The sequence below is a fragment of the Chroicocephalus ridibundus genome, chromosome 4 (genome assembly GCF_963924245.1).
Source record: "Chroicocephalus ridibundus chromosome 4, bChrRid1.1, whole genome shotgun sequence".
Lineage (NCBI taxonomy): Eukaryota > Metazoa > Chordata > Aves > Charadriiformes > Laridae > Chroicocephalus > Chroicocephalus ridibundus.
In genome coordinates this window covers 72,186,925-72,251,510 of record NC_086287.1, presented here as the reverse complement: position 1 = coordinate 72,251,510, position 64,586 = coordinate 72,186,925, and the positions used below count along the sequence as shown (strand labels likewise).

The following is a 64,586-nucleotide window of genomic DNA, read 5'->3' as shown; positions in this document are numbered from 1 at the left end:
CTAGCCCATCACTATTTTTTCCTTTCTCTTTCTTTCTCTGGCCGGCTCCCTGATCTTCTGTTTTTCATCCCTCCCTCCCTGCCATACAGCCTGGTTTTCTCTTTGCTATTTTTGTCTTTCTCTGCATCTCTCTCTCCCACTCCCCGCCCTTCTCTCTTTTCTATCGCTCTGTCCACTTGCCTGGCCTCATCTTCCTCGCTGTCCTGCAGCCCGTCCCCTTTCCTGCCTGTCTGCCTGGGCCTTCCCTCTGGGCCTCCATCCCGCTCCCCATCCCCTTTTGCTCTTCTCGTCCTGACCCTGGCCCCTGCCCTCCATCTCTTTCCCGCTCTCCCCCTGCTCCTCACCAGGATTTCTCCTCCCTCCGCTCCCTGCCCAGCTCCCCCCTGCTCTCCCCGTTGTCCCTCTGGCCCTTCCCACCCCTCTCCGCCGCTCTCTCCCTCTCTGCCCTCCTCCTCCTCCCGGCTCCACCGGGGCTCCGGGGCTCCGAGGCCTGGCCCTGGGCCGGGGCAGCCCCGGGGGAGGCGGCCCTGGTTCCTGCGGGGGTCAGAGGGCAGGAAGGGGCGCCCCGGGGCACGCTGGGAGCTGTAGTCCTGGCACGGGTCGTGGAATCGCTGGGATTTTGGCTCTCTAGAGACCACACATGCTCTCATTTTTCTGACTAACAGTCTTAAATAACACAGAAAACCTACAGTAAGCCCATCATGAATCAGCTAAAAATTCTGAGTCGTAAATTGTAGCCCAACCCTTTAGCACCACAAGTGCTGCTCACCTGTCCTTTCTGAAGGGGTAGATTACTGGCCTTAATGGTTTATGTCCCTTCAGTACTGACCCTTCAGCCGATGGCTGCTGAAATTTACAGAGACAGGCTTGGTATGGCTGGGTAACTATAGAATGAAATAATTACCTTGGCGTCGTTCTTCCTTCTTAGAGACCTGATTTATAGAAGGCTCCTGCATCAGCTGAAAAGGCAATGGATATCTTGGAATCTTTTGAGAGAATCAAATGGCCTAAAGACAATCATAAATGAACCGAAAAGGCTAACATGAAGGCTGTGTATTAAGTGTATTTTTATTAACGGAGCTCTCTACCCATTAGAGCGCAAACGATCTCATGATGCCTGCAATATCAATTCACAGTGTCAAGGAAAAGTGGCTGGAACAGCATGCATGCATACTTTTACGTCTCATAATCCCATCTTTAACAGCCACCCAAACTAAAACTAATACAGTCCGGTAACTGAGGCATGACCATTAGAGGGAATGGATGACCTTTCCACAGTGAAAGTAAGCTCTCCAGTGAGGGCATCTCTGCTTTTCTCCAAGCATCCTTCCCCTTTATTTTACCTACAGCAAATTCTCTAATGACAAACTTGCTTACAGACGGTTGCAGCTCTCCAGGGGTAAACCAGCCTGATGCACTGAAGACAAACTCTCTGAGAAGAGATGGCTAAAAAATACCAGGACGTCTGGGAGGAACGCTTTGTCTGGGCTGGCCAGAGCGGTCTAGCTGGAGTTCAGCTCTCAGGGCTGGGCACGTGGAAGCAGTGGACATGGTCCCTTATTACCCTTTACATTGCTTTTAACCCAAGGTAAACTGTTTTAAACCACTGCAAAAAAAGACTTGGCAGCCATGAGGACAGCACCGCCCTCATCTTCACCTGGCCCACTGGCTCCTGTGTTGCCACTTTCGGGTGAGCGGTGGTGCCGTGTGCCGTGGGCGGGCAGGAGAGGTTCCCTAGCATGCCCACGCCGTGCTGGGAATGGCCTCTGCCCTGCCTGCAGAGCCTGGGCAGGGAGCGGGCAGCACGCCGGCAGGGAGGGAGGGAGGCAGGGAGGTTTGGGGTACCGTCAAGCTCCAGGCAGTTTCTTTTCTTGCTACTAAAACTCTGTAAGATTGGTTGTTAAGCTCTGCTATGGCAACTTAACGCAAGGCTACCTTGCCTTACCCCGTGGTAACTTTTAGTCATAAGGAACACACCATGATGCATTACGGCATCCACAGACACCACTGTCAGGGTAGGTGTGCAAGTGGAGTTCCAAAGTTCAGAATTTCTAAAATAACCGTGCCACCCATACGAAAGGCATTTAGAGATGGAAAATCAAGTGCCCGCAAAAAAGCATGGGGATGAATTGGTGTTCTAGAGGAAAAAGATTCATCAGGTCGAAACTACTGAGGATAATAAAGCTTATTAATTGATCACAGATATTGAGCCACTTCCCACAGAGATGCTACAATGGTGTGATGAAATCAATAAATGTATGACACAAAGCTCTTGTCAGGCCTTATCCTCAAGACTGCGCACTATTTCTAGTCATCTGTGCTCAAGAAAGATGGATTGAAACAGAAATATACCCAGGGCCACCCAAACAGACTCATCAAGGGAATGAAGAGCCTCTCTCTTCAGAGCAGATGGAAAGATTTGGCTTTTTTAGCCTAGAGAAACAAAAACTAAGAGAAGAGATGATTGCTCTCATCACTAGTGCAGCTCCCAAAGGAGGGAACAAGGACTTGTGAAGGTAAAGAATGATACTGGCAGAAGAACAAAGAGATGTAGCCTGGAAGTGAATAAATTTGGGCTGGGAATCAGAAGAGAATTTCCAGGCATCAGAGGAGTGAAATTCTGGAACCACACTGCAATAAGAGACCGAGCGTGGTACAGAAGAAACGTGTTTTTAAAACAGCAATTAGTAAGATTAAGAACGTGATTATCCAGAGCACTTGCTGTGACTATCCATGGCCAGCAACAGGGGAGGAAGCGGGGGCAGAGGGGCTGCGCTCTAGGTCAAGAAACGGGTAGAGTGTGAAGAGCCGTCTCTGAAGAATAGCCAAGAGCAGGTTGAAAGCTTATGGCTAAGAATTAGAGAGCCAGGCAACAAAGGGAGCCTTGGGGTTGGTGTCTACTCCAGGCCGCCCAATCAAGGGGAGCCTATTGGCGAAGCCTTCTTCCTCCAGCTACAGCAGCAGGCCTCGCGCTCACAGGTTCTCGTCCTGCTGGGGGACTTCCGCCACCCCGACAGCTGCTGGAAAAGCAGCATGGCGAGCTGTAGGCAATCCAGGAGACTCCCAGAGCCGAGTGCCTTGAAGATAAGTTCTCGAGCCAGGTAATAGACAGCCCCACCAGAGGAGCGGCCATACTGGACCTGAAGGGCACCAACGCAAAAGAGCTAATGGGTGACATCAAGATTGGAGGCAGCCTGGGCTGCGGTGGTCAGGCGCTGGTGGAGTTCACAGTCCCGAGGGGTCTGGGCATCAGGGGAAGAGTAAAGTCAGGACCCTGAATTTCAGGAAAGCAAACTTCCAGCTCTTCAAAGAGGTGGTCAATAGGACCTTCCGGGACACTGAGGAAAATCTAGTTCCTATGAAACTGATAGAAATGGCACTTGCAGATTTGCATGAGGGACGTGTAAGTACAGGGAACATGGACTACAAATTCATACCACTGTGCAAGTATGAGTTCAAGAGTTTTAAGCAAAGTCTTAACTGTCAGTAACGCTGAGTTTATTTAGAGAAAAAAAATCCCTTCTGTCCACACTTCCACCCTTCCTTGCCCAGCAAGACTACAACGTGCTGCCTCCTGTTCTGCAGGTCATGAGCAACCCATTTCAGAACGGCCTCGAACACGGCCTCTTCTTTCACAGGGAGCTCATCCTTCTCCAGCAGGCGTTCCAGGTCATTGAGGGAGAGCGCCAGAAACTCTGTGGACACCCTGGTCACCTCCTCGAAGTGATGCAGGATGAACTCATGGGCTGCTTCTCGCAGGTCAGGACAGTAGTAGTAGCCTGTGAATCTCCAGATGCCGATGCAATTTTCCAAGCACAGCTGGGATTTTAAGTACTCGCAGCACAGTCTGACGATGTCCAGGACGTTGAACTGGTCTGCCGCGATGAGCAAACTTTCAACGTTGTCATCCGTGACGGGCACTGTCCTGGTGTAGGCGTATTCCATAAGGAGGCTCATCATTTCAGAGGAAGTGCCGGGGATTTTATAGACCTTCCTCTCGGCATTGCTCCAGTTGCTGGAGAACAAAGCCCTGAAAAAAGCAAAGCAGCGCTGGGGAAGAAAGCAGCCTTGCTGTGTGACACCCTGACCCCATTATCCCCTGTGCCTCCTTCCCCGGCCACCAATTTGGGCACTAGCAGTAGCCATGCTAGGAGGCCGGGGAGTTTTATGAAGGAATGTTTTACTAGATGGTTGTTTTAATAAGGAGCCACAGGGCAAGTGGGCAACCTTGCTTCAACAAGAACACCAGAGAGTAACGGTGTGTGGGGAAGGAAAACCAGGCCCGCCAGGCTGGCCACGCTCCCAGCCCTGCACCATATCTGGGGCTTCGCCAGACAGCACTTCCAGCGCTACAGTTCCGTCTGAGCTTGTGGATGAATGTTGGTGTCCGGGGAGGTACCAGGACTAGGGGGAACTGCTGGAGGAGAGTTTGAGAGCCAAGGGAAGCGCTGGAGATACACGAAGGCACAGTGTGGCACAGAGCAGGAAATACTGTTTGGCCCCATCCCCTCCTCCTTCAAGCACTCACCTGAAGTATGGACTGCAGCTGGAGAGGATCATCTTGTGAGCAATGAATTCAATGCTGTCCACGCTGATGATCCCATCGCCCAGCTTCCCTTCCGGGCAAAGCCCATGGAAGGCGGGGCAAGCCACTGCACTCATCTTCCTCTCCCTGGCTGAGGAGGAGTATGCGGCGCAAGCCAAGCTATCACCCACTTCGAAGCCTGGGGCAGTGGGAGATGCTTCTCTCTGGGGTGCTCACAGCACTTGGTCCTTGCCCTCCCTCCAACATCATAGTAGAACCTCTGCCTGTCTGGTGGCTCTGGAACGTGCCCCATAATGACATCACAGACTTGGGGGGGGACCGGGACCGGCTGTCAGCCCCTCCACAGCCCCTCTGTGGGGCTGAGGTCTGGGTCCCCTCGGTCCATGTTGCCGTTGGGCGGAGCCGTAGCGTCCCTGGGCTCTGTGGACTTCCACACAGGAGAGGAAATAAAAGATGTACACAGCACTAGGCATCGTCTATAAAAGACTCCAAGCTTTTAAAAGAAAGCAAAGAGGGGGAAATAGGCATTTGGGAAACAGGAAAATAGACAGAGAAAGCAAGCTTTCAAAACAAGTAGCAGCGTATATTGTAAGGCATTATTGCCATGAGCATCTACCGTAGCTAGAAAAGAAAAATGCTTGCCAGCCTCACCTTGGAAGCTTGGTACCTGAAAATACAAACCGCCTCTTTCCACCAATGCAAGTAAAAATGCCACGAATACAGCAGGATTGGAAGTTTTATTATAAATACATGAACTGCAACAGAATCCTAATCATCTGCCCATGTAGTATTTGCATTTTCAACCCCATACAACAAGAAAAAATGCAACTCCACTGGCAGTCTCTAGAAAAGACACAATTCTAGCAGATAGGACCACATATGAAGACATGTACAGGTCTATGCAATTTGGTGGGGTTCCCATGTGTATTTGGGCTTCCCTGTGGGGGATATTGAGGGTTTTTTGGGTCCCGTGGGTGGGACTTAGGAGGATCTTGGGGGCCATTAGATGGTTCAAGGGAGGCTTTGGGGGGCATTGGGTGCCCTTGGTGGAGTTTGGGAGGGGTTCCAATCCTCGTGTTTCCAATTTTCCCCAACAGGGTAAAATGCAACTTCTTTTCGGACGAGACAGGCCAGCATATGTGTTAAAATCTTTTGATGTAACCAGGAATAGTGACACGTACAATGAGTTGAAAAGAAATGTTGCAGTAGAAAATCAGCAAGGGCGGCAATCTGGTAAAGGATCGAGAAATGAAAAATTGCACGTTCGTCCCTTGCCTTGGAGCTGCAAGGGTTGCTTTCCCATTTGAAACTCTGAAGTGTCACTAATACTACATATATTAAGAAGGCTGGTACACGGGGAAGGTGGATTGCTTTCGCTCACCAGTTCTTTTCTCGTTTACAAACGTGTCACAATTGGCAGCAGGTCTCCTTTCAGAAGGGATTCAGAGATGTTCATATTCAGATACATCCAAAACTCATTTATTGCTTTAAACTTTCAGTAAACCAAGTTGCTGCTGGGTGCCTGGAGTCGGATCCCTTTTGGTGCAGAAGAGCAGGAGAGGGAAATGGCTGCTGGCGAAGGCAGGGGGCCGCAGGGCCAGACCGCCTCTTTGAGCGTGCAGACGTCTCCTCTTTTCCATCGGTCACGTTGATTTCTCTGCAGGCAGCAGCTCCTTTTCTGAGCAAACATTTTTGGCGCCCAAATTTCAGCTGTCTAGACACAAGTGGGATGGAGGATGCCCTTCTAAGCAGCTGAAGCAAGGAAGCACAGGGAAATGTCATTCCAGTGTTAAAGGTGATCTTTTCTCGTTAGACACAGCAAAATCCTTTGAGTGGCCATTTCCAGGTTTGACAAGGAGTAACGTGGGCCAAAGTGCCGAGGTTCTCATGCATGCCAGTGGGATAGAGGGGAAGCCCGCGGCGTGATGGAGGAGGAAGGGGGAGCCCTCTCCCCCTCGGGAGGGCATGATTTTGCTCACAGGCTGGTGTGGCTAAAGCCTGGCCGGCAGCTCAGCACCACACAGCCGCTCCCTCGCTCCTGCGCAGTGAGGTGCAGGGGGAGCATCGGAAGGGGGAAAGGGAGAAAAGTAGTGGCTTAGAGACACGGAGAGTGGAAAAGAAAGCCCAAGGAAAACAAGGGATGCAAAAGAAAGCCATTGCTGACCAGCAAGCCAGCGATGCCCAGCCAGGCCCCGAGCAAGGGCAGCCCCCGCCAACCTTCGCCCCCTCCCCCCCCCAGTTTCATTGCTGAGCACGCTGTGGTAGACTGTGGGATATCTCTTTGGGCGGTTGGCCTCAGATGTCCCCGCTCTGTCCCCTCCCAGCCTCTTGGGCACCCCCAGGACGCTCACTGGCTTGCAGTCTGAGGAGCAGAAAAGCCCTCGGTGCCATGCAAGCGCTGCAAGAACTAGCGCATCCCGGGGCTCTCCGGGCTCTTTTCAGCATAGCTGCAAAACAGACCCCCGCACGACCTGCTGGGAAGAATTCTCATCGTTAACCGCTCATGGTTCAGGATGTGTTTGGCACCCTTTTAGAACCCTCCTGGCCTTCACTCGCCTGTGCCAGCGCTTGAGGCTGCTCTAGGTTCTGCCAGTCCCCCTGGGCCATGAGGGTCCCAGCCAGACCAGCCTCCAGACATGCCAGGCCCTGCAGACCTGGCCAAAAGGCTGGAGCAGAGAAGAGCTTCCCTTGGGGCGAGAGGATCTGCTGGGCTCAGCGGGCAGAGGAGGAGCTCAGGCAACACTTCAGCAAAGTGCAGATGCCCAAGTCCCTGCCGGGCCCTGCTGGGCTGCACCCTCATGTGCCCGGGGAGCCGGCAGATGGGCTGGGGAGGCCACTCCAACAGGGAGCTGTGCCTCAGGACTGCACGCAAGCAACCACCAGCCCTGGGCTGGGGCACAGCAGAGCCAGCTCTCTGCTCAGGGAGAGCCTCTTGCCCACGCTGCCTGCTGGGGCCAGCAGGGGCAGTGACGGGCGTGTTTCCCCTGGGCAGGGCTGGCAGCTGCGGGAAGGCCTGGGCAGGTCAGGTGACCCAAACTGACCAATGGGGTGTTCCCTCCCAGCTCCCATGCTCAGTGGAAAAGGCGAGGCATCAATGGCTTGGGGCTGCGTCTATGGCCCCTGGCTGAGGAGGACCCTGCCAGTTTCTCTGCGGCGGGAGTTTATCTCCAGAGGGCTGTTCCCTCCACACCTTTATCAATTCTTCCTCTTAATCTTTACCCAGTCTTTTATACTTTACTTTAAATATGTGTGAAAGCATATTTTAGTTAATTCTGAAGGTTTTGTTGTGAAGTTCATTTAGTTCATAACGCAGTTCTGCTGCCCTGCTAAAATGGCAGAAATCTCAAAATCAAACTGAGCCTGAGCCCACAAACATGTGGCAAACAGCTGAACCATCTAAGAATCTGGCTTTCACATCAAAAGAGCCACTTTCTAGAATGCATTACTATTGCTGTTTCCATTAAAATCCTCTGAAACTGCAAAGTAAAACTAATCATATTTATTCATATTAGTAATTATGCATTAAAACATACTCTGTTAAAATAATTTCAACTGTCAGCGTTTCATAACAGACTAAACTTAGAGACGATATTTACAAGTGACCATAGAGAGCATACTTTCTGAATTTTTAATCAGTTTTGAAACTTTGCAGGGTACTTCCTGCATCTTATTTTTGGAATTTGCAATTTTATCATCTTTTTCCAGTTGATCCAGTTTTTCAAGTTGATAACTTCCTTCTTTCCATTTAGATTTTTCTTGTAAATTGACGTACTCGCTTCACCTCTTTCTCTTCTCTATGTACAGTTCTCCTTTTCTATTCACTTCCATGTCTTCTTGGCTCTGCTGTCAAAAGAGAACATTTTGTGCATAATTGGAGTAAAACTATATGCTGTTTCAGAAACATTTTAAGAAGTAAACTTTCAACACGAGACACAACATAGAGGTTCTACCCTCTGCTTTCAAGACAGCTGTAAAATGTACTGATGGGCCGTAGGGTATCTTGTGAGTGTTTTGTAGCCTGAGCCCTTTTATGAATTTGAACCCAGGCTGATCATCCTTCAGCTGTTGAAGCTGCTTCACGAGCAATCAGAGAGACAAACAGATCGCACTCGTTCAGTCTCTGCTGTGCTTTGTCCACTGCTACAAGCCAAACGCCACTGCTTGTGGAGCTCCTCACTTTAAAGGCAGGTACGTATTTTTGCCTTTCATATCAGTAATATTGTGAAAAATCAGAAATCATGGGTTAGTTATACAGGCAAAATTACCTGTCTGCAAACAAACAAAACTGCTCTTTCAGACTACTCATCATTGCTTAGACTCTCTCAGGTTTTCAGTTGGGGAAGTTTCAAGAGCACTTTAACGTTTTCTAGGAGGGGAAAGACATGTTGCTTTTACTAAAAAGACTGAATTGTAAAAATTTCTGTCAAAAAGTTACCTGAATGGTTGTTTTAAACATCGACGGTGTTGCATGTGGATTTCTTTTCCTCCAAGTTGGTGCATTATAATATCCTGAAGGGTATTTGTCTAGAGAAAAAACATAGACATCGTTTCTTAATGTCGGCTACAATTTCAGGAAATACTCTCTTGGTCTGATATGTGAATTAAATATTACATTAGCTGAAGTGTCAACAGGGCTTCAGGTGAATTGTACATCATCTCTGACATACAAGCCAGTATTAAAGACAGACTTTCTCCCTAGTACTTTAAAGATCATCTGTAACCTTGCAGTGTTTCCATCAGGGTCACAAGATCTTCTAAATGGGGCGATTCTGCCACAGATATCCTTGACCTGAACAAATCGAGTGTTCCTGTCTTGAAAATCTTCCCAAACGCATCAATTGCGTTTAGATTATAGGAGTCCATAATTCCAATCTCCTCCTTCATCTCTGCTTGCAAAAGCACTAGAGGCAGCTAATTTTCATCAGAGTATGCTGCCTAAAGACTGGGCACTTTCTGTGACATTTCTCTAAAGTCAGTATTATTAATGCTCTGGTTTTGTGTTCATTCCAGGTTAATTCCATTAAGTCCAATTATTAATTGCACATTAATCCCAAAATTTTCCATTTATATGCAACATGTAAGTATTACCATAGTTTTCCATTTGGGTCCAAAATCTTCTGTTTCTGTCAGTCTGGTTCTTTTGTTTGGAGCATTTCCCACCACATGGCTCAGGGACTGCTGAAAAGAAAAGTTGCAAAAGTGGTAATGGTTGTTCATACGATAAAAACGTTGGTCACCTTTTTTTTGACATGCTCTATCCTTTAGTAACCTGGAAATTTGATAAGATATATTCTTCACCTTAAGAATGCTCTCTCCGTAGTCTCTGTACCAATCTGTCTACATTTAATGGAAGCAAATATTCAAAGAAAAAAGAAAAAAAAATACTACTATTCGTCCCCGAGACAAAGCAGTGATGTTGGGATTCATTTCACTTAACTTTATTCACCTGAAAGTAGGGGTTACTCTGTCTGAAGGAGGTTCCTTGTATTGGAAATTAAGAAAGGGAGGCACCTCAGGAGGGAAGTTCAACCCAGCTTAGGAGAGGTGACTGAAACTGGCAAGACGAAATCACTTTCTTAACTTATGATTATGTACATTATTTACCACTAAATTTCTTGATGAAGTGACAGAGAAAAAAACATGATTATCCAGAGAAACCAGGGAGATGGAAAGTAGAAAGGCAAATAAAGCCCCAATTATCTACTAGATTGCATGAAGCTATATTAGCAAGGTAAAAATAAAGCGAAAGATGTAAAATTATGGTTACATCTGAAACCGATTGCAAAAAGAAAGATACAAGATTCAGAATCCCACCTGGAGGCTTCTTGTCAAATTTATGACCTAGTACGTACCATCAAGAGGACAATAGAGTATTTCAAAGATGGAAAAACAATGAAGGAAAATATCATCCTGCAAGGAGGAATGAAGTCAGTCCTCTGTCCAACATAAATCATGTGCAAAAAATAACAGTACAAATCACAAAAATTTAGAGTATATTTAAATTGATAACAGAAATTTGAGTAAGACCCAAGCCCTTGTTTATTCAAGATGAGAAATAATCCTAAATAATGAAAACAATCGTAAATCCATCACAGTCAAACCTATGGTGAAATCCTACTTGTGGATAAATACCATGCAAAGCAAGGTCATTCTTCTGTCCCCTGCTGGGAGAAAAAAGTTGAACAAGAAACGTTTCTTGAGAGGAAACTGAAATTCTACTACAAAACTACTACTATTGCTATCAGTAAGATAAGATATTGCTATCACTAAGATGGATTATTCCAAGGTTTATTAAATATTTCAAAAGAATAAATCACATAAAAGATGCTGTAGAAAGTGGGGATCAGTATGTTAGCGCACATCAGCACATCATTGCGTTCATCGCTCTTTGTTGGCAGAGAAATGAATTCCTGCTACAAAGGTGGCTAAATCAGTGTTAATGAATATTCCATCTGACCAATTATAAAGCTTCGTAAGGCTTAACATTTCTCTCTATGCATACTGCCACATCCTACTTCTGAAAATTATGCTGGATCAAATACACTCTTCCCCATATTTAGGCACAAATAACTTACTAGTCACCTGCAGGGACAAAATCGAAAGCAGCACAACACAGACAGGTATATTTGAGGCATTTTAAGCAGCCTGTGTAAGCAGGAGCCCACCTGTAGTTCCACTGAACATTGGTTCTTGGGTGACAGTGATGCTACGGTAGACTACATATGCTGATCTTTGAGGTGCTGAAGCTTGGAAATAAGTCTTTCTTCCAGTTTCTCTCAGATAAGGTGTAGAAGGAGCAGTTTCATCATCCTTACTTGGACCCCTTTGTTGGTGACATGGCTTTCCTTTGGGGTCTGAAGTATGAATTCCTAAAAGTGAAAAAACAAATGTAAACAATAATGTTGTGCTATTACTCAAAATTTGACATATTGCAGGAGACTGGAGGCTGGAAGATAAGATAAAATGAACCAAATGCGCAATTAAATTAAATGAACCACATGCCCAATTAAATGCCCAACCAAAATATATTCCGTTATTTTATTTACCACAAGATGTTCAGCAATGAGAAGCCAATGCTAAAGTATATTACCTCCATTTTCAAAGGATCTGCGATCTGTTCTGGGAATACCTGCTATGGGTACTTTCCTTCCAGAACGCTCTCCCTCTCTTTTTGAATTATTAGTTTTTGTAGAAATTGTATTACCATCACCTGGAAAGGCAACAGAAAGAAGGTTTTAGCTGCTTCTGTGTAAGCATAGGGAACGGCACTGCCACTCTCTTCCTCCCACTTCTGTGAGCTACTGATTTGTTTAGTGCAATTTCCTTTAACGTCTCAGTCTATAGTCTTCCTCTCTTTTGTTAGTTATTTGGATCCTGTGTAGTGTAACTGACGTGTAACTCTCATGCTCTCTAAGAGAACACCCTAATACACAGGTTGAAGAAAACTATGGCTCCAAAGTAAAGAACCAGCTACAAAATACCTTCTCGTTCTTTAGCTTCTCACTTTTCATGAACCCTATCTGATCGAATTTATGGTATTTTCACGATGCATGTCATCGTAGTAGTATGATGTGCCTCAGAGAACCCAACTGAAGAAATGCTTTGGGGAAGTATCTCTGTCCCTTTCTCTGAATGCATCTGTCTTTTCAGACTGTCTCAACAGCAGCTGTGAACACAGCACCCTCACCCACTCCTCTCCTCTAAGTGCTGACTATCTGCCCAGATACATCCTTTCTCTACACTGCATTGGTGGCATATGGACCTCTGGAACACCCATGGTTGAGTCCATGGAAACCCATGCACGCCGAAGGACACCTTCTGGCTGAACTACAAATTACTTCTTCTGGCTGTAGCATCGAGATACATCCTGGACACGGGCAGTTCATGAACATAACAAAATACTGCAAATGATGAGGCTAAAATTGTCATGGCACTGGTTGCAGAGGTAAGCCCACTTCACACTACAAACAGAACCTCTCAAGGCAAGTGGTAGTATAAAGTAGCCACAGTGCTCTTCACCTGGCCCGTGCAACTCTGGAGGAAGACGCGGCTTTGCCTGTTCTTCCTTTCCTCCTGCTAGTGTAAATAAGCACTTCTATTCCTCTCACTTTGGGCCAGAATGCAGCAGAAATTATGTATTTTGGTTTCAGTTTATGGGGTACTTTAAAGTCAAAGTTTGTCCTTTTTTTCTTTTTGCTTCAAAACCATAAGGTAATAATCAGGTAACAATTTAGCTACAATAATCAGATTGACACATTTAATACACTGCCAAATCTATTCTATAATTCTCTCGTGAAAAGGAGGAAGTCTATCCATCAAGGTATTTTGGTGTCGGTATTTTAATTTGCTGCATGTGACTAGTTTTTAAGTACACTTTATGAAGTGTTATGCTCTTTCCTTGACCATAGTTTTACCGGTTCTGTTAAGGCCTATGTTCTGTGAGATACCGCCTATGTTCAAATCTGTTTCAGTCGATGGAAGTGGAAAGCGCACAGCATGTCATGTGCTCAAACCTGTGGATGTCAAAGATTTTGGTAACTCAGGGACTCATCCTGGTCACACTGAATTTAATAAAGGATGCAAACTGGCTAAAAGCAGCAGAACTGGACTGTAACCCTCAATAACTGCTGTCATCTTGCAATGAAAGAAACTTTCACTTCAGATTGGTTTTATGCAAAGCATATAACATCCACTGCACTTGCAGAGCAAGAAAAATAACAACACCTAAAAATTAGGAAATGCATCATAATTAACTACCTTTCACGTTGGAATATTTTGATGCAATTGGTTCTTTTTCCCGAGGCAGTGCCTCACATCTTTTCCCTTCAACAAATGTGTTCCTCTGTGCCACAGAACAGTCGCCTCCTGTAGGAAGGGAGTCTCACAAAGTTATCTGCACTTCAAGAGCACCCAAAGAGATGCGAACAATGCAAAGACTCTGCTCTTACAATTACATTAAGTTTTTACCTGAAATGAATGCAAAGAATACCATGAAACCAAATAGCTAATTCATTAAGACTCACAAAAAAATTAGATAAACAGTGTATTTAAAAAGCTTTCAATACATATGGGTTTAAAGAGAGATTTAATTCTAGCATTGCTTCTCATCTCTGTCCTTTTCTCTGAATGTATGTAGTTATAAATAAAGGCATATCTTAAAAGCTATATTCATACATGGATACTCATTTGTGACAGAGGATACAGAGGAGGCAGAGTTACTGAGTGCCTTCTTTGCTTCAGTCTTTACTACTAAGGCAGCCCTCAGGAACCCCAGACCCTGGAGGTAAGAGAGAGCGCCTGGACTAAGGAAGACTCGCCCTTGATCAAGGAAGATCGGGTTAAAGATCATTTAGGCAAACCTGACACCCACAAATCCATGGGCCCTGATGGGATGCACCCACGCATGCCAAGGGAGCTGGCAAATGTTATTGCAGAGCTGCTCTCCATCATCTTTGAAAGGTCACGGAGAACAGGAGAGGTGCCTGAGGACTGGAGGAAAGTTAATGTCACATAAGCCTTCAAAAAAGGGCAAGAAGGAGGACCCGGGAAACTGCAGGCCAGTCATCCTTACTTCCATCCCTGGAAAGGTGATGGAACAGCTCATTCTGGGCGTCATCTCTAAGCATGTAGAGGAAAAGAAGGTTATCGGGAGTGGTCAACATGGATTCACCAAGGGGAAATCATGCTTGACCAATCTGATAGCCTTCTGTGATGGAATGACTGTCTGGGTGGATGAGGGGAGAGCAGCGGACATTGTCAACCTTGACTTCAGCAAAGCTTTTGACGTAATCTGCCATAACTTCCTCATAGGTGAGTTTAGGAAGTGTGGGTTAGATGAGTGGACAGTGAGGTGAATGGAGAACTGACTGAATGGCAGAGCGCAGAGGGTTGTAATCAGCAGCACAGAGTCTAGCTGGAGGCCTGTGGGTAGTGGTGTTCCCCACGGGTCTTTACTGGGTCCAGTCTTGTTTAACATACTCATCAACGACCTGGATGAGGGGACAGGGTGCACCCTCAGCAAGTTTGCTGATGATACAAAACTGGGAGGAGTGGCTGACACACCAGAAGGCTGTGCCTTCATACACCCAGACCTGGACAGGCTGGAGAGTTGAGGGGTGAGGAAGCTAATGAAATTCAACATGGGAAAGTCCTGCACCTGGGGAGGAATAACCCCATGCACCGGTAGAGGTTAGGGGCTGACCTGCTGAAGAGCAGCTCTGTGGAAAGAGGCCTGGGAGTCTTGGTGGACAACAGGATGACCATGAGCCAGCAATGTGCCCTTGTGGCCAAGAAGGCCAAGGGCATCCTGGGGTGCATCAAGAAGAGTGTGGCCAGCAGGTTGAGAGAGGTCACCCTTCCCCTCTACTCCGCCCTGGTGAGGCCACATGTGGAGCACTGTGTCCAGTTTTGGGCCCCCCAGTTCCTGAAGGACAGGGAACTACTGGAGAGAGTCCAGTGGAGGGCGATGCAGATGATCAAGGAAATGGAGCACCTCTCTGATGAGGAAAGGCTGGGAGACTGTGTCTGTTCAGCCTGGAGAAGAGAAGCCTGAGAGGGGATCTCGTCAATGCTGATCAATATCTAAAGGGTGGGTGTCCAGAGGATGGAGCCAGACTCTTTTCAGTGGTGTCCAGTGACAGGACAAGGGGCAACGGGCACAAGGAAATTCCATCTCAACATACGGAAAAGCTTCTTTACATTGAGGGTGCCAGAGCACTGGAATGGGCTGCCCAGAGAGGTGGTGGAGTCTCCTTCTCCAGAGATATTCCAAACCCACCTGGATGCATTCCTGTGCAACCTGCTCTGGGTGACCCTGCTTTGGCAGAGGGGTTGGACTAGATGATCTCCAGAGGTCCCTTACAACCCCCACCATTCTGTGATTCTGTGATTCTGTGATTTCCTTGTCTGTAGTCTAAATCTATCCAAATACTTGCCAGAAATAGCTTATCAAAACCATTTTAATAACAAACATTTTAAATGTGGACATGAGAAGAAAATAATGTTGCCCAATTCTATTTAACAATTTAGGCTGGCAAAAACGGTCAGTCAGAAAAATGTGACTTCACCTGTCTGTATTATTCAAAATGGAGACAATTTTTCAATACCCATTTTTTTATTAGCACATTGTCCTACTCAAATCTGTTTTACATAAGACAGTATTATTAAGATTTTATCCCTGACATTTACACAAAACAAACAAGAATATTCTTTTTTATTTAACGTAGCAGGTCATATTTCTGCCCAGCAATTCTTAATGACTGATTTACTGGTTACTGTGGTGTCTTGTTCTGTTAAGAACATAACTCTCCCTCCTATGATGGAATTGTATTATTACTGATTCACTAAAAAACTACTGCAGATTTTTTCAGTCATGCCACTTGGTCAAGAACAATGGAGAAACATACTAAGGGAGGTAAATATTTATCAGTTTGCCTTCCTTTGACCTTAATTATGTGTGATAAAGCCCAATGTCCAAAGAAAACAGAACTCTTCTGTTACCATCTTTTATAAGACCCTTCAAGGGGTTATTTATTTAAGCTAAATTTAGTTTGATGTGTTGCTACATCTAATCATCTAGGCACCCAAGACAGCCAGCACTTGTCTTTGGCACTTCTCTTATGATCCAATAAGTAACTCCAAAAGACTGCCTGTCTCTCTTAATTTCCAATAGAGAGCCTAGATGAGAAATTTAAACTACGTTCCTAACCTTAAGGTGGTTAAACTTGGACTACATACAACTCGATCATGCAGAAAAATCACGTGAAAGACCGATGTTGTGTATCTCAAGAAAGTACACATAGGGTTAACAGCCCATTTCCACCTTTTCCATCTACAATTGATTGATGCAGGGAGTCATCATGTGTGTGACAGTATATATACACAGGGGAAAAATGAAGGAAGCATTTGTGTACTCTTTGTAATACGCTGTCTTTCATTGTCACTAAATTAAAAAAGCGGGGAGGACGGGCAAACTATTTAATAGTTTCTCCCTGTAACAGTAATTTTAAAACTGGTAAACACAGAGAGAGAGAGAAGATGGAATGCACTTGCCTTTCTGCAAGTCTCGTTCAGTAGCTTTCAAGGGTAATAGCTCATTTTTGGGACGTGAAGACACAGTTTTTGTTGACTGGTGTTCGTCAGGGTACTGAATCCTGTAATACTCGCCTAAATATACCCCAGGGGAGAAAAAAATCACAAAGTTTACTATATTGGCAGCACTGCTGTTTAGGAAAGAGTCACTAATTCCATATTTACCAGATTTATAGCACATTTCCTTTATTGCTCTTTCCTCTTCAATATCTGCATCAGTCTTAGGCACCCAATTAGAAACATCTGTAGGAAATATTTTTAAAAGATTACTAGGTATCTATACAAAGACCTTCAACAATTCTTAATAATCAAATACCATCATGAATTTAAGTTCAGTCTCAGATGTTTCTTTTCTGACTGCAGCCTCCCCTTCTGGACAGAAAAATGATCCCTTAATATTAGGTATTGACAAGTGCAATGGAATTGCAGTTACTACTCGTATTAAGAAGCTTGTGTTTGTTGATCTAAAATGATTCAAAAACATCTTCAGTCCTCATTTGCAAAATAATCTTTCATTTACACCCAAAAGGAAATCTTCCGACTAAACACGTCACCAGGGAGTGCTTGTCACAAAACCTCCGCCCAAAGTTCCTGTCCTGTAACATCTTCCAGCAGAGCTGGTGAAGCGAGTGCTCCTCATCTGTCTCGGTTAAGTCTCACTAAGATGACCAAAGCCTTACTTTTTCCGATGTTTAAGTTAAAGTGGCTTACCCAGAGCAAAAGCGAGTTAGGAAGCACTAACAGGCAGCCCCCCCCAGCCAACCTGAAAGGCAGGGGGAAAGGGAAAAGCAACTCGGGTCTGCCTCAGAACTAGCACAGTCATTGCAGAGTCCACACAGGAGAGCAGGTCATTCTCTCCCTTTCACTCTCTGGGAATGTGCAATTCATTACTTCGCTCTCATCTCTAGGTGAGATACAGTCAGTGGTTTAGCAATGTTTAAAAAAACTGAAATAAATAATAATGTAAATATACACACATAGACATTCAGTTAATCTAGTGAAGAGTTTTCTCTGGGTTCTCTTCACTAGATTCAAGAATAACCTCCTGTAATAAAATGAGACTGTCTTCAGAGTTCAGGAAATCAGTTGAACAAATCATTTAAGTTGAAGTCACACAGCTATCTTTTGTAAACAAACCTGTGACTTCACCTTCAGTGATGAGTGTATACAGCCCCTGTTCCAAAGTTTGTTTCTCAGAAAAGAACTGCCTCCTAAACTGGTGATTTCATCCCCAAATTTCGAGAAATTTTGAAGAGTATTTGATGGCCATCAGAATGGTGGATCACATCATCTGAATGGTGGATCAAATTTTAAACTTTATTGAATGAAACAGAGGTATGTGAATTACACCACTACTGAAATACACAGTTAGGCATTTCACAGGAGTTAGAAAATGTTGCCTCAGTCACATCTGGTGACTACCAGTGCCAATATTTTGAAGATTAGCTGGAAACTATTTCCAAAACTCGTCAACAACTCCTTTCTAAAAATGTGATGGTTATTATGATAAATCAGTTGTGAAGTACATTGCAAGAGTCCAAACCCCCCATTCTACTTCCTTTTAAAAGAAAGAAAAAAACTGTTTACAGTTCTGTTCCTCTTCGTTGTCCTCTTCATCCTCTTCGTCATTGAGGTTTATAATCAGGGGAGGGTGAATTGGTAGTAAAATATTCTTTTGATTTCTGAGTGATTCTTGACGATGGGCTGGATGCAGCATCCCTTCTTGTACACCCTGCTGCAATGGGACATCTGCAGATAAGGACAGTATATCGATTTTATTAGGAGGGAACAGGAATATCGCGTGCAAGTTCAGACCAGCAGGTATAGTTTTAAATCATTATCATATTGAAGGAATCATTAAATAGACAGATTGCGCCTTTTAGGAAAAATCTTCTGTGAAGGCTGACAAAAGAGCATCCTCCAGCTACAGAGAGTAGGAAAAATGATGGGTACTCGCTCCTGCGGATGGACAGATGAGGCACTGCTGAATAAAGCCTTTTGGAAAGAGGATCGTTTTGATCATTCTACACTATTTGAAAAAAGCTGTCTGTCTCTTCCAGATGGTGGATAGATTAATCTGAGGCAGAAACCTTCTTTCTTCCAAGCCCTTTTAAGATATTTACAACACAGGGAAACATGTGATTAGTAATAGCTGGGCTGAAGTAAGTAAGCGAGTTTAGGCCCCCACCTGTGAAACTATTTTAAACATGCTGAATAATAGGCAGGCCTCTATCACTCCTCATGGCATCAATTTTGAAGAGGTTAGCAATGCTAAGCACAGGATTACCTTTTTTTAGCTTGTGGATATTTTTTTCTATCAATTTTCTGAATCACGACTCTCTTTACTAAGTACAAAATGTAGATTTTGAGACAGAATATGAAGTTCATGAAAGTAATTTACACTTAAGTTCAAAGAAAATCAGAAAAGATATTATTTTCCTTAGGAATTTATATCTACCCATAATATTTGCAACAAAACTATTTCAGTATGGGGGTGGCATTTTCTGAGAGCCAGGAAGTGCAATGGACTGAAAATAAAAATGATGAAAAATGGTGAGTCTATTTGTATTGTTTGAGCTGAACAATTTGCAGCTATAGATACAATCAGGATTCTGTGCATTATATTAAAAATATCAAAGTCGGGTATGTTTCCATTTTTAAAGAAATTAGATGAAGCATGGGCATTTTCTTTTATTGCAGTTGCTGTTATTCTTATGCATCTCTTGCTTGCCTACAGGAGCATGTGTATTGTAGTAAACCCATTTTAATAACACACTGGCAGAACAGATTTGTTGTATCACATGCCAGAGAAAGGAAGATACAACACTTTAACTTCACAGAGCCTTTCTCAGTTTCCAGAATAGGGTGTTATTAGCTCTGGGCAGTGTAAGCCAAACCAAACTTAAATTAGTTTAACAAGATTTCTAACTATTAAAATGAATAAATGCACTTTCAATATTTACAGTATTATTGTGGAGCACACAGACTTTGAATTTATACATACTGCAGTATAAAGAAAAAGGCTTGGGTCCATTTTCTCATTGGACATTGCTCTTCTACAGCACGCCCTTGTCCACAGTGCCTCTTGGACTCACACCAGACCCAAAAGCATGCCTGCATGGTGTGTACGGCAGCACAAGGTGCCAGGTGCCAATGCTCTGGGTGTGGGAACTGCACTAAAAGCAGTATGGACACTCGCAGAAAGAGCACTCAAGCTCTTGCCTTGGTCCTCCGTGATTAGTTCGGCTCAACATGCCCAGATACAACAGACTACCTTTTCCTGGGGGAATTTCAGGAACGCAAGGTGTTTGCTTCTGACTAGTGGTCTTCCTGGGCTTCTCTTATGACACCTGTCTACAGGTCTGGAGATAAGGCCCAGGAACAAATCTGGTTTCATAGAATCATAGAATCATAGAATCATAGGGTTGGAAGGGACCTCTGGAGATCATCCCGTCCAACCCCCTGCCAGAGCAGGGTCACCCACAGCAGGTGGCACAGGAACGCGTCCAAGTGGGTTTTGAATGTCTCCAGAGTTGGAGAATCCACCACCACTCTGGGCAGCCTGTTCCAGTGCTCTGCCACCCTCAAAGGAAAGAAGTTCCTCCTCGTGTTTAGGTGGAACTTCCCATGCTCAAGTTTATGCCCATTACCTCCTGTCCTGTCCATTTGTTCATGCATCTATGACAAGTCATGCTGACGTGCTCTCACTCTGGCTTCCGCCTGGTTTCTGACATGTGTCTTGGTTCCCTGCCCTGGACTCTTACCCTGTCCCAGGTCGGACTCTTGGTAAACGAGAGCTCCTCTTAGAAAGGACTGAAGAAAAAACCCCAACTTATAATGTGGTGGTTTTTTCCATAAATACTCTGATTTTCAGATATCGTACTGCCTTGTACACTGTTACTCTACTTAATAGCCTGCATCCAGTGTTCTAGCCTGAAAAGTGTATTCAAAATGATGAACTGGAAATATACCTGCACACACAGCACTGTAATCTGATGTTTTCTATACAAGGGGGTGGGTCTCACCCACCTAACACATTGTGCTCTATCAACAGATATTGCTACTAGTGGCCCTACCAACCTCCTCCCCCCTCCACACACACTACTTTTCATTTCTCTGAAATGGTTACCTGCCTGCTCACCACTTTTGACTACTGGAGAGATGTAATCTAGCAAATACCCAAGTAAAGCACCACTTTTGCTCCGCGGACCTTAGCAACCTAAATTGCCATTTGTGCCTTTATCTTTCATGTCTGTCCTGGTTCCGGTGGGGATAGGGTTAACTTTTCCTGGTATTCCATGCCATGTGAGCCACGCCCACCCTGAGCTGCCGGGGGAGGGGGCAGGAAGTTGCTGCTTAAAAGCAGGCTGGGCGAGCGGTGGGGAGCGGCGGTTCCGTAATCGTGTTTGTATATTCCCCTATCCGTGGTGGTGGTGGTGTTTGCCTGTTCCCTTTGCTGTTCTGTTAAACTGCCTTTGTCCCAACCCAAGAGTCTTGCCTTTTCTTACGATCCTTCCTGTATTAGGAAGGCACGTGCGAGCGGCACGTGGTTCTTTGTTGCCATCTGAGGCTAAACCACGACAGTCCTTTTTGGCGCCCAACGTGGGGCTTGAAGGGTTGAGATAACGACAGAATCCAACTAGAACGTGGAAAAAACGGTTTTGGTTTTTTTTTTCTTGTATGCATTTATTTTATTAGGTAAGTAGTCACTGGTCATCATGTTGCTTGGTTTGTTCTCATGGCTGTGTTACATAAATTCCTATATGGCTTATGTACTCCCTGCGATGCTGTTTACCATGTCTGGAAGAGGGATGAGGATTATCATTCTGCTGTCCTGTGCGATATCTGTTTATGATATGATAACATCACTGTTCAGACGGCTATTTTGGGGTGTTTATGTGGTTTTGTTGTCCTGTCCGTACATTGGACACCATCTCTCAGAATTTGTTAATAGTTTCCCCATCCCTTTTGCCTCCCTTTTCTCCTTCGGGTCAGGTATGACAGCTTTTGAGAATCTTGAATATCCTTGGGATACTCAAACTAGTGTGTTCCTAGTGCTATGTCTCCTGAATACGTTCCAGGTCTTGTTTAGGGTTAAGCAACTATTTAAGACTACCACCCGGAGATCTGCTCCGAGGCTGGATAGTCAGGGGTGGCATGGCATGTGGGAGAGCATGGGCAGGTACCTAGAGAACTACTCACCTCCAATGGTCTGGGACTTCACCCCTGAACAATTACAGGACCCTGATAAAGTGGTAGAATATTTGAAGGGAAAATGCTGTGGCTATTCTAGAGAGGCACAACTCACCACGCTGTGCTGGGCCCTGGCCAGTATCTACCAGGCACTGCTCAGAATTATGCAGCACCCTCAAGGGGAAGAGATGGAAACCAGACCGGCGGCCCCTGCGGCTGCTGCAGCCCCTGCGGCAGCCCCTGCGGCTACTGCAGCCCCTGCGGCGGCCCCTGCGGCTACTGCAACCCCTGCGGCAGACACTGCGGCTACTGCAACCCCCGTGGTAGCCACTGCCACTGAACCAGGGAACCAACCCGTGCCGGTATCAGTTGCCCCCATACAGAAGAAGAAGTACACAAAGAAATCAGTTCGCTTAGTAAGAGATGATGATGAACCAGGGCCATCACGAGAGCAGGAGGAAGAGGCAGAACCAGAGATAATTACTCGATCCCTATCCTTGAGTGAGCTGCGGGATATGCGAAAAGATTTCAGCCGACTTTCAGGCGAGCACATTGTCACCTGGCTGCTCCGGTGCTGGGATAATGGGGCCAGTAGCCTGGAATTAGAGGGTAGGGAGGCCAGGCAGCTGGGATCCCTGTCTAGGGAAGGCGGCATTGACAAGGCGATTGGGAAAAAGACCCAAGCCCTCAGCCTCTGGAAACGACTCCTGTTAGGCGTGAGGGAGAGGTACCCCTTCAGTGAGGATGTTGTATGTCAGCCAAGCAAGTGGACTACCATGGAAAGAGGTATCCAGTACCTGAGAGAATTAGCCGTGCGGGAGATGATTTATTATGACTTGGACAATGCCGACTTACCCACAGACCCTGATGAGGTGCGATGCACAAGGCCCATGTGGCGGAAGTTTGTACGGAGCGCACCATCGTCATATGCCAACTCCCTGGCAGTAATGGAATGGAAAGGTGAAGAGGGACCAACGGTGGATGAGGTAGCTGGCCGGCTCCGGCGATATGAAGAAAGTCTCTCTTCCCCCCTTGTCTCAGCTGTGGAGAAATTGTCGCGGAAGGTCCAGCAACTTGAAGAGAATATGTTCTACTCCCCACCTGCACGGGCCAGCATCTCAGCTATTAGAAGCAGGCATTTCCCCACTCAAGAGAGAGAGTCCAGAGGGTACACACCACGAGGCACCCTGTGGTTCTGCCTGCAGGACCACGGAGAGGACATGAGGAAGTGGGATGGACAGCCTACTTGGATCCTGCGGACACGGGTACAGGAGTTGCAAGGAAGGACAACCACAAAAGGGGATCCCTCCAGGAAAAGTGCCGCCCCAGTTTCCAGTGGGCCGTTCCCCAGACAAAGCAGAAGGCCTGATCTTGCTTCTGATCCTCTTGAAGGAACTTCCAAGTCATTTATGCAAGAAGTGAGTAATGGATACTATGACGAGTATTAGGGGGGCCCTGCCTCCGGCCAGGTGGAGGAAAGGGACAACCGGGTTTATTGGACGGTGTGGATTCGGTGGCCTGGCACATCAGACCCACAGGAGTATAAGGCTCTAGTGGACACGGGTGCGCAGTGTACTTTAATACCATCAAGCTATAGAGGGGCAGAACCCATTTGTATTTCTGGGGTGACAGGGGGATCCCAAGAGTTGACTGTACTGGAGGCAGAAGTGAGTCTAACTGGGAATGAGTGGCAAAAGCATCCCATTGTGACTGGCCCAGAGGCTCCATGCATCCTTGGTATAGATTACCTCAGGAGAGGGTATTTTAAGGACCCAAAAGGGTACCGCTGGGCCTTTGGCATAGCTGCTTTGGAGACAGAGGAAGTTAAACAGTTGTCTGCCTTGCCTGGTCTCTCGGAGGATTCTTCTGTTGTGGGGTTGTTGAGGGTCAAAGAACAACAGGTGCCGATTGCTACCACAACGGTGCATCGGCGGCAGTATCGCACTAACCGAGACTCTCTGATTCCCATCCATGAGCTGATTCGTCAACTAGAGGTTCAAGGAGTGATCAGCAAGACTCGCTCACCCTTTAACAGTCCCGTATGGCCGGTGCGAAAATCTAATGGAGAGTGGAGGCTAACTGTAGACTATGGTGGTCTGAATGAAGTCACGCCACTGCTGAGTGCTGCTGTGCCGGACATGCTAGAACTCCAGTACGAACTGGAGTCCAAAGCAGCCAAGTGGTATGCCACGATTGATATAGCGAATGCATTCTTCTCAATCCCTTTGGCAGCAGAGTGCAGGCCACAGTTTGCTTTCACTTGGAGAGGCGTCCAATACACCTGGAATCGACTGCCCCAGGGGTGGAAACACAGTCCCACCATTTGCCATGGACTGATCCAGACTGCACTGGAACAGGGTGAAGCTCCAGAACATCTGCAGTACATTGATGACATCATTGTATGGGGAAACACAGCAGAAGAAGTTTTTGAGAAAGGGAGTAAAATAGTCCAAATCCTTCTGAACGCTGGTTTTGCTATAAAGCGAAGTAAGGTCAAGGGACCTGCGCAGGAGATCCAGTTTTTAGGAATAAAATGGCAAGATGGACGCTGTCAGATTCCAATGGATGTGATCAACAAAATAGCAGCTATGTCTCCACCAACTAGTAAAAAGGAAACACAGGCTTTCTTAGTTATTGTGGGTTTTTGGAGAATGCATATCCCAGATTACAGTCAAATTGTAAGCCCTCTGTATCAAGTAACCCGGAAGAAGAATGATTTTAAATGGGGTCCTGAGCAACGACAAGCTTTTGAACAAATCAAACAGGAAATAGTCCATGCAGTGGCCCTGGGGCCAGTCCGGGCAGGACAATATGTTAAAAATGTGCTCTATACCGCAGCCGGGGAGAACGGCCCTACCTGGAGCCTCTGGCAGAAAGCACCAGGGGAGACTCGAGGTCGACCCCTAGGGTTTTGGAGTCATGGATACAGAGGATCCGAAGCCCGCTACACTCCAACAGAAAAAGAGATATTGGCAGCATATGAAGGGGTTCGAGCTGCTTCGGAAGTAGTTGGTACAGAAGCACAGCTCCTCTTAGCACCTCGACTGCCGGTGCTGGGTTGGATGTTCAAAGAAAGGGTCCCCACCACACATCATGCAACCGATGCTACATGGAGTAAGTGGATTGCACTGATCACGCAGCGAACTCGAATGGGAAACCCCAGTCGCCCAGGAATTCTGGAAGTGATCATGGACTGGCCAGAAGGCAAGGATTTCGGAATGTCACCAGAGGAGGAGGTGACGCGTGCAGAAGAGGCCCCACCATATAATAAACTGCCAGAAAATGAGAAGAAATATGCCCTGTTCACTGATGGGTCCTGCCGGATTGTGGGAAAGCATCGAAAGTGGAAGGCTGCTGTGTGGAGTCCTACACGACGGGTTGCAGAAGCCAGTGAGGGACAGGGTGAATCGAGCCAGTTTGCAGAGGTGAAGGCTATTCAGCTGGCTTTGGACATTGCTGAGCGAGAAAAATGGCCAGTACTTTATCTCTACACTGACTCATGGATGGTGGCAAATGCTCTGTGGGGGTGGTTACAGCAGTGGAAGCAGGGCAACTGGCAGCGCAGAGGCAAACCCATCTGGGCTGCTGACCTATGGCAAGATATTGCTGCCCGGATAGAGAATCTGGTTGTGAAAGTACGCCATGTAGATGCCCATGTACCGAAGAATCGGGCCACGGAGGAACATCAGAACAACCAGCAGGTGGATCGGGCCGCTAGGATTGAAGTGGCTCAGGTGGATCTGGACTGGCAACGTAAGGGTGAACTATTCATAGCTCGGTGGGCCCATGACTCCTCAGGCCATCAAGGGAGAGATGCAACATATAGATGGGCTCGTGACCGAGGGGTGGACTTGACCATGGACACTATTGCACAGGTCATCCATGAATGTGAGACATGCACTGCGATCAAACAAGCCAAGCGTTTGAAGCCTCTTTGGTATGGAGGGCGATGGCTGAAATACAAATATGGGGAGGCCTGGCAGATTGATTATATCACACTGCCACAAACCCGTCAAGGCAAGCGCTATGTGCTCACAATGGTGGAAGCAACCACCGGATGGCTGGAAACATACCCTGTGCCCCATGCCACTGCCCGGAACACTATCCTGGGCCTTGAAAAGCAAGTCCTGTGGCGACATGGTACCCCAGAGAGAATTGAGTCGGACAACGGGACTCATTTCCGAAACAGCCTCATAGACACCTGGGCCAAAGAGCATGGTGTCGAGTGGGTGTATCACATCCCCTATCACGCACCAGCCTCTGGGAAGATAGAACGATACAATGGACTGTTAAAAACTACACTGAGAGCAATGGGTGGTGGGACTTTCAAACACTGGGATACACATTTAGCAAAAGCTACCTGGCTAGTTAACACCAGGGGATCTAACAATCGGGCTGGCCCTGCCCAATCAAAACTTCCACGTACTGTAGAAGGGGATAAAGTCCCCGTAGTGCACATGAAGAGTATGCTAGGGAAGACAGTCTGGGTTAGTCCTGCCTCAGGCAAAGGCAAACCCATCCATGGGATTGCTTTTGCCCAAGGACCTGGGTGCACTTGGTGGGTGATGCGGCAGGATGGGGAAGTCCGATGTGTACCTCATGGGGATCTGATTTTGGGCGAGAATAGCCAATGAATCAGATTGTGTGCTGTTAATTGCTAAGTAACACTGTCACTGTATGGCCTCATTGCTATAATTGCTATCAGTTGTACTACAAGTAAGGCACAGGGATGATGGGATAAGAACTGATCTCAGCAGCTGGCGCCCAGCAGTTTCCTCAAGATCTACATCTTCAGCCCACGGACCGCATGCATGAGCCACACCAGGTGCACCAGTCACAAGCTCCGAAAAATACAGCATGCAACAGACCAGCACCACCCAGCATCTCACCTGCCCTGAGAGACCGTTCTAACAGATGGAGCCCAAAGCCGTGGATTAAAAGAACTCAACGGACACTTTGGAGGGATGACCCATAAACTAAGGGCATTATATGTGTGTATATATATATATATATATATAACAGGGGAAAGTGGTGGCAATTCATTGGAACCTGCTGGGCATGGCATAGATGGTATGGAATAAGGGGTGGATAATGTCCTGGTTCCGGTGGGGATAGGGTTAACTTTTCCTGGTATTCCATGCCATGTGAGCCACGCCCACCCTGAGCTGCCGGGGGAGGGGGCAGGAAGTTGCTGCTTAAAAGCAGGCTGGGGCGTCCCGGGTCCGGCCGGTCGGCGAGCGGTGGGGAGCGGCGGTTCCGTAATCGCGTTTGTATATTCCCCTATCCGTGGTGGTGGTGGTGGTGTTTGCCTGTTCCCTTTGCTGTTCTGTTAAACTGCCTTTGTCCCAACCCAAGAGTCTTGCCTTTTCTTACGATCCTTCCTGTATTAGGAAGGCACGTGCGAGCGGCACGTGGTTCTTTGTTGCCATCTGAGGCTAAACCACGACAATGTCACTGATAGTTAGGAAGATCCTAACTAAAAAAAAAATCACATGGCAACCCTATTCAAATGCCAATACAATTCCTTTCTTTGCCTTCAGCTTGCTGGGATAGCAGATCATACCTGATGGATTTGCCATGCTACATTTCTTGACTTCAATGCATACAAGGTAAGCATGGGCAGTAAGCATCAGAAGGACATTTTCCTGTATTTACTTACTCTCATAAACAACTTGTTGAGAAAATATTTTTACTCACTGTTACTAGGTGGCAAAAAAAGTCCATTAATATAACGAGGTTTGCTATGATGGAAGGCACAACTGATCCTCATGCAGCCTAAGGGTTGTCTTTCCCAGAAACAGGAGATGTTGCTGTACTTTTGCTGCAGGAGAAAACAGTTTTCAGATATTGCAAGTACAACAATAAAAACAGACTAAATGGTGACATGGACAGTGGGACTGAGTGCACCCTCAGCCAATTTGCTGATGACACCAAGCTGTGTGGCACAGTTGACACGCTGGAGGGAAGGGATGCCATCCAGAGGGACCTCGACAGGCTGGAGAGGTGGGCCTGAGCAAACCTCATGAAGTTCAACCATGCCAAGTGCGGGGTCCTGCACCTGGGTCACAGCCATCCCAGACACAAATCCAGGCTGGGCGGAGAATGGATTGAGAGCAGCCCTGAGGAGAAGGACTTGGGGGTGCTGGTGGATGAGAAGCTCAACATGAGCCGGCAATGTGAGCTCCCAGCCCAGAAAGCCAACTGCATCCTGGGCTACATCAAAAGAAGCGTGGCCAGCCCGTTGAAGGAGGTAATTCTGCCCCTCTACTCTGCTCTGCTGAGAGCCCACCTGGAGTACTGCGTCCAGCTCTGGAGTCCTCAGCACAGGAAGGACATGGACCTGTTGGAATGGGTCCAGCAGAGGGCCACCAAAATGATCAGGGGGCTGGAGCCCCTCTGCTGTGAGGACAGGCTGAGAGAGTTGGGGTTGTTCAGCCTGGAGAAGAGAAGGCTCCGGGGAGACCTTATAGCAGCCTTACAGTACCTGAAGGGGGCCTACAGGAGAGATGGGCAGGGACTCTTTATGAGGGAGTGTAGCAATAGGACAAGGGGTAACGATTTTAAACTGGAAGAGGGGAAATTTATATTAGATATTTGGAAGAAATTCCTTACTCTGAGGGCGGTGAGACACCAGCCCAGGTTGCCCAGAGAAGCTGTGGCTGCCCCATCCCTGGAGGTGTTCAAGGCCAGGCTGGATGGGGCTTGGAGCAACCTGGTGTGGTGGGAGGTGTCCCTGCCCAGGGCAGGGGGGTTGGAACTAGATGATCTTTAAGGTCCCTTCCAACCCAAACCATTCTATGATCCTATGATTATACGTGGTGTACTGCTGTGAACACAGCCAAGAGGTTTCTTGACAGTGACAGAATCTGCACTTGGAACTCCCCTGAGGAAAATGACCTTGTGGGTAAGTCACACTAGATTCCCATGCCCTAGTGGTTGCCTTAAATGAGAATTGCCTTTTTTAAAACCTTTCAGTTTTAATTAATGGGGGAGATGATTCAGTAGTCCAGGTATAACAGTACGGCAACAAATATAAACTCGGGTTTATATCCTGGATATGAAACATATCCTAGCTGAGAGCTGTGAATGCCAATTTGCCAGTTATTTCTTAATGAGTTTTGGGGTAACGTTTTAGAGGAAAACAAAGTCACACTTGAAAATATTTGAATATTTGAAGGCAAGTTTCACCCAGTTCCAGACATTATCAGATGGGTCTAGGAGCAGCATCTGAAAAACACGCCGCCTTTGGACCGTAGCCAGTGTGACTGTGGAATCCCCTGGGACACGGTGGGGCCTGGAGCCAAAGCCCATCGCCCAGGCATTGACGCCTAAATCCCTAGTGCTGAGATGGAGGCAATAACAGAGAGCCCTACACTCACCTCTGGCTTTTCACCAGGTGGAATATAAATATTTCTTGGAAGAATAAACCCGTTTTGAAGGACTTTGGTTTAGATAACTGATTTTGCAGAAAGTCAGGTAGTCGCTGTAAGCAGAAATTACAAACATGGCCTATTTATTCAGAATGAATATAATGTTGGTTGAGTAAGAAAGTGATGAGTGATCTTTATGCGCGGTTTTTAACTTGTGTGTTCCTTAAGTATCTGAGCCCAGTTCATGGGAGAAATTGTCCATAGTTTAGATGACCCTTAGCTCTTCTCACCACTTCCAAAAATCAGATATTTGATCTACAGGTGCAGCCATAACCAGGCAGAGTGACATACCAACTTCTAACTTTACATAATAAACCTCCCTTTAAACACAGATGTATCAAGTAAATCAAGAATACAAATCACTCTAAAATCTACAGCACTCACCTGTGCGTTGGGGGAATAAAAATGGAAATAGCAGTCATTCCCAGCTGTGGCCATTTTCAGCTCTTGTGCCTTACCTCTTGCTTTCAACCTCCACTCTCTCAATACCAACAGAACATACGTTAAAATGTTAAAGCTATCAACATTGAGGCAAACCGTATTCTTATCCAGCAGTTTTCTTTCAAAAAGTAGACCTTCAGAACCTTAGCTCTGCTTCTTTTTTCAAACAAAACTCCAACTGGCAGTGAAATACACTCAAACGAAGGAGGTGGTACCTGCTTCAAGCTTGTTGAACTGACGAAGGCAGTTGCCAACCGCTATAGAATGTTACATTTCCAAGGTTCCACGGTTGCCAGCACTCCTCCAGCTTGTGACATCAGCAAGATGGTGCTATGGGACCTGTCCAGCTCGAATATCTTCCTTTGCCTCCATTGCTTCAGAATGTAGTACGGAAATTCTGACCTTTTCAAAGAGTCTCCCATTCCGCTGCTTCCTTGACATAAAATGGAAAAAAACCAGATGGCGGGGCTTAAATAGTACCCAGCTTCTTTCCATGGGAACTGTGGTCTTTGATAACACAAAGACAAACCTTGTTCTTTGACTGTTTTTTAACCAAAATCCTTGTGCCCGGTGTGTTTCTTACTGTACCTCTGTCTTTGGATGGAGAAGCGTGCTGCTTCCTGTTAGTACACTGTTAGCCATTAACTGCTCACATTTCCTTGTTACATGGGTTTCCTTGCTTTTTCTTGCTTCCATGATGTCCACCGCCACAGCTCAAGCAGAAAGAACAGTGTACGCTTGTGTCCCTAATTAGCACCTCCCTTCTCATTCAGGTCCCAGGCTGCCCTGAACAAAAATAGGGGGGAAATGAAGTTTCAGTCCTGGAAAATGGTCAGGCATACTGTTATCCCCAGGACATGGGGTCGCGGGTACAACACTGAGTGACATCAGTGACTTGGAGATAAACACTTCAGAGCACTGTTAGACCAAAACCTGGGAACTTAGGAGTAAAGCAGAAAAGGAAGCACAGAAAGGAAAAGGAGACGCGACCTTAAAACAGAAGGATGCCATCACTCAAAGAGTGCTAAGGGTACAGATGAAGCCAAAGAGAAGGGAGGCAGATACAAGGCAGAATTGAAGAGAGAGGACCAGAAGGTCATGTGACTGGTGGCTCCTTGGGAAAAAAAGGAACAAAACCCACAGCCACTTGACTAGACGGACTAATCACCTGTACTGTACACCATGGGTCTGCCAGTGGGAAGGATGACAGATGTGTACATGAAAAGCAGGTGCCAGTGACTCCATGGGCACAAACAGTACGAGGCTGGCTCAGCGGTGGTGACACCCAAGCTGGGAAGAAGTATGAAGGCTTTGAAACGACTCGAAGTCTTCTTGTCTCACTAGGAGCCTAGCAGCTTGTTTGTAACTCAAGTATCAGCGGATGGCCCAAAGACTAACCGCAAAGGAAAATACCACATGCCTGACCACTGGGGCTTTGGCACTGGAATAAAGTGATTTCTACAGGGATGACTTCACCTAAGCGCAGAATGAAACTGCTCACTGGGATCAAGGTGGGGAGTACTGGCAAGAGCTGTGAACAGACAAACGATGTGAAAAGGCTCCCACAGTTGCGTAAGCCCAGCAACTGACTGGGGCACACAGGGGAGGGAAAGCTCAGGAAAGCATGGGGAACAACTGCCAGTGGGCACGAGCAGCCAGAGTAGGAAAGTGCTAACACTGCCAAGAGCTATGCAAGCAAGGGCTCTTTGTAGCTGTACAGCTGTGCCTAAATGAGGCACAGGAGAAGGTATGGTCAGGAAGAATGAATTCTGTACTGGGTTTGCGTGGCAAGGTTTTGGTAGCGTGGGGGCTACAGGAGTGGCTTCTGTGAGAAGCTGCTTAAGCTTCCCCCACGTCTGATAGAGCTCCAGGACGGACCCACTGCTGGCCAAGGCTGAGCCCATCAGCAACAGTGGTAGCACCTCTGTGATATTATATTTAAGAAGGGGAAAAAACTGCTAGGCCACAGCAGCTGGAGAGAGGATTGAGAAAATGTGAGAGAAACAGCAAGGGACCCCACGCTGGAGCAGGGGAAGGGTGTGAGGAGGAAGGAGTGGCAGAGACAAGGTGCGGCAAACTGACTGCAACCCCCATTCCCCGTCCCCTTGCGCTGCTGACCAAAGGGATATTGCATACCATGGGGCGTCATGCTCAGTTTAAAGCTGGGGGATAGAAGAAGGAAAGGGGCACGTTCAGAGTGATGGCGGTTTTCTTCCCAAGTCACCATTACACTGATGGAGCCCTGCTTTCCTGGGGATGGCTGAACACCACCCTGCCGATCCTGAACTCCTTATTTTGCTTTGCTCACGCATGCAGCTTTTGCTTTACCTATTAAACTTTCTTCATCTCAACCCACGAGTTTTCTCTCTTTTCCAATTTTCTCCACCCTCCTGCCGCGGGGGAGCGAGCAAGCAGCTGGTGGTGCTTAGTTGCCAGACAAGGTTAAACCACGACACTCTCTAAGTTGTTGTTCCTTCATATAGAAAAAGCCAATGGGGGATTAGATTTGGAACTGGTGTACGCTATTTTTTTTGGTTTTCAGAGTGCAGGCAAGGGGTTATGACTGCTAGGGAAGAAGCGGGGTGGGAGGGTGGGAAAACCAGTGGGTAAGGTTTATCACTGCCTTGAAAATTGTTCTTTTTCATGTAATCTTCATAAAATTTTCATTATGCTGTATGTTACATTTACAAATCTGAGTACTAAAATATAAAACATCCACATAATGTAACAAAAGCCTGTAGAAGGTTGTTGTTTTATGAATTCTGAATTCTATTTTGAGACTTTTGCAAGACAAGGACTTGCTTTGTATTCTGCTATCAGAAAGAGAGAGAGGCCAGCTTACAAGTCAAAATTGGCTGGGGGTGTAGAGGTAGGGGTGATGATTATACAGGAAAATATTTGAATCCGTTAATTTGAGCTCCGTTAATAAAAATATACTTAATACACAGCCTTCATGTTAGCCTTTTTTGGCTCATTTATGATTGTCTTTAGGCTATTTAATTCTCTGAAAAAGATTCCAAAATATCCATTGCCTTTTCAGCTGATGCAGGAGCCTTCTATAAACCAGGTTCTTAAGAAGGAAGAACGACGCCAAGGTAATTATTTCATTCTATAGTTACCCAGCCATACCAAGCCTGTCTCTGTAAATTTCAGCAGCCATCGGCTGAAGGGTCAGTACTGAAGGGACATAAACCATTAAGGCCAGTAATCTACCCCTTCAGAAAGGACAGGTGAGCAGCACTTGTGGTGCTAAAGGGTTGGGCTACAATTTATGACTCAGAATTTTTAGCTGCTTCATGGTGGGCTTACTGTAGGTTTTCTGTATGTTATTTAAGATTCATGGTCAGAAAAATGAGAGCATGTGTGGTCTCTAGGGAGCGAAAATCACAGCAATCACACGACCGGGCCGTGCCGGGAGCAGAGGCTACAGCCCCTGACACAACATGGCCGCCGGGAGCCCTGTGCCGGGACTACAGCTCCCGGCGTGCCCCGGGGCGCCCCTTCCTGCCCTCTGACCCCCGCAGGAACCAGGGCCGCCTCCCCGGGGCTGCCCCGGCCCAGGGCCAGGCCTCGGAGCCCCGGAGCCCCGGTGGAGCCGGGAGGAGGAGGAGGGCAGAGAGGGAGAGAGCGGCGGAGAGGGGTGGGAAGGGCCAGAGGGACAACGGGGAGAGCAGGGGGGAGCTGGGCAGGGAGCGGAGGGAGGAGAAATCCTGGTGAGGAGCAAGGGGAGAGCGGGAAAGAGATGGAGGGCAGGGGCCAGGGTCAGGACGAGGAGGCGGAGAAGGACAGAAGAGCGACGGCCTCCAGGGCTGAGGTGGGGGAAGAGCGAAAGGGGATGGGGAGCGGGATGGAGGCCCAGAGGGAAGAGGGAAGGCCCAGGCAGACAGGCAGGAAAGGGGACGGGCTGCAGGACAGCGAGGAAGATGAGGCCAGGCAAGTGGACAGAGCGATAGAAAAGAGAGAAGGGCGGGGAGTGGGAGAGAGAGATGCAGAGAAAGACAAAAATAGCAAAGAGAAAACCAGGCTGTATGGCAGGGAGGGAGGGATGAAAAACAGAAGATCAGGGAGCCAGCCAGAGAAAGAAAGAGAAAGGAAAAAATAGTGATGGGCTAGAGACAGGCCGGGAGGAGTTAAAAGATGGGGGCAGGGAGCCAGACAGAGAGCGATGAGGAGGGACCACAGATAGCAACTACGGGCAACTGACTCCATTTCTTGAGCACCCCCCAGCAGCAGCATTACCAGGCACCTCAAGGAATGCGCTGCCTGCAAAAGCCCTTCCCTGGGCTCAGTCCTGCTGCCTAATATTGGTGATGAACGTCGCCCTGTAGAGTGGCTGGGACTGTGGGGAAAAAGCCCATCTCGGGGCGGGGGGGGAATCGGCCAGCTGTTTTTTTGTCTGTTTGCTTGTTGGTTTTGCTTTTTAAAATAATACCATTTAAGCTCTAAATACAACCTGTAAGGAGAAAGCGACCAGGCGTACTAGGTTAGGCACATTTAGAGCCCAAAGCCGTCCAACAGCCACACAAACCACCGCTGGCTCCCGCTGCGCACACTCCGTCGCCTGCTCGCAGGTACAGGCAGCCGCCCTGGGTCTTGAGCGCTCCTCTGGAGCGGCACCGCCAGGCAGCATAAAAAAGCCCACTGCCTGCAAAAACTTGAGCACAGCTTAATTCTGGGCAATTTTCCCTCTTTTCAGGCCTGCTGGTTAAAGAGTCATCTGTGGAGACATGGCTCAGGACCACGGTAGGGCCAACGGCGCTGCTTTCTGCACCCCGTGGCGGCGATGGGCAGAAGGAGACGTTCCTAGATCATATCGTGGGATGAGGTACCTGCGCAGGGTGTCAGGGTCCAGGGTTTCCCAGTGCCCCCGTGAGAGATCTTGCTGCCAGCAAGCACCTCACCATAACGCCGAGGCCGTATCCACCCCTCTGGAGCTGGGTACAGCAGCCCTGAGGGGTCTCACAGGGAGGACAGGGTCATCTGACATCTGACAAAGAAATGATGAGCTGAAGCCGGTGGCCATGGCTGGCCAGTTCAAAGTCTCCGAGAGCCTCAGCCTTTCTCCCTGGGAGTGTTTAACCCAGGTTTTACTGTTATGTACAGGATCTGGGTGTGTTGGCCCTGGCTTCCTGGGGTTATGTTATTTTTACGTTACCCTGTGTTCTGCATGGTCTTTTTTTGTGGAGAGTCCTCTTTTTCAGCTTGTTTACCATTTTAAGGTTTAGATAGGGGTCTCTGTTTTGTGTACAGTATTTTATCTGTTGTGGTTTTCTTGCTGTTTTGGTGGATTGTATTGTGTTTTCTATCTTGAAACCATCATTTCTGGTCCAATATGTCTCCTGCAGGTGGGGCTGTGCCACTTCTGGCGCAGTCCGACTCGCTTCTGAGTTCTGGCCCATAAGGAATGACTGCCAGAGGCCTATGTGTACTTTTAAATTTCCGTGGACTTCCAAATTCAGGGTCATTTCTCCTGCCTTGAGGAAGAGCCACGGGAAGATGCCAGCCACATGGAAGGACCAGGCTTTTTGGTTTTTGCTTTTGAGTTAGAAACCTGCAAAGAGGCTGCTGTCGTTAAGTTTAGTGACATTTCGTAACGCAACTGGGTATTGTGTGACTTGAAATATTGCTGGCAAATCATAGAATCATAAGAATGGGTAGAGTTAGAAGGGACCTTAAAGATCATCTAGTCGCAACCTCCCTGCCATGGGCAGGGACACCTCCCACTAGACCAGGCGGCTCAAAGCCCTGTCCAGCCTGGCCTTGAACACTTGCAGGGATGGGGCATCGACAGCTTCCCTGGGCAACCTCTTCCAGTGCCTCACCACCCTTACAGTAAAGAATTTCTTCCTGATATCCAATCTAAATCTACCCTCTTTCCGTTTGAAACCGTTGCCCCGTGTCCTATCATTGCACTCCCTATTTTCTGTGTGCCTTAGCAGAGTTTCCAGGAAGATCTGCTCTGTGATCCTGCTGGGCACCGAGGTGAGACTGGCCAGCCTGTCTTTGGAGGAAAAACAATTGCCTTTAGGCATAGGAACTAATCTATGGAAGGTTCCAGGCGTAAGACTCCCCTTTTCATCTGTATGGCCCTAAGAGCTCTATTGGCATTTCCAGTGCCCAGCCCCTGGAGAGTGTGTGAGCTTGTCAATAGGTTTGCTCTCCAGGCATAGCCAGGGATCTCCTTTCAGACTGGTGACAAACCCGTCTTGGTGGAAGGCTGGTATCCTTCCTTTCCTCAGTGAAATTTCAAAAGTAACATAGATGCCCGTCCCTGTACCGATGAGAATTCACTGGGACAGATTCCCAGGAGAGTATTTCTGGCAGAGGATGGGCTTTTAGAGCATATCCAACAGTGGGGCTTTTTTTCCTCAGCTGCTGTAGTTTGGACTGTGGCGATGGGCGAGTTGTGGAATGAATACGTATAATCCACCACAGGCTTACGGGCAAGGCTACCATATTAAAACCTGGGCTTCCAAATGACTATTAATAGGAAAAGCAGACGCCAAGAGCAAAATTAATGATGCCTTTTATACAGAGGACAGCGCTGAAATCAAAAAGTTTTCCTGACTCCGGAAACCCAAAAGGCATTTAAAGATCTAAAGCAAGCAGTCGTGGAAGCTCCCTCCTTAGCCCTGCCAGACCACAAGAAGCCTTTTATATTTATATGAACAGAAAGGAATAGCCAGTCTGGCCAGAAGCGTCTGCAAGCCATAGCATATTACTCAACAGAACTCGACCTGGTCATTCAAGGCACGATCTCCTGCGCTAGGGCTGTTGCAGCAGCAGCTTTGATGGTTGAGAAAGCAAGAAAGGTTGTCCTGGGGCACCTCCTAACGCAGATGGTTCATTCCTGACTTCTTAGTCCTCCTCTCCAGACAGAGTTCACGCCGCTGTGGGTTTGCCACAGTTGGGAAGTACATTGGCTTGTGGCCATAAACCGGGTGGTCATTGGCCCCTTTGGCTGACCTTTTGGTAGCTGCCCCAAGGAACACTCAGCCCGCCTGAGAAGTCCCCTGCCTTCGCTGGCCCTGCGGTGCAGGCAGCCGGGCGCCACACGGCAGAGCCGGCTGCATCTCCCCCAGGCTGTCTTGGCTCGTCTGGCTGCTGGGAGGAGGGGATAGCGGGGGTGGCAGCCTGGGGGTGACAGGAGGGACCCTGCAGACCTGGGGGGTGACAGGACAGTGTCCAGTGACAGGCTGGGGGACAGCAGGGACACCAGCAGCCAGGGGCAGCGAAAGCCTTTTTGTCACAATGCGCTGGGACCCTGAGGCATGGGGGTGGGGCAGTGGGCCGTTGCCCAGGGGCCATAGTGACTAGCCAGGCCTGGCAACACTGTGTGGGAGAGAGGGAGCAGGGACAGAGCTCGGCTCAGCCCGCACCGCTTTCCCTGGCCCCTCGGCGGGCCCTTCCCTGCGCTGCCGCGAGCCCAACCCAGCACAGAGGCCGCCACACTTGGTACCGCTGTGGACGCCGTGGTGCTTGGACCACCTGGCCACAAACATGTCATGTGTCCACTACAAGTTCGCCGCCAAGCTGGCATATGACAGGGTCATCTTCAGCGGCCTGAACATCTGCCTGCGGGACCTCAAGCACCAGATTATGGCCTGCGAGAAGCTGAAGGCGGCCACCAGCGACTTGCAGATCAGCAACGCCCAGACCGGAGCAGGTCCGGGGGGCGCAGCGCGGGGCCTCGGGGACCCACCGTGGTGGCCGCGGCCTGCGGGAGCCATGCTGGGCTCTCTGCGGGTCGCCCCAGGCGGCCTGACTCCAGGCGGGGCCCGTGTCGTGGGCGTGGGGGGCACCGGGAGGGATGCGGGGTGGGGATGAAGCGGGGCAGGAAGCCATGATGAGATTTGGCCGCCATCGGGAGCTGTGACTTGTGCTGGGGCCTCGCAGAGTAGGTAGAGGTACGTTTTGGGAGTTCCGGATTTTTCTCGTAGTGTTGACTAAAACTGTGAAGAGCTTTTGAAAAAGGTTTAATTTGCTTGAAGGGCTTTGCTGCAGAAGGGTCTCTGAATTTGCCTTCAGTTGCTAATGAACTTCCAGCCTGACGAATGCCAGCAGGCTGAATGGCTGCCTGGCTGATGTCCCTTCTGTAACGGCTGGGTCTGTGTAAAGCAGAGCCTTAAAACCAGAACGTTCGATGGCAATAAACTGTGATGGGCCCATTTATTATCACCGGGAGAAAAAATGTTTTGCAATAGGCCAAACACGGAGATCCTGTTATGGCAGTCGAGAAACCGAAAGCAAAGTTTTAGGTGAAACATTGATGCTCATAAATATATTACCCCATGAAGTATTACTGTAATATACGTCATAGCATTTTTACAAAGTGTGTTTCTGTGTTTCCATATGTAATCACAACTCAGTGAAGAAGTATCTGCTTCTTGAAAAGTCCTCTTAGTATGTTGAGACAACAACAGCGCGCTGTTACATATAGGATTTTGCATTTGTAGCTGCAAAAGGATCCTCTGGAGTGCTATGTAATTACAAATTAATATGCGTTCTTACAAATTGGCTGATTTTTTTCTGTGTTTATGTTGTTACAGAGTACACAGATGACAACGCCCTGATTGCTAAGAACTCGTCGGTAATTGTGAGAAGAATCCCTGTTGGAGGAGTTAAAGCTGCCGGCAAAACATCTGCCATGTGAGTGTCCATAAAGCGTTGAATTCTTTGCTAGGGGTTTCAACGTGTGAACTTTTTTAATGGCTATTAGTTTACGGAGGCTTTCTGATTGTACCTCTCTCGTTAAAGCTGCAGTAAATGTTTGTCGTTGTGGGGCAGATGTTACTGTATCTGTCCCGAAGTAGGCTGACATTTTTAGGCCTGCTGGGAGATGGGGTTCCAACTCCATCAACGGTAACTTTTAAGAGGATTCTACTGGGTTTGTCCTTGGGGTTGGCTCTTCTGAGACCCAAGTTGTAGATCCTGTTTCCTCTCTGTGGAAAGATCCCTTATTATATGCGTTCGCTTTTATTGCTTTTATAGGACTGACAGATAGCCATTGTAGTGTAAACTCATAATTTGTTTCCATCTCAGAGGAGATGCCTTCAGGCACTCCCTAGTAATTCTGGACACGGCAGCCTTGTGCTTATAAACGTGGCCTTGCTTTGGGGGTGAATGTATGTATTGAAATATGTGTGCTTAGTGCTACCTTGTCGATGCATCCTCCGTTTCTGGCTGGATGGCACCCTCCCTGGGTATTGTCATGCTGCCCCAAAATGAGAGGATAGATGCTGCTGGCATCAAAGATCAAATAAACACCCGTACGTGGGGATAAGGACAGACCAGCACTGCTGTGCTAATGTTGACAATTAACCAGGCAGGTGAGCTTTCTATTCCTTCAGCTGGAAACATGGCAGAAACCACTGGTAGAGGGGCTGATGTTTGGGAATGATGAAAGTACGCTGCAATGGTGGAGAGGCCTTCAAACATGCGTTACTTGCCTTGTAGTGTGTTCTTCAAGGTAAATGGATGAAGAAACCATTGTACGGCCAAATAAATTGTGACCAAGTAGAAACGTGACTTTGGAGGGTTTTATTAGTTGCACTGAGTGCACCAAGAGAGAACAGTTTATGTATGCAAATGAATTTCCATATTCACTAGATTATTTAGAACGTAATGTCTTGATGTTCAGGTTTTGTGATCTGTTGTCACTGCTTCATGTTTGGTACGAGTGCTTTATTTTAAGTTCTGATCACCTTTATTTCTTCGTCTAGAGGCAGAACTGAGCCAGTGAGTGGAACATCAAAAACGGTATGTAAAAACACAATCTCACCCTTTTTTCAACACCCTTAATTCTAAACAAGAAATTCTAAGCAAATTCTAAACAAATAGCCTTGTGTTAATTTTGCAAACATTAATTTCATATATTTTCCAGTAAAACACAGTATATATTGCAAATACAGCGTATCTTATTCAGCATAGTAAAGACTGAGTAATGCCATCGTTTGCGCAATTCGAATGTGAATATTGGTATTTGTGCCTCGTAATGCGTTGTATTTCATGTTGAACATGCCAGGCTATTTCCTGTATGACTTTGTGTTGAACAGGTGATATATGATGGTTTTTAGATCATGCCGGTTCAAGGTTTGTACACTGATGTGCTACATCTGTCTGTCTATAGCTAGCCAATATGTATGTTTGTATGGGGGTGTGTGGGACTTTTCTTTCTTGCAACAAAAAATGTTTAGAGCGTATTTTTTTTCCCTTTTCCCATTGTATCACTTAGCTTTTGTTTTTAAGTACTTTTTCGTCTAATGCTTTTTGAAAATGTTTTCAAAAACCACTGAGAAACCATTATTGCTAAACTTGGTACTGTTTCTTGCTTTTGACTCGGGGGCTCAAAGAAATACCAAACCCAACACATCCGATACGTTTCGAGGACAGTTCCAATTCCTTTTCATGTCCTTAAATACTTGGGTATTTGTTCCTAAAAACTGTACAATTGAAATGATACTGTTTGAGGCAAGGCAGAGGGCATCGCCTGTCCCAGCAGGGCTGGGTGCTCTGTAGGAGCTGCCTTGGATCAAATGCCACCAGAAGTACACGTTCCAGCCCTGCCCGTAGACTGCAGTGACCCTCTTGGTGTCACTGGGACCTCTTGATTGCTTTTCAGAATTGTAGCTGCGTTTCCTCTGGGGTTTTGCCTTTGGGCTTCTGTTGTGGCTGCTCATCTACTAACCCGTAAGAGCTGTTGTATGGTGAGACGGTAAGGAATGGAGGATGGTGAGGGGTCGGTGGCTCAAAGGCCCAGAAGGTGCTGCCTGGAGCCTGGGCTAGCACTTGTAGATGAGGACGGGCTGGGTTTTTCCTTGGCATGTCAATACATCCAGACTTCTTCGGAAGGACGTGCTGCGCTTGCCCCAGTGTCCCAAAGACAGTCTGCAATGCTCTGGGCAAACCCACTTGTTAAATGATGGCATGGTTAGGAAGAATTGCTTAAGACAGGAAGGAAGTCTAATGCGTTGGGATTATTAACTTTGGGGGGTATGTATGTATTGAGCTGCCCCCCTGTAAGGGGGCTTGTCCTCGTCCCCACTGCGCTCCCGTTGCCATGGCCTGTGTTCCAGCTGCAACTGCCAGTGCCTGGTGATGGGCACAACACAGCACTGCTCCCCTGCTCCCCACGCAGCCCTTTGCCCCTGCTCCTGACGCCTCAAACAACAAACCCAGCCCTTCGCTTCTCCCAACACCTCTCTCTGTGTGCTGACATTTAGGAGGCATCATGAAAGCCCTAAAGGAGAGGACACTTGTGCTACCAGAGGTCGGGCCCCACTCCAGGGAGGTGGGCAACGCCACCGCCCGGGCAGGCTGGAGCAGGCACCGTGGGGATGGAGTGGGGTGGGCACCCTGCTCTGGGGAGCTCGGGGGGCCGGGAGCTTGGCTTGCCCTCTCCCCCCACCCCTGCAAGGCCAGGGGCTGGGAGAAGCCTTTCTGGGCTGCTCATGCCCTGCTGGGATTGGGCCTCCCTGCACCAGGGGACACATCCCCCGGGGAGCCCAGGGTCCCCTGGGCTGGTGCTGGAGGGATGCTCGCCGGGAACAGCCAGGTGCTGCCCGGAGCCTGAGCTGGTGCCTCCGCTGCCCCTTTCCAGGCTGCAGCCCTGGGAGATGATCCCTGCCTGCGGAGCAGCACTGAGCCCAAAGGCTGCCTGCAAAGAGGAGGGAGCTTCTGGGTGCCCAGGCAGGTGCGGGGTTGGGGCCTGGGCGTGGGGGGCTGGGGTCTGTGCCCAGGGTCCCCCTGCGGGGCAGGGAGCAGGGCCGCTCACCCCTGCCCGCTCTGGTGCATTTGTGCATAGCCTGGTGCATTTGTGGGTAAAATCCTGGTCATTTTTCTTTAACTTCTGCCTGCAGTACATTTTTGGATCTGGGTGTTTTCAGGGTTGGATGCTGCTTTCATTTCCCGAAGGTTAAGCCTTTCTTTAGTATACCACCACTTTGAATTTACATTGGGGAAAGGGGCAGCATTTTTCTTGAGGTTTGAAAACACTGTCAGTCTGCTGCTAAAATCTAGATAAGTAACCCAGGGAAATACTTGACTGGTGGTGGTCTAGGTCTGGATTTGGCACTTGGCTTGAATACGGTGTGAAACTGTGTGTTTCAAAATAGTCCTTGTAGTATAAAACTTAGTGTGTGGTGGTTTTAATTTTTCATCTTTATTTGAAGGAGAACTGCTTTTTCTTCACTAGAGTGGTGTGAGGCATTACACTAACCCTGGATCACTGGATCACTGGATCTGATCACTTGGGTTGGAGTTACTTTAACTGACTCGGTGACCCCAGCACTTCATGTAGTGCATTTATGTAAGCCACATTTATGGTATCTGATCTAATTGCGATGGGTTTTTATTTCTTGAAAAGCATTATTTTTCTTGTTGTTTGCTAGCATGTGTATAAACACAAATCACATGTTCCTAAATAAAGTTACCATTCTTTTCGCCTCATGTGTTCCCTGCCATGTCTGCATTATATTTCTAAGTAGCGTCTTACCACCAGCTAACAGAGGTCTCTCAAAAAAGCCCCCAGAAAACCAAAGGAGGGAGGGCAGAAGCCTCGCATCGCTCTTTACGTGTCCTCTCTCTGACTGTAAATCAGCGCAGGCTCAGGTGCTTCTAGTGTTGGAGACACAATTAGCTTTATTCTTAAATCTGCCTCAGGTCTTGGTCAAAAGTGTGGGGATTTTGTTTTGTTTTGTTTGAAATACACATTTCTGTATGTATTTCAAAGCAGAACCTGGATCTCAGCGTGGTAGGAATAAATGACTGGAAAGCTTGCCAATTGTTGTTGTAGAGTAAAGCAGCAAACTTAAAATTAGTTAAGATTGTTTTACACAGGATGCCCAAAAGCTTAGTCTTTGGCTGTTTCTTCATCGCCTTGCTCTTACGTTAGCTGTCATTCCACGCTTGCAAATGTGTGCTGCTCTCCTGCTGTTACTACAGCCAAAGCAAGGAAGGGGATCCTTTTAGTGTGGCTGTGTCAGTGACTGCAAGGATCTCTGTCGTAGTAAACACCTTCATTTCAGGAATTTGAGCAGCTTATTCTTTTTCTAGACAAGCTGGTGGGTTCTTTTTATTGGCTGATATTTTGGATTGCTGTTTTTATTTGGGCTTTGTGGGGTATGGTGAGCTTGGCATTTTTAACCTTCTTGAGCGGAGGGGCAGAGTTCATGTTCCAGGGACGATGTGCTGGTGCTTTATTTTGACAGGCAGCTATACTCTGTTCCTAGAAGCATAACCATGTGCCTGTATCAATGATGGGAAATTAATAATTAGTTTACAAACTACGCTAATAAATATTTTTTTAAAAACCTTTTCAGCTGAAAATTGACAGCCACCTTACCCCTTTGACTTTTAAGCAGTTGTGAGCATTTGACGAAGGTCCCTCTCTGAGATATTCGGGAGCAAGCAGTTCATCTCAAGCCGCTTCGATTCATTTAGTTTCTTTTCATTAACCACACGGGCACTCCTAAGCTCTCATAGTTTTGGACTTTGTTTTGGACAAAGACAAATTACACCGGGTTTGAAACGCCTCTTTCAGGGATGCTCAGAGGACATAGTGCTACTCTCAGACTAGAGTAGAGGTGAACTATCGCTGTGTTTTGATTGTGGAACTTGAATATGTGTTTCATGTTTTGTGAACAGATTGATGACTCTCCTGCACCTCTTTCTCTGGCCCAGCTTGTGAAGGTAAATATATGTATATATATATATAATCTTGTCAAATACTTACCCCTACCTCCCCCCACAAAAAAAGTGTTTGCTTTGCGTTTTTAAATCTCATGCTGTGGTCTATAGCTGGATAGCTGTTGTAATGTGAACAAAACCTTAATTTAATTTTAAATAATTTAAAGTATTTAATTAACTTTAAAATGCTTGTGTGTTTTGATACTATCCTGTAAAGAGTAGTTCCCAGTTTGGGCAGAGAGAAGGGGAGTAGCTTATCAGCCTCAACGTAACGTTGCAGGATTACTCATCTTCAAGACACAAAAAAGAAGCCCTTCAGACGCCCTTTACCATTGTTTACACGTCTCGTTAATTTTGCGTTAGAAACTAAACCGTTTTTTACAGCAGAGTGTAATTGGTTGCAAGGTATGGACATTTCAGGGGGCTTTGCCACAGCCAAAATAGAAGCGTTTCTGTAATGCGGACACTTGCATGGCTATTTCTGAATTGCCAGTCATTATAATTAGAGATCCGTTCTTTGAGTGCTGCACAACTTCATAAATTCTAGTGTATCTACAGTGAGCAACACAACCTAATTTGTTTTCACGCAGACTGTGTAAATTCTGAAAAAGCGCCTAATCATTTATTGGAATATACCAATGTGTATGTGTGGCGTATTAGCAGATGTGACCTCTGAAACTGTTGTAATACCGTGTTTTGCTCTGGAACTGCTTGCATTTTTTGCTCAACAATGCGTAACTTTGTCTGGGAAAGCACTAGCGATCGCACCTTGTGAAAAGGCGTAGTGCTAGCCAATTGAAACACTGGTCTTTAAAGTTACAGAGATTAGAGAAGGCAGGGCCTAATGCAGCGGAGCTAGTTCTTTCTTCTGAAAATAAGGGCGGGAGTTCATTTCCAAGAAAGAGGAAACTTTTCCCGCTGGGAACTTCTTCCCTCTCTCACTGCAGTGTGAGACACATTTCCTAATGTGTACATTTGTGGGGGGGAATAAAGAAAAACAGAAAGATTTTGGGAGGTAGCCACCAAAAGACATTGGTCTCCATCAGTGCTGTCCCTAAACGTGTCCTGTCTGTGAAGTTCTGTAACCTCACGTGAAGTTTTACTCTAAAATGTGAAAAACTGTCCAAGTGGGGTACATGTTTAGGCTTTTGAGAGAATTTAAGTATTTCAGAAAAATACGGCAGCTCAAACCTGTTACTTTCTCTAACCTCTTTAGTGCAGACTGGCTTAGCATGGAGGCAATGTGTTATCAGGCTTCTGGTTTGTGATTACGACGTATTAAATGCCGTATTTCAATTTTGGTCTATTCCTAGTAATATTTTGTGGGTTTTGGACGTGCTTTGTAAACCGTTTGGTTTCCAACAAATGAGTCAAGTGTCTGTAAAGTTTTCTGTAAATGTTAATGGAAATGGTTTCAGAGATGTCCATCTGGATTATGTTACTGTTGAGAAAAAGCTATGTCTAAGAAACAACCATTTAATAAAATGTAGAAACTAGTTTGTTGCTTTTGTCAATGAATGCATATAAAACCAAAGCCATGAGGGGCTGATCTGAAGGATGGGTACCTGAAGGTACAAATCATTGACAGTCACTCCCTTAGACCCGGCTTGTTGTAACTGGGCTTGTGTGTAATAAAAGCGTTTTAAGAAATGCTGCTTAAAGAAATCCAGCGGGCTTCCATAATTTGAAGATCTAGTGCTGCACAAGGCTTATATGACAATTTGTATGTTAAAAGGACACAGTCAACTGGAAAAAACCTGCAGGTTTTTTCTTACTGTAGTTAAATCACTTAATATGAAGAAGTTAGTAGGGGGAGTCCAAACACGCGGTTTGGACTGACGAGAGCACATGATGGTCAGACTTCTACTGCAAAGAGTCTTTTGTCTTGCTGAGGGATTATAAAAAGCTTGATTCCTTTTAACACTTCTGTGTCTGAAGCTGAATTTCAGCAAGCAGAAACAGCTTCCCCGACTCTTGAGTTGAGTGTCCTTTTAACGCTGCAAAGCGTAAATAATGATAGTTGCATACATCTTTCTCCAGTAAACGTACAGTGGCTATCTCCTCCTTGCAGTAGTCTGGAGCTTAAAAATCATTTGAAGAGTACTGGGTAGCATCATTTTTTCTACACATGGCTTCAGTCCGCTTGGAAGGAAACTGGATTGGTTACACAAGTCTTTATGTGAGGTGCAAACAGAGCCTAAGGTTTTGAGTGCCCAAGAAGTTAACGGGCACATAAACGTCATGTGATGGCGTAAGGAGTCCCCAGAACATCTTCAGGACAACAGTATTTTCTATAAGCAGCTGTTTTCATGCAGCCCCAGCTAGTGTCGTGCTGCTCTTTACAGGATGGGGTGAGTGGTCTCGTCTCTGGCTGTGTGGGCGCAAATGTGTTTCTAATGTGTGTGTCAAATGCTTACCTCTTAAACAGACCGACAATCTGGCTGAAGCCAATGCTTCCAAAGACGACAAAATAAAAGCTATGATGATGCAGTCTTGCCGTGAATACGATCCAATCAAGTAAGTGTTGATAATGTCAAATCTGTTCTTTGAAGATTCTGGACAAATTGTAGAGGTGTTTGTTTTAACAAGAGAGACACATGCATACCTTTTTCTTCTTTTCTCAAAAACCCTTTAGTCACATGACCAAACCCTGGGATACGCCTCCACCATCCTATATATGCTTTCGTTGCGGAAAACCTGGCCACTACATAAAGAACTGCCCAACGAATGGGGTAAGAGTGCAGGGGACTTCTGGTGTTACTTTGCTTTTCCTTTTTCACGTGGCAGTTACGTAACAAATACATGAACACTCAGATTAGGAATTGTTTCTCTTGGGGTGAAGTATAGAGGTTATAGGGCAATGTTGCAAAACCCTTCAAAATTCAAGGGAAACCTGGAATTTAAAAGGTAAAATGTTCTTTTTTCTTGGTCGTAGCTATTAAATATGTCCATAGATCTTTCTCTGTGAACTGTCATGCGTATTTTTATATATTTTAATACTATTAAAAATCTTTCTGGTTTTAACGCTTTTTAATGACAGTTCACAGTTTTTAGAATTCCGTATAAAAGGAAGATGTTTCTCTTGACCCCACCTATTGAATATTTGCGTGTTTTAATTACACAAGTCTCTGGTTGAGTATTCATGCCATCTAATGTTAGTCGCCGAATGCACATGCAACCTTCATACATATCGATGGTGAACTAAGTTTCTCCAGTGACTGGTTCAGAGCCCTGAATTGGGCTCTCCCTCTGAATCGCGCTGTGGAGGAGGAGAGGGTTTGTGCCTCTTCTCCGAGTGGATGGTGAGCTAAGCGATACGTAATCCTTGCGGAAGCTGAAGTTAAGCAAAAGAATGCCCACGGAGTTCAAAATGCTGCTCAAGTCCTTGAAACATCCTGGCTATATTCCTGTAGGAAAATAAGTATTTTTGGTCGAGTAACCGTTAGGCTAGGTAGAAGGAGAGGATTAAGGGCTTTTGCTTCTTAAATTAGTCATCAAAGTGTCCTTTTAAGTGTGGGTCTTAAGATGAGCTATGTCTGCATTTCTTTTCTTAACAGGACAAAAATTTTGAGCCTTTTGCCAGAATTAAGAAGAGCACGGGCATTCCAAGGAGTTTCATGATGGAGGTGAAAGATCCCAATACAAAGGGTGCTATGCTGACAAAGAGCGGAACATATGCAATACCAATTATTAATGCGTAAGTATGGAACTAATTGGACTGACCCAAAGGTGAAGGAGAGAAACCATGTGTAAATGTCTGAGTGGCAATGCAGCCAAGTTGGCTGGCATCTGTAACCACGGGGGAGGAAGCATTGTCACTGTATGTTAACCTCAAAATCCGTGATGCTTTCTCGTATTAAAATAGGGCGGTCCTACTGTTCATGCCCCTGGAACTCCAGAGCTTGGAAAAGTTTTCCTGTACCCATCATTTACTTTTTCCGTATCCACCCCACCCTCCAGGGAAGCTTATGCTAGAGGAAAGAAGGAGAAGCCTCCCTTCTTACCAGCAGAGCCGTCCTCCTCCTTCTCCGAAGACCCTGTTCCAGATGAGTTGTTACGTCTCATTTGTAAAGAGATAATGACTGATGCAGCCGTTATTCCCTGCTGTGGAAACAGTTATTGTGATGAATGTAAGTGTTACTCCCGGGTTCGTTCACTCCAAACACCACATCTGATTTTCTGAAAGCAGAAACAGGAGATGACAAAATTTCTTTGTTACCAGTTCTATTCCATACTGGAGTGTCCACTGAATAGGAAAGGACTCTTCTCGTATAAAGGAAAAAAAAAAAACGACAGAAAGCTTTTTTCCTTTTTTACGTACCTGGTTAAATCCTCTTTACACATGGAAGGACAAGCATGAGAAGAGTGCATAGCTGCGCAGGTGATTACAGTATTGGATATTGAATGCATTTAGTTTTTCTCACAGCCCTTTCTGTCACACAAAATCGTATAGCCAACCTTACTGTGGTCTGCCACAAACCGATAGTTAGGCATTTAATCCACATTCTTCTCCTCGGGAAAGCTGGTTAAAACCTTCGTAACTCAAGGCTACTGATGTTCTTTTGAGGTGCGTTTTATTCATTAACCTGGAGGGTGGTGACTTCTCACTGTACTAGGGAGTGGAAAAAAGAACAGTCGAAACATCCAGACAGAGCCGTCTTCAAATGTTACGTTAGTGAAATATCAAAACTGCAGTTATTTGCTGCACCCTAGAGATGCGTTACACTGTTGAACATTTATAGCTTCATTCTCTCAATTCAAGACCATATTCAGCTCATTAATCGTATATGTCTTTTTACAATTGATTGGAGCCCCCAAAATTTCCTTACGTGTGCTAAACCTACTTTGATGATTCTAATTATGTACAGGCATTAGAACAGCATTGCTGGAGTCTGAGGAACACACATGCCCAACGTGTCATCAGACAGACGTTTCCCCTGATGCTTTAATTGCCAACATGTTCCTACGCAAGGTAACGGGATGACTTTTACGTAAACTGTAAGACAAGTCTATTTGTAAAAAGACAAAAGGGAAGAAAATATTAATTTACATCTCCTCAAAACCTGCTAAATTAAATCGGCTACATTTACTTTTCAAATCCATTATCTGTTGCCGGAGAAGCTGACAACTCTTTAGAGACAGTGGGGCAAATTCAGGTCACGCTTTTGTTTAACGTGGTTGCCTTACTTTCAAATTCGGTGTTAACACTGAAGTATTTTAAATACAGGTACTCTGAGTGACCAGTTGTTACTATCAGTGTTTAAGGCAATGTGTTCATGTATTTGTGTGTTGATTCATTTTAGGATTGACCGCATTTACAGAACTACACAAGTAATTTTACACTGTGGAGGCTTTTGTTCATGTATCTACTGAAGTTTCATATTACGTTGTGGTAAATGTTTTTCTGCCTCTAGGCTGTGAACAACTTCAGCAATGGAAGTGGCTACACAAAAGGGCTCCACCAGATGATTCAGCAGCAGCAGCAGCAGCCGCCACCACCTCCACCAGCACTCATGACTGTTGCACCTCCTGGACCTTTTCAGTAAGTAAATCTGTAGATCAACATGAACATAAAAGACACCAGGATGCCAAAGTTAGATTCTTCTCCTTGAGCTGCGCCGCCAGTGATTTATGTCTCATTAGTGACAGTTCCAGATAACTGAGGAAGTTCCATTTTGTGAAAGTCCTCACTTTGAAAGAGGACACTTTGAAAAGTTGGAAGTGTGCCTCCTGCAAGAATGTTCTCAGAAGTATTGCTTGTTTGGTTCCCGTATCAGTCATTCCGTACAGGCTTACCCTGAGAGAGGAACGCTTTTTCCGCAGGAGCCCTTTCATTTGAAGGGGCTAGCAATTCCTAAAGAAACCATTTTGTTATGGCAAACCTTCTTGAGTGCATTAATTTCTCTTTAGTACCGAGGAAATAATATTTCCATGAAAAGTGTAAAAGCACAATCCTGGGTAAAATAGGCCAGGTGTTTTCACATTACCTTTTTCTACAGTATTTCTATCATCAATATTACGATAAGTCAGAGTCATCCTCAGTAATACACAGCATAGTCAGTGACGCATACAGATTGGATAATAAACACTGAAACACTGTAAATGTGAAGTATTTACAAACATGACAGTAGCCCTTCAAAAGACTGTTTGAACAGGAAAAATTTGGGGTTTTTTTTGTAGCAATGCTGATAGTGTTATACCTCCTGCTGCTCTGGTGACTGCTGCTGAACCTTCTGCATCTCCCTCGCTGTCGGTCAGCAGTTTGTTGAAAGAGAAGGTAAGTTGTATTTCAACATATGCAGTGATTCTTGCATTTAGTAGAGCTTGTTTTCCAACTGTCTTCATTTACTCACAAGGCCTGTGAGGTTCCTGTACGAAGACAACCAACATTACCAAGTCTTCCGGGCCCCCAAGGACAATCAGTGCCCACAACTGGTAAGTAACTATAACTTCAGAATTTCTGTTAAAAAATGTCCTTCAGATACACTGAATGGGATTTTTCTCTTTGTCCTCTCCCGACTCCAAAAGGTCGTCATCCAACGAGAGTCAGTACACCTCGCTCAGCAGGTGGCAGGCCAGGCTGGGAACTGTAAGTATTCCACAGCAATTCAATCTATTACTACTTGTGACGAGGCCATAACACGTACCTTATACAGCAGCTGATTCACAATGAAGAAAGTATGCACAGATAGCTGTGGAGAATACAAGTGGTAATTAATGTTTAAACGGCTTAATTTGAATTGGCTTTGACAGAGGGAGTCCGTGTTTGCGGTGAGATTATTTAACATAAAACCCCGGTACATGATTGAAAAGAGGACTCTGAGAAACGACGTTTTTTGAGGACACTATAGTTACATATAAAAATGAAAGAGAATCAAAGGATCGGATGGAAAGCCACCCTTTTGATTGCTGGCTGAACAGAGCTGAAAAAATTGATTTCCCAATAGAAACCAGACTCCAACATTCTTTTTTTTTTTTTGACAACTTAGTTGATACTGATTGAGCACATGATTGGAAAAGTCAGTGCTGTTAGTTTCTGACAATTTTGAATTTCTTCAATATAGTCATCTCCAACAGCCAAGCTGCTTTCTCTCAGAGGGAGAGAGAGGAGTCTGCCTTATCTATTGTCGCAGTGTCAAGCTAGTCCTTCCTTTTGGTATAAATTTGTTCTAGGTAGATTGTAAGGGTGCATTGTGTTTCTAAAATCTTAAGATAAATAAATAACAGAAACCAGGATCCATCCCACAGATTGTCTGAAATCTGAAATTCAGTAAGCAAGAAAATAACAGTTCAGGGACAAGAACAGGCCAAATATGTCATCAACAACGTGGGAAGCATTAAGTGTATCAAGGAGTGGCAGAGGAGTGGTGGGCACTCGGCACACGGGAGATGGGAGTCTCTTTTCAGCACGGGCAGCCTCCATGCACAGTCGCAAAGCTGAGTATGAGGCGAGAAGACTGAGGGACCTGCCGGGGGTGAGGATGTGGAGGGCAAGTGTGAAGATCAAGAAATGAGTGTCGTCTCAAATGAACAGAAAGCAGGGAGAAAAATGCTTTAGTTGAGAACAGGAAGTGCTTGCCACCATGCTTCCGCTTCGTTCTCTTTGCTCTGTAAAAATCAGGGCAGAGTCTGTAAGGGAGAGGCAGATTGTGTAGAAGAATGAGGAGGAGTTCCACTCCATCCCTCTGTCGTTGGATGGACTGGATGATTCAAGGGATTAGCAGCGATGGGGGTTTCATATGTAGGGTACTAGCTCACATACGGCAGAGGTTACAGCAGACGGATCGATAGAATCGGGCAGCAGTTGTTAAGGAGCAGGTGTGTCTCTTACTAAAGGGGAGGAATGATGCTAATGAACATATGCAGAATAATGTGAAATGGTTCTTTAAAAAATAATAAAAGCAAAACCTGTGAAGAAAAAGCTCAGGGTAGCTCATGTCCTGTGTCCCCAAAAATCACGTGGGCAGGAGTCTGAAGAGCTCTGTTAGTAACGCTGCCAGTATCTTTCCTAGAGTAATGGCAATGGGTTGTAGTACTAGAGACTGAGTTCAGAAGCCGTCACTATCCTTGGTCAGAGCTATGATGTGGAAAATTTTGCTAGGCCATGTGGCTAGAAGTTCCCTGTATGTAGAATTGCTGTACAATCCATATTTTGCCGTATTTTGCATCCTGTAAAAATTGCCAAATCAGTAGTGAAGTTAAATGGACCGAGCGGGCATTTTAAAATGGAGCTTTACTGTCTTCAGGCTGAATCGTGTCTTCTTGATGTTTGATAGTGCACTGTAGCCATTAAGACTTGCTCTTTTTGCGTCTTACTGCACCAAAAAGGGTTTGCACTGCATGTCATGCCTGAGTAGTGAAACACGTGTGCCTTCACGTACCAGCAGAAGCCAGTATAGGCCACCTTCAGTCAATCAATAGCTGTGGTAGTTCATGTGACAGAAATGGTGGATATAAACTTACCCTTCCTCTATGCTTTTACACTATCAAAGCAGCAGATGTTCTCTCTTGTAAGCAGAAACTTTTACATGATATCACGTTCTCCAATTTGCAGTAGCGTTATGTCAGCAGCTGAAAGCAGCTTTGACATAAGCATATGGAGAGGGGAAAAAACCCCCAAACTAGTAATTCTGGGAGGAAAAAAATCAACCAGGAGAGTGACTGTTTTGAATTAACTTCATTTATGGTTTTTGTGTTGTTTTTTTTTCTAAGGTCGAAGTCTCCCTATAGTGCTTCATTTTACTCTAGAAGTTCGTGTGCCCACTCCAAGTCAAGATCAGGTTCTTCCCACTCTGGCTCCTGCTCTCGATCATTTAGGCGTTCCCGTTCTCGTTCCTTCTCGCGATCACCACCCTATCCAAGAAGAGGCAAAGAGAAGAGTCGTAACTATCGCTCTGGGTCAAGGTCACATGGTTATCACCGTTCAAGGTCACGGTCACCCCCGTAACACAAGGTCACCATTCGCCATCAAGGTCTCCAGCGTTTTGAGGCCAGTCTCCCACTAAACGGACTATACCTCGAGGGGATGGAGAAAGGCAGTACTTTAAGAGATACCGAGAAGTTCCCCTGTATGATATGAAAGCTTAGCATGGCAGATCTGTTGACCTCAGAGGTCCCTTTGAAAAGGAGAGATACAGAGAATGGGAAGGGAACTATAGAGAATGGTATGAAAAGTTTTACAAGGGCGTTGCTGCTGGGGCTCAACCTCAACCAGCAGTAAATAGAGAGAGCATTTCTCCAGATAGGTCTGGTCCACCTGGGACCACACGAGAGAATTTGCCATATGCTCGGGGACGCAGGGAAGACTCTCCTGGTGGGCAAAGCCACAGAAGTCATAATAGAGATGGACGTGACCCTGAAAAACCTTCTGGAAGAGAGCGCCACGGCATGAAAGATCCACCAAAATCAAATGAGAAGGACATGGAATATCCACTGGAAGATGGCAAAGGGAATGAATGTAAAAAGCACCAGAAGAGAAGAAAAGGGGATGAGAATAAAGGATTTCCCAATGCTGAGTTTGGGACAAAACTCAAACACAAGAAGAAAATAATCGAAGAAGAGCAAAGAGAAGGATGACTGAAAAGTGAAATCTGTCACTCCATGGAATGGCAGATAATGAAAGAATGACTGAATTCTTAAGTCAACTGTATCAAATTTTCTTAAAATATAAACGAATTCAGGCGTTGCAAGTAACGGCATGAAGGCGACTGTGCTGCCCTTAAAATATTGCAGCTGGATCTTTACATTGGAGCTTTATAGAAGTGAACATTTTGTTCAGAATTGTGAGTTGTGACAATGCAACGTGAAAGGTTTTGCTGGGGCATCTTAGTTTTAACCACCGTTCATTACTTTGGGTGGAGTTTCAGGTACTGTGAACATCTTCATGGTTGAGTATGTTTTTTAATTGCCTGTCAGAAGCAGCTGTTACAACTGATTATAAAATATCAGCAGAATGATTTGCAGAATACACAGAGCCCTGTTACGTCACTTTTTGATTACAATAAAATGTTTTCAGTAAACCATCCAACGTGGTGAGATTTCCAGTGACAGCGGGACATTAGCCGAGAAAAGATTAGTGACAGAAAAATGCCAGCAGTAAAAGCTTGCTGGTAGCTTACATGTGTGCAAAATAACATAGCAACGCGTTTAGTTTTGAAAAGACTGGTAGGACTTTAAATCTTTTGAACTGACGCAACATGGGGAGGTATTGCTGAGAGGTGCACGTTTTTCACGTGCCAAGTGGGCTTGGTTTTATATTGTAAAAGGTAGCATATGGCCCCAAACATACAGCCAGTATTAACAGCTGGGACTGACTGTTTTAAAATACTGTTATGTGTGAAGCTGTCACATTTCAACATTGTTCCAGTTTGTTTAGAAAGCTGTTGTCATTTGCCAGCAAACATTTACACACATGCTTTAGAGATGCGCTGTAATCTGTATTTCCTCTCAGAACTCTGCTCATCCCCAGGAGGCTTGTGTTTTTGAAACAGAACCTTCAGTAGTAGCATTTTCACATGGTGGTGCCATGACACAGACCTAACCCTTCTATTAATAGTGGGGTTCAGCAGATGAGTTTGGCAGAAGAAGAAAGCCCACTAGAAAGTCAGGCTTCTGCTTTAAACTGCTTTGAACAGTGACAATCTAGAAGGCATAAATTTAATTAGCGGGATCTTTTTAAGACAGACGTAATTTAAAAAAAAAAAAAAAAAAAAAGTGGCAGTGGTGGGTGTTGCTCCACTGCCAGAAAGCCAGCATGGTAGGAAATACTTCTCGTTGTGCATTACGGGCATAACATCACGGTAACGGTTGAATTCAGTAGGGCAAGCCCTTGACTGTTTGGCTGTTGGGATTTGCCCCAAAGGAGTTCTGTTTGGAAGTAAAATTAAATAGTAATTATATTATAGTATTATATTAGTATAAATTATAGTAAAAACTATAAATTAAAGCAGCATTTTAGGGCTTCCCATTCGCAGAGACTATTTTGTTCAAAAAGTGTCATAGTTTATAGGTACTGTTACTGGGGTATTTAGGACTATACAGGAATAGTAAATAGTACTAGGGATAATCCGTCTGGCTTTTCAGTGGGGGTGACTATCACATTTTAAATATTGGGTTAGAGACTGGGCATCCTCTACTTCTCATGGTTAAAACAGGAACAAACCAGAATTAGTCCTGGATTTCAGTTCCTGTAGTTTGTGCCTTCTCGTGTCAAGGCGTTCCTGGTGGATTTCAGGTGTTTTCTGCACAAGGCAAAGTAGGGTTTCCAGTTAAGCCGGCAGAAAAGGTGGAGATGTGGCTGGTTTTGGCAGGCCTGCACCTCTTGTAAGGTCTATGGATGCTGGGGCTGATCAATCAAGTGGGCTGCAACCGCATGCCACCCACACGGCTGAAAGGGTCTCTGTCCTCTTGCTTGTGAGTGAGTCCAGATTCAAGTTCACCAGTGAATTGTGCATGCACATGGTGTTTCCACCTGAAGCTGGCCCTGGCCACACGGTGTTTCTATTGGCGGGCTCCCTGTGACCTCAGTTCCCCTCTGCCATTGCTGCCAGCCAGGCCTCCGGACCCACCACACCGGGTACGGAGCAGGGCCGCACGCAAAAAGGATTTGGAATGGCTCTCAAAAAGAAGTTGGGATGGACTGTGGTGATTAGGTTCAGGGCTCAGGCAAACAAGCAAACCAACCAGCAGCTTGCTTCTGTGCGACAGGCTCCTTCACCCTGCCTTGTCTCTGTTTTCCATGCTTGTACATCCCCCTCATCTTCCCTGTCTCCTCCCTTTCTCTGCCCTTCTCTCTCCTCCCAAACAAGGGACCCACCCCCGGATATTTCCCCCCTGCTCCCATGTTTGCTCCATCTGTGAACAGCGTTCGTGTTTCACGCTCGGTGAGCTAGGTCACCTTGGACTTCCATGGCATTACTGGTGGGGTTTCCTGGGTACTGCTGTCCCTGCCAGATTCCTCTCCCCAAAATAACCCCAACTCTTCCTTCAATTATCTGTGAAGTGTGGCCTCCTCTCACAACATCCCCCAGAAGGACCCGTGAAATATGGCTCTTCCTTATGGCACCATAACTCCTGTCGGATTCTCACTCTGCTCCCTGTGGTCGGCAATGTTTCTTGTCATGCTCAGGAGTTCCCCAGGGTTGGTTCATTTCTCTGAGACTTATGCCAGGCCCTGCTCATCAGCTCGTATGCTTAATGCATATCCCAGAGCTGTCTGCATCTCACATCATGGCTTCCTACCCTCAATGTGCCGGTCTTCTCCATCCCACAGTGGCTCTGAGAACCCTCCTCTCTGACCAGGCACATCAACAGCCCTCTGGAGCGACTCCCACCCGCTGTGCCCCACTGTGTGCCTGCAGCCCCACTCCGCAGGTGCTGGGCATGGAAGTTCCCCCCCCTGCACAGGCGACCGAACTGGACTGCGGCATGGCCAGCTGTGAAAATTCGCAACTCCACTTCAACAGCCAAGTCATCATCAGCATCTGCGTGCACTCAGAGAAGTGTGGGCAGGACAGAGCAGGCCCCTGGCACCAAGGCTGCCCCTGGATCAGCAGACATTGCCCCAGAAGGAAATGGTCACGGAAAACCACAGCCTGCACTGCATCCTGTGCATCCTGCTGCTCAAGCCTTCCCCCGACTCAGTAGCTGCAGGAGCCCCCGCAGCAGATGAAAGAATTGCACCAGCTTCTGGCATGGAAATGGACACGGTGGAAACCTGTCTGATTGTGTTGGTGGTGGCCCTGGTGGAAGTGAAGACAGGCTGTGCTGTCAGAGTAGCTGTTGGTGCTGGACGCGCTACATCTAGACCAGGATCCAGCCGCAGAAGCTGGGCTCAGCTGGCAGAGGAGGAGCTCAGGCAACACTTCAGCAAACTGCAGATGCCCAAGTACCTGCCACCCTCAAGTGCCCAGGGAGCTGGCAGGTGACACAAAGCTCTTGTCAGGCCTTATCCTCAAGACTGCGCACTATTTCTAGTCATCTGTGCTCAAGAAAGATGGATTGAAACAGAAATATACCCAGGGCCACCCAAACAGACTCATCAAGGGAATGAAGAGCCTCTCTCTTCAGAGCAGATGGAAAGATTTGGCTTTTTTAGCCTAGAGAAACAAAAACTAAGAGAAGAGATGATTGCTCTCATCACTAGGGCAACTCCCAAAGGAGGGAACAAGGACTTGTGAAGGTAAAGAATGATACTGGCAGAAGAACAAAGAGATGTAGCCTGGAAGTGAATAAATTTGGGCTGGGAATCAGAAGAGAATTTCCAGGCATCAGAGGAGTGAAATTCTGGAACCACACTGCAATAAGAGACCGAGCGTGGTACAGAAGAAACGTGTTTTTAAAACAGCAATTAGTAAGATTAAGAACATGATTATCCAGAGCACTTGCTGTGACTATCCATGGCCAGCAACAGGGGAGGAAGCGGGGGCAGAGGGGCTGCGCTCTAGGTCAAGAAACGGGTAGAGTGTGAAGAGCCGTCTCTGAAGAATAGCCAAGAGCAGGTTGAAAGCTTATGGCTAAGAATTAGAGAGCCAGGCAACAAAGGGAGCCTTGGGGTTGGTGTCTACTCCAGGCCGCCCAATCAAGGGGAGCCTATTGGCGAAGCCTTCTTCCTCCAGCTACAGCAGCAGGCCTCGCGCTCACAGGTTCTCGTCCTGCTGGGGGACTTCCGCCACCCCGACAGCTGCTGGAAAAGCAGCATGGCGAGCTGTAGGCAGTCCAGGAGACTCCCAGAGCCGAGTGCCTTGAAGATAAGTTCTCGAGCCAGGTAATAGACAGCCCCACCAGAGGAGCGGCCATACTGGACCTGAAGGGCACCAACGCAAAAGAGCTAATGGGTGACATCAAGATTGGAGGCAGCCTGGGCTGCGGTGGTCAGGCGCTGGTGGAGTTCACAGTCCCGAGGGGTCTGGGCATCAGGGGAAGAGTAAAGTCAGGACCCTGAATTTCAGGAAAGCAAACTTCCAGCTCTTCAAAGAGGTGGTCAATAGGACCTTCCGGGACACTGAGGAAAATCTAGTTCCTATGAAACTGATAGAAATGGCACTTGCAGATTTGCATGAGGGACGTGTAAGTACAGGGAACATGGACTACAAATTCATACCACTGCGCACATATGAGTTCAAGAGTTTTAAGCAAAGTCTTAACTGTCAGTAACGCTGAGTTTATTTAGAGAAAAAAAATCCCTTCTGTCCACACTTCCACCCTTCCTTGCCCAGCAAGACTACAACGTGCTGCCTCCTGTTCTGCAGGTCATGAGCAACCCATTTCAGAACGGCCTCGAACACGGCCTCTTCTTTCACAGGGAGCTCATCCTTCTCCAGCAGGCGTTCCAGGTCATTGAGGGAGAGCGCCAGAAACTCTGTGGACACCCTGGTCACCTCCTCGAAGTGATGCAGGATGAACTCATGGGCTGCTTCTCGCAGGTCAGGACAGTAGTAGTAGCCTGTGAATCTCCAGATGCCGATGCAATTTTCCAAGCACAGCTGGGATTTTAAGTACTCGCAGCACAGTCTGACGATGTCCAGGACGTTGAACTGGTCTGCCGCGATGAGCAAACTTTCAACGTTGTCATCCGTGACGGGCACTGTCCTGGTGTAGGCGTATTCCATAAGGAGGCTCATCATTTCAGAGGAAGTGCCGGGGATTTTATAGACCTTCCTCTCGGCATTGCTCCAGTTGCTGGAGAACAAAGCCCTGAAAAAAGCAAAGCAGCGCTGGGGAAGAAAGCAGCCTTGCTGTGTGACACCCTGACCCCATTATCCCCTGTGCCTCCTTCCCCGGCCACCAATTTGGGCACTAGCAGTAGCCATGCTAGGAGGCCGGGGAGTTTTATGAAGGAATGTTTTACTAGATGGTTGTTTTAATAAGGAGCCACAGGGCAAGTGGGCACCTTGCTTCAACAAGAACACCAGAGAGTAACGGTGTGTCGGAAGGAAAACCAGGCCCGCCAGGCTGGCCACGCTCCCAGCCTGCACCATATCTGGGGCTTTGCCAGACAGCACTTTCAGCACGGCTGTTCCGTCTGAGCTTGTGGATGAATGTTGGTGTCCGGGGAGGTACCAGGACTAGGGGGAACTGCTGGAGGAGAGTTTGAGAGCCAAGGGAAGCGCTGGAGATACACGAAGGCACAGTGTGGCACAGAGCAGGAAATACTGTTTGGCCCCATCCCCTCCTCCTTCAAGCACTCACCTGAAGTATGGACTGCAGCTGGAGAGGATCATCTTGTGAGCAATGAATTCAATGCTGTCCACGCTGATGATCCCATCGCCCAGCTTCCCTTCCGGGCAAAGCCCATGGAAGGCGGGGCAAGCCACTGCACTCATCTTCCTCTCCCTGGCTGAGGAGGAGTATGCGGCGCAAGCCAAGCTATCACCTGTTGGGGGCGGCGAGCAGAAAAGTACAAGTATGCAAGAAATTCGAGGGTATGCCGACCTTGCAGACCTGAGACAAATAAATCTGAGGAGCCAGGGAACAACTGGCCTTGCAGGTCTGAGATAAATAACCTTGAAGAAGTAGGGAGTAGACAACAAGTTATCACTGTAGCTTTTAACACATTCCAAAACTGTAGCTTCTAGCATGTAGCGAAACCGCAGGTAGGAGGGATTATTGTAATGAAACATTTAGAGCTAAGCCAATTAGAAATGATAGAATTTGTGTAATTTATGTAACTGTTAAGTAGCTGTATAAAAAGCTTTCCAACGCGTCTAATAAACTGACATCTTGCTTGCATCAAGCAGCGTCCCGTCTCTCAATCGCGGCAAATTGGTGACCCCGACGTGATGGGGTGGTGAACCGCCTAGCTGAGCGGCTTGCTGCGAGTCCCACGGAACTTTGAATGAGCTGCTGAAAGGAAGCAGGAACTGGCCAGGAATCCCTCTGGATTTAAGAGGTGAGCTGTGGGAAACATGGGGAATCAGATGTCCCCCGCAGAGAGAGACGTATATGAAGTTATGAAAACACTCCTCCGGAAACATAAAAAAGATATTTCCGGGCAGGACTTAAAGATTATGCTTAAGTGGGTACAAATGAAGATCCCCACTGTTACGGCCTCCAGTATTTTTACCCAGGAACTTTGGGACGATGTGGGGGTAAAGTTGTGGGACTTAGCGACGTCAGGGAATGCCGAGGCTCAGCGTTTGCTTCCGTGGTGGAGAAATATCTTTGAGGCTATTAAGGCACAGAAAAAGGGCCATAAAGACTCTCCAGACACTAAGGGGGAACCTTCATCAGCTCAGCCTTTGCTTCCCCCTCCGCTACCTCCGCGACGTGCTAAGTCGCCCGGACCCTTAAAGGTCTGTGCCGCAGGCTACCCTCCTGAGGAAGATCCGCTTGACCCGGGGCCCGTTGATCCTGATAAAGAGCCTGACTTGTACCCCCCTGACCCTCATGATACGTGGGCGAATATTAGACGCCAAGCTTTAAAGGAAGGTGACTTGGAAATAGCGCGAACGATAGTCGCCCCTGTTATTTATCAAGGCCGGGGAGTGCAGTGGGAGGCTTTGTCCTTCCCGGTGATTAAAGAGCTGCGCCGTACCGTCACAGAACATGGGCTCTCTTCCCCATATTTTGCGAGCCTGCTGTCTTCTGTCTTTGATACCTATGTTATGACTCCCCATGATTTAAAATCGCTAGCGCAATTGTTATTAACCCCTTCCCAGTATTCCCTCTGGGAGTCGCATTGGAGGGGGGGCCTTCAAACTCTCCTCACCAGCTACGTGGGTCATAATAATGCTGCTCTTGCCGCACTGACCATGGAGCACCTTATGGGTACGGGTCAGCACTCTAATCCAGCGGCACAGGCTCGAGATTGTCCACGAGAGGCCCTGGAAGCGATCCGCGAAGAAGCGAAAAAGGCTTTACTTAAAATACCCGATTCCAGTAAACCTCAAAAGGCATTCACCTCTATTACGCAGGAACCTCGGGAGCCGTACATGCAATTCATTGATAGACTTAAGCAAGCTTTAGAACGCCAAATAGATAATACCGAAGCTCGAGAAATTTTGCTATTAAAATTAGCAGTTGAAAATGCTAACGCCGACTGTAAAAAATTACTTAAATCTCTCCCTAACCCAGCTCCGACTTTGGTTGAAATGGTAGAGGCTTGTAATCGTATCGGTACTGTGGACCATAAATTTGAAGCGATGGCAGCTGCTTTCGCAGCTATGAGAGGCATGTCTGGGGGAGGAAATTGTTACGGTTGTGGTAAACCAGGCCATATCAAACGAAATTGTCTCGCTTCTAATGGGGGGGCTAAAGCCCAAGCCCCTGGGATCTGTCCCCGATGCAGGAAGGGGCGTCATTATGCTAATCAATGTTGTTCTAAGTATAATTTTCAAGGGCAGCCGATACAGGGAAACCGCTTGCGGAGCGCGGGGCAGCGACGCGCACAGACACAAGTATCGTCGCCGGTGGATCGAGCCATGCAGATGGGTGTGACCTCGCCACAAGTCTTCGCCCAGCAACAGCCGGTAGCGCCGGATTGGACCTGGCAACCTCACACGCAGTAACGTTGCTTGATTCCTCTGTTCATTTATTAGCAACTAATGTTTCAGGTCCTTTACCCCCGAAAACACAAGGGCTACTATTAGGGAGATCATCGGTTACCTTAGCCGGACTTTTTGTATTGCCTGGAGTAATTGATGCGGATACCGTTGGGGAAATTAAAATCATGGCCTGGACCCCATTTCCCCCTTGCACAGTACCCAAAGGAAGCCGCATTGCACAATTACTACTGATCCCGCAGAACGCAAGCTCTCTTTCGCCTCACCCACCTCCGCAGCAAAGACAAGGAGGTTTTGGATCTACTGGGGATCCACAGATTCTCTGGGTACAGTCCATTTCCCAGAAGCGACCACTTTGTCAATGTACTCTTATTCACGGCACTCAGCAAGTAATCCTACATGGGATTATTGACACAGGGGCCGATGTTACCGTAATTTCACAGGCGAAGTGGCCTCCACAATGGCCTTTGGCAGCTGTGCCTCAGGCACTAGCCAGAATCGGAGGAGTTGGTAGAAGCCACCAATCCTCGGAATTGATCCAAATCAAAGGCCCAGAAGGACGAGTGGCTTCCGTCAAGCCTTTTGTGCTGCCTGTTCCTATGGTCTTGTGGGGACGTGATGTGCTATCACAATGGGGAACTTCCATTCAGTCGCATTTTTAGGGGGGGGCCATTGAGGTGCGCGACACCCTGAAACTGACTTGGAAAACTCAGACACCCATTTGGGTAGATCAATGGCCCCTACCACTCGAAAAGCTTCGCGCTCTCCAAGAACTGGTTACGGAACAATTAGCAAAAGGACATATAGTACCTACTACTAGTCCTTGGAATTCACCTGTCTTTGTTATTAAGAAGCAATCTGGCAAGTGGCGCCTGCTCCATGATCTCAGAAAAATCAATGATGCTATGGTAGATATGGGAGCTCTGCAGCCAGGGCTCCCTTCTCCAACTATGATCCCCCGCAATTGGCATCTCACCGTTATTGACCTTAAGGATTGCTTTTTTAACATTCCACTACACCCTGATGACGCTGCCAAATTTGCTTTTTCAGTCCCAAGTGTCAATATGCAAGCTCCTGTGCAACGATATCAGTGGGTTGTACTGCCACAGGGAATGAAAAATAGCCCGACAATTTGTCAATGGTATGTCGCTAAGGTACTTAGCCCTGTCAGGGTTGCGTTGCCTCAAGTTCTGTTATATCATTATATGGATGATATCTTGATGGCTGCGCCTCACCTTGAGCTCATGGAACAGGCCATAGCCCTTGTCACGGCCGCTGTCAATTCGGCAGGCCTCTGTATTGCGCCCGAAAAAGTCCAGAAAATGCCCCCTTGGACCTACTTGGGTTGGCACATCAGGACCCAGACGATAGTTCCCCAACCTGTGCATATACAGGCGGACATTAAAAATTTGCACGATGTTCAAAAATTATTAGGGACCATTACTTGGGTCCGACCCTTGCTAGGAATCTCCAATTCAGACTTAAGCCCTTTGTTTGAACTCCTCAAGGGAGATTCCGATTTACGCTCCCCTCGTCGACTTGGTCCTGAAGCCGCTGCCTCATTACAAAAAGTAGCGGAAGCCATTGCCTCATGGCAAGCACACCGCTGTGCGCCTGAATTGCCCTTCAATTTAATTATTTTGAACCCTGCACGTCAGCCATATGCTTTGATTTTTCAATGGGACCCTAACAATCCTGATCCCTTATTAATCATTGAGTGGGTCTTTTTACCCAACCAGCCCACTAAAACAATTTGGACGCAACATGAAATGTTTGCTTCCTTGATAATTAAAGCACGGCAGCGCTCGCTTGCCCTGTCAGGGATGGACTTTGCTTCTATCTGTTTACCTGTAACTAATATGTACCTACAATGGTTATTCCAACAGTCTGATGCTTTCATGTTTGCCTTAACAGATTATACGGGTCAACTAACCTCACATCCTCCGTCCCACAAGCTTCTACATGCTCATTTTAACTTAATATCCATACCAAAGAGATGTCACCAGCCCCTCCAAGGCCTTACTGTGTTCACCGACGGGTCTGGAAAAACACACAAGTCGGTGATTGTCTGGTGGGATGACCGCTCTCAACAATGGGAGTCGGACGTTGAGACAGTCTCCGGGTCCCCTCAAATCGTAGAGCTTGCCGCTGTTGTTCGAGCTTTTCGTAAGTGGTCTACACCACTGAATCTTATTACTGATTCTGCTTATGTTGCAGGCGTTGTCGAACAGGCAGAGGCCTCGGTGCTGCGTCATACTTCGCATGCTGATTTGTTTGCTTTGTTGCAGGAACTTGTTTTCCTTTTAACCTCTCGAACACATCCCTATTTTGTTTTACATGTTAGATCGCACACCTCTTTACCTGGGTTTATTGCAGAAGGCAATCGACAGGCCGATATGCTCACTCTGCTGCCGGTACAAGTTTTACCTGACCGTATTGCACAAGCTAAGCTTAGTCATTCCTTTTTCCATCAGAATGCAGGGGGCCTCAAACGTCAGTTTGGCCTCACTTCTCAGCAAGCGGGGAACATTATCGCTGTCTGCCCTGATTGTCAAAAACATTCTTTTCCTACAGCACCAGGTGGGGTTAATCCCAGAGGCTTACAAAGCCTGCAATTATGGCAGACGGATGTCACACACTATCCAGAATTTGGGAGATTAAAATACGTCCATTCCTCTATTGACACCTTTTCAGGCGCTCTATTTGCCTCCTGCCATGTGGGGGAGGCGGCGAAAGATGTTCGCAGGCATCTGCTGCGTGCTTTTGCTACCTTAGGCATCCCTGCACAAATCAAAACAGACAATGGCCCTGCTTATATCTCGGCTGCACTTAAAACCTTTTTTATCTCTTGGGGGATCACTCACATCACTGGGATCCTGCATTCCCCTACGGGCCAGTCCCTGATTGAACGCTCTCATCAGTCTTTAAAGCGCTTGTTACAACAACAGAAAGGGGGAGTAGGGACAGCCACCCCTGAAGAACGTCTACAGAAAGCCCTGTATGTTTTTAACTTTTTAAATTGTTCTTTAATAGATAACAACCCTCCGATCGTTCGCCACTTTAACACAAACACTTCTTTCGAAGCCAGTGTAAAAGCTCCAGTCCTGATCTGCGACCCTGAGACAGGTAAGGTCTTGGGGCCATACCCCCTTGTCACATGGGGCAGAGGCTATGCTTGTGTTTCCACAGAACGAGGCCCCAGGTGGATCCCAGCGAAGAGCGTGCGACCTTTCCGTGAACCCCTACCACAGTCGGACGGCCACAACACCAATCCACAACTAGATCATTCCCCTGAACAGCATACCGAAAAACATTCGGAGGACTGATGCAGTGCTTTTATGGACAATAGAGTAGAGACTCCAGTAGAACATATTCATTGCGTCGCCTGTGGTAATTGTGACCCTTAGGTTTATGTGACTGCTATCACTGTGGTAAGAGATGGTAGCGATGGTTAACATTGGCCAATAGATGGTGTGACAGTTGCCTAATATATGAAGTTAGCATTGTAAGAATTTAGCATTGCAAAAAAAAAAAAAAAAAAAAAGAAAAAAAGAAAAAAAAGGGGGTGGGGGGAAGAGTCCGTCAAACATTATGATCCTGTTAACACTTTTTTGTATATGTGCAGCCTGGACACATGCCAATCCTTTGCCAGGGTACCATCCTCACCTTTTTGACCCCCGTCAAAATGTCTGGGTTACT

General features: G+C 46.8%; 2 protein-coding genes across 2 annotated transcripts; one reads left to right on the top strand and one right to left on the bottom strand.

The window, feature by feature from the left end:
• Window positions 1-8,323: 8,323 nt before the first annotated feature.
• C4H12orf50 (chromosome 4 C12orf50 homolog) lies at window positions 8,324-30,122 on the bottom strand. The gene is made up of 10 exons (XM_063333177.1): window positions 29,994-30,122; window positions 27,527-27,650; window positions 18,224-18,385; window positions 16,802-16,879; window positions 16,598-16,711; window positions 11,637-11,756; window positions 11,212-11,415; window positions 9,635-9,724; window positions 8,982-9,070; window positions 8,324-8,389 (listed from the first exon to the last, which is right to left on the bottom strand). The coding sequence occupies exons 1-10, from the start codon at window positions 30,120-30,122 to the stop codon at window positions 8,324-8,326; spliced, it is 1,176 nt and encodes a 391-aa protein (XP_063189247.1).
• A 7,078-nt stretch (window positions 30,123-37,200) lies between these two features.
• LOC134514858 (E3 ubiquitin-protein ligase RBBP6-like) lies at window positions 37,201-39,501 on the top strand. The gene is made up of 3 exons (XM_063333175.1): window positions 37,201-37,366; window positions 38,250-38,349; window positions 39,423-39,501. The coding sequence occupies exons 1-3, from the start codon at window positions 37,201-37,203 to the stop codon at window positions 39,499-39,501; spliced, it is 345 nt and encodes a 114-aa protein (XP_063189245.1).
• Window positions 39,502-64,586: the final 25,085 nt, after the last annotated feature.

Coding starts and splice junctions, on each gene's coding strand:
- LOC134514858 (XM_063333175.1), top strand. CDS start 37,201: ATGTCATGTGTCCACTACAAGTTCGCCGCCAAGCTGGCATATGACAGG. Junction 37,367..38,249: donor CAACGCCCAGACCGGAGCAG/GTCCGGGGGGCG, acceptor ATGTTGTTACAG/AGTACACAGATGACAACGCC. Junction 38,350..39,422: donor GCCGGCAAAACATCTGCCAT/GTGAGTGTCCAT, acceptor TTCTTCGTCTAG/AGGCAGAACTGAGCCAGTGA.
- C4H12orf50 (XM_063333177.1), bottom strand. CDS start 30,122: ATGGGAGACTCTTTGAAAAGGTCAGAATTTCCGTACTACATTCTGAAG. Junction 16,712..16,801: donor GGAAATGTGCTATAAATCTG/GTAAATATGGAA, acceptor GGGTATATTTAG/GCGAGTATTACAGGATTCAG. Junction 11,757..16,597: donor TGAACGAGACTTGCAGAAAG/GCAAGTGCATTC, acceptor TTGCCTTTCCAG/GTGATGGTAATACAATTTCT.